We start from the raw sequence: 72089 nt of genomic DNA, 5'->3' as shown, positions 1-72089 counted from the left end.
TTTGCCGACCTCAACAAGTTGTTAAGCACCTCCCTCACAGTCGAACACAAGCTGAAGAACCACCACAAGGACAAAAAGCGTAAGAGGGTCTCGTCACCCTCTGTGGGCGGAAGTTATCAATGCCCGTGAACCAGGAGTCAACCTCCTCCTCCTCATACAATGACTTTAGTGGCTCCACAACCAATGTGGGTGGCGTGACGTCCATACCCCTCCTCAGAAGGACAGATTACAAGGCCTGTCGGATCCTAGGGAAGTGTGATTGGTGGTCCCGGAGGCCCATGTTATAAATACAGGCGTGTCGGCATTTCGCTCGGGATTGCCGATTCCCGAAGCTAGGAGTCATGGTGGCTACTCCAAGATCGCCACTACCGGTGCAACCCTCTCAGCAGGCATCCAAGGCTACTCAAGTTCCTAAGCGTGGCTGGGTGAACCACATCATCGCTGAAGGAGCTCAAGAGGACGATGGTGTGCTTATAGGTATGCTACTTGTAAACTCGCAACCCACCATCGTACTTTTTGATTTCGAAGCATCTCATTCGTTCATCAAGGAGTATTATGTCTTGCGTCATAATATTGTCACCCAGCCACTTTCCACCACTTTCCACATTGATGCGCCTAGTGCAGAAATGCAAGGCATCAAATAGTTTCAATGGTAAAGATTCTCATCGATAAGGTCCATTTTCTCGTAAACTTGATCTTGATTGACACCAGAGGGATAGATGTCATCTTAGGGATGAATTGGTTAACCAAAAATGGTACTCTTATCGATTATGCATGGAAGATCATCTCTCTCAAAAATTCGGCCGGTGTCCGGATCCCCCTCCATTTGGGAGAGGGTGGTCTCCATCTTAATGCTTTGGAGGGTGCTGCAATCATGGACCTTTGGAATATACCCATGGTTTGTGAGTACCTAGATATTTTTCTGAGGAATTACCGGGGATGTCGTCCAACCAGGATGTTAAATTTGTCATCGAACTCGCATCCAGAATGGGCCCGGTGTCGAAAAGAACCTATCGTATGCCTCCCGATGAATTGATGGAGTTGAAGAAACAATTAAAAGTTACTTGAAAATGGTTTCATTCGTCCGAGCTCCTCACCTTGGGTATACCCGACTATCTTTGTCAAGAAGAAGGATAACACCTTGAGAATGTGCGTTGATTATCGTCCTCTCAATACGGTCACTGTCAAAAATAAATATCCTCTTCCCCACATTGACATCTTGTTCGATCAATTGACCGGTGCTCGTTTCTTTTCCAAGATTGTTATAAAGTTGGATTATCACCAAATAAAAATCTGATCGGAGGATATTCCTAAAACAGCCTTCTCTACCCCTATGGACTTTATGAGTATACTGTCATGTCTTTCGGCCTAACCAATGCACTGGTCTACTTCATGTATTTAATGAACATTGTGTTCATGGAGGAGCTAGATTCTTTCATCGTAATCGTCATCAATGATATCCTTGTTTATTCCAAGACTGAAGAAGAACATGCCTAGCATCTCCGAATCATTCTCGAAAGACTCCGTGAACATTGTCTCTATGCTAAGTTTAGCAAGTGCAAATTCTAGCTCAAGAAAGTTGCCTTCCTCGGTCATGTCCTTTCTGAAAATGGTGTCACTATCGACCCAAGTAAGGTTTAAGACGTGCGCAATTGGAGGCAACCATAGAACATCACTGACATATGGAGTTTTCTTGGACTTACGGGATATTACCGCCAGTTTATTGAGAACTTCTCTAGAATTATCAGTCCATGACTGAACTCTTGCAGAAAGGCGTGAAATTTGTATAGTCCGATGCTTGTGGACAAGCTTTCCAAACCTTGAAGAGTCTTCTTACTACTGCACTCATTCTTTCCTAACCAAATGTGGATAAAAGCTTTGACATTTATTGCGATGTTTGCCGCATAGGCCTTGGTTGTATTCTCATGCAAGAGGACCGAGTTGTCGCTTATGCTTCTTGCTAATTAAAGCACCATGAAGAAAATTATCCTACTCATGATTTAGAACTTGCAACCGTTGTGCATGCTCTAAAAATCTAGCGCCACTACCTCCTTGGAAATCTTTGCAGTATCTATACCGATCACAAGAGTCTCAAGTATATCTTCACCCAAGCCGACCTCAACATGAGTCAAAGGAGATGACTTGAATTGATCAAAGACTATGAATTGGAGGTTCATTATCATCCTAGAAAAGCAAACGTCGTTACTGATGCCTTGAGCCGAAAGGCTCGGTACAATTATCTTATGGTAAAGCCTGGGAATGCTACATTTTGTGATGATTTTTGGAGGCTTGGACTCAAGATGGTCTCGGAAGGATTTCTACAAATCTAGAGGCCAAATCCACCCTCATCGACCAAATCAAGGAAGCAGAAAAGAATAACAAGGGCATGGCCCAAATTCGTGACGAGAAGAAAGAGGACAAAGCTATTGCCTTTTCAAAGGATGACCAATGCGTGTTGTGGTTTGGAAAGCGACTTGTGGTCCTTAAGGTACATGAGTTAAGGAAGAAAATTTTGGATGAATCTCATGACTCCTTGTTGTAGGGAGCACCAAAATATATCAAGATCTCAAGAAAAGATTTTGGTGGACTCGTATGAAGTGGGAGATCGCTCAGTATTTGGCTGAGTGTGATGTTTTGCCGAAGAGTGAAAGCCAAGCATCTCAAGCCGGCTGGAGCGCTCCAACCTTTACCAATTCCCTCTTGGAAGTGGAAAGAAATCGGTATGGATTTCATTATCAGGCTATCTAAGACCCCTTGAGGCTATGACTCAATTTAGGTGATTGTTGATCGATTTACCAAGTCCACACATTTCCTTCCCGTCAAGACCTGTTATAGTGTCAAGGAGTATGCAGAGTTATATCTCTCGAGGATTGTTTGTTTTCATGGGATTCTGAAGAAGATCATTTCCGATCGGGGTACTTAGTTCACCTCTTATTTTTGGAGAAGCCTCCACGAAGCCATGGGTACCGAATTATTCCATACTCCAAACCGATGGTCAAACAGAGAGAATAAATCAAATACTTGAGGATATGTTGCGAGCTTGTGCTCTCACATATGGAAAGCAATGGGAGATTTGTTGATCATTTACCGAGTTTTCTTATAATAATAGCTACCAATCCAGTATTAAGATGTCATCTTTCACAGCTCTTTATGAACGGAGGTGTCAAACACCTTTAAATTGGTCTAAGTCTGACAAAAGAGCTTTTTTAGATCCAAATTTGATCAAAGAAACGAAACAGCATGTCTTGTTCTTCTCTCTACGTGCAAGAACTTTGCCGCAGCAAGGAATTACATTTTGCTCTCCTTTTCTTCTCTCTACACAAATACAAATGGAGACTCACTCGGAACTAACTCCTCCTCGGTAGCCCCAGAAGTCCTCCATGGCCACCGGCTAGCCGGCCACACAAAAACATCAGAGACTACATCTTGCTCTACTTCCCTATCCTGACTCTCGACAGCACATCTACTACTTATACACAAAATTGGCATATAACGACATGCATCTACCACTAACTCCACTTTCTGCATGTTAGCGCACACACCATACAGACCACTACCTGCTGCATGCACACATGCAACTCACATACCTGCACTGCTCCTACTCTCTAGCAATACACGATCCAAGTCCAACTGACTTAGCTATCTAATTAATTTACGAACTAAACACATAATCAAGATTATATCTAACAACAATGAACACATTGCTCCCCGATGAGGTCACAAGCTTAGAGGCCCTACTTTTCATGTCATCGTAGAAAAAACAATGAGTGCAAGTTACAACAACTATCGCCACAAGTTGATTGTCTTATCCAATCATAGATTTCTAGAATCTAGTACGAGGTTCAATGAACAATGGCTTTGTCTTCAAGCCAACAAACTGTACTTCTTTCATGGGCAAATTTCGAACCCAAAGCAGCAGAGTATAATCCAATTGATCAAACGAGAAAAAAATACAGGCATACAGTACATACGAGCTGCTTTATGATCTTGGTATGTTCCTCCATGGTCCCTCTCAATCTGAGGTGGTGGACCTACATTGAAGGTAAGCGTACACAGAATACTGCATAATTTTACGCTTTCAATGATGTATCATATATATCAGACTCATAAGGCATCTAGCTTAGCAAATAGTACACTCTAGCATAACAAATGAAACATCCTAATATTTTAGTTCCGAATCTACCACTGCTCTCAACCGTTTGCCATCGTCGATTCTCTTCATGTAAATGATGTGTACTTTTTGCCCCCTTAGTATTCAATCTTATAATAACAGCGCTACTACTAGAAATCTCTTAGAAGCTTGTAAATTGGACTAACAAACCCATCGCTTCGTCTTCTTTTCTGTCCAAACATTCCCTGTTGCAATCTCTTAGAAGCATGTGGGCTCCATGACCATTTTGTTGGCTTACACAATTTGTACGCAAAATGCATTACGCCAAAGCTAATTTTAATATTGTACAGTGATCTATTGTTTTACAAGAATGAGTTCCTTCTTCGCTGTAGATTTTCCAGTGCATAAAGGATTCCGATGCCAACTACAAAGGTAGCAAGAGATAAGATAAGGATGGGAACTTGATGTTGTGTTTCCAACTTTGGCCACATAATCTTTTTACAAAACATGGATACGGATCGAAACACCGTGATCCTGATGGTATTTTTGTAGGAATAACAGATCATATAACAGATGGGTCAATATGTACGAATTCCATTTTTTTTACGGATCAAAAAATCGTAGTCGATTTATTGATGTTTTGTCAGTCAATTCTGGCCTCCAAAAGAGGAGAGCAAGATCAATTGCAAACAGTAGGATACGACTGTCAAAATTGTACCGTGCATCGACAGCCGACGAGGAAATGCCATTTTCATTCTCTCAGAAAAGTGATACAACAAAATGTCAAAAACAAACCACACAATCTATATCTGATGCATAGCGATATATGTATATGAATGTACATAAATAATTTAACTTCTAACTTGCGAGAATTTCAGAAGATGCATGGTAATCTCTCCGGTCATAAATACATGTCGTTTTAGATGCCGTTTTAGATAATACATGATCTTCAATGTATAGATTTAACCACTATTTTCAATTAAAATATATTTATAAAATCTATTAAATTTGTGATATTATAAAAATATTAATTTTTTAAGATAAATCTACACATATGATTTTTAAGGTTTCTAAACCAAATATTTTAAAAGCTATTATTAGTCAAAATTTTAAAAATTTAACAGAACATTTTTCAAAACAACATAAATTTATGACCGGAAGTAGCAATCAATATACCCGTATCTATTTCAAGAGATGCATAATAGCAATCAATGCGCCGGTATCCACTGAAAGATATGCATGGTAGCAATCATTGTGTCCACATCTATTTCAAAAGAGGTATAATAGCAATCAATGTACCCATATCCATTCAACGATATGCTTGGTAGCAATTAATGCATCCGGGCAGTATAAATAAACTAACTTGCCCCTTCCCGTCCTACTCATCAAACAAAGCAAAGGTCAGTTCAGCCATGAAGGGCAAGATCGCAGCAACTGCCTTGGTCCTGCTCCTCCTGACCTTCGGTGAGTGATGTAGTTCATCCGGACTCCAAAGCATGAAAGGAAATGAGTAGTCACGCCGCATCAGCTGATGATTTAGCACCTACTTGTATCATCGGGGTATTAACCTGATGGTTAACTAACTGCATGCCTCGTGATTAATATTGGTTGGTTGGTTCATTTGATTGAGCAGGTTCCGAGGCCGAGCTGTGCAAACGCAGGAGCCTCTTCGAGGGGTGCATCAATAATGCGGCCTGCGCTGCCTCCTGCATCACAGGCCCGGGGGGCTACACCGGCGGCTACTGCAGCGCAGGCACATCCGGCAGTGCACGTGCACTAAGGACTGCACAGGTGGAGGCGGTGGAGGAGCTAAACCCCCGGCGGTGGAGGCACAATCGGCGGTGCATGTGCACTAAGGACTGCGCAGGTGGAGGCGGCGGCGGTGACGGTGACAGTGGAGGAGCTAAAGCCCCAGCGCCGGAGGATGACTCAGGGTCACGGGAGGATGAGCAGATGGCGTTGACAGCGAGGGCTCGGAGAGCCGGAGGCCATGCGTGATTTGGCTGAGTGTCACAGAGTGACTCTCTTGCATGGCAACTCGATCTTGAGTTGAAGATAATAATGAATTGGTTTTGTTACCTGTGTCCGTAGTTGTTTTACTTGAGAAAACCGGTAGAGTGACATCAGAGGCGCCCGTTTTGGTGGTCGGCAGCGAGCGGAACCGCCGTATCCGGCGGCAGTCGATGGGTGTGCTGGAGGTTCCTTTCACGAGGAGGGAGAGATTTTTTTTCACCTACCTTTCAGTTGAAGGGTCTCTCATACCTATAAATTTGTTCACCACTCCTCCAACATAAATCTCAATACAAATAAATGATCATCATAAACCATGCCTCCGCATACCCTTCTAGAAATTTCTCTTCCATAATTGCATTCAGCTTTCACTGCTATGGTGGGCCCATGTTTGGAGAGGGGCAGAGGGCAAAACATTGTACACTGGAGAAGAAAAAAAGAACAAACTCTAAGAGTATGTACAATGTGGTGTTTAGATCAGATGTTTATGGAAAAAAACTAATTTTTTTTCTTAACTGCAGTAACATAGGTGCTTAGGCGGAGGGTAATGTGTTTACTTAAGCACCACTGCTTATATTCATGTTAAAATGCTATTTAACTATATTTAAACATCTGTATTATTGCTAAAACACTATTTAACTATATTTAAACATCTGTAGTCTTTATTTATATTGAAAATTATAATTTTTATGTAAATGCTTAACACTCTCTTCCCTTAAGCACCTAACATTGTTTATGCCCTAACCGTCCTTACGCTAACACAATGCACAAGCCCATGTTTTGCAAGTCATTAGTCATCAAGCCTAGGATATTACAACGTGAAGAGCAATCATGATTAGTCAGCTCAGTTACATATTAAGTGTTCTAACTAATTTATATGATTATGATGAGTGGTTAAAGTTTGAGAGAGTCATTTGCATTCATGTGGAAAAAGAAGAATTGTGTTGCTTGATTTGGATGTAACCTAACGACGAGATGAGCCAAGCTAAAGGTTCTAGATTGGAGATTGGTTTGCATGATGATGGTTCTAGATGTTGTGTCTATATGGAACTGATGAGTTTTGGACGGATTTCATGTAGAAGAGTTTAGTTGTCAAAGGATTTATCATTGGAGTTTAATCTGATCCAAAGAGGAACTAGCACAATTACTGATGAATGTAATGGCTAGAAGCACCACACATCTTCCTATTGATGAATTTAGCATATTAATTAATAGCAAAATTCAGTGCAAATTTAAATTTTTTATAGTAAATTAAACCAATTAAAATCAAGAATATATATATATACAGCGAGGCTATTCTGCGCCTGTACGCAGTTGCTATTCGTACCGCTCACATCCCTCAGTTACAACCTGAAATACTGTGAGTTACAACTTGTTAGGTAAACTAGTTACAACTTCACGTCCAGAAATGCATAATTGCAACACGAGAAGCTAACACTGTGAGTTACAACTTGTTATTCGCACTGCACACATCCCCTAGTTACAACCCGAAACACTGTGAGTTATAACCCGAAATACTGTGAGTTACAACTTGTGGGGTGTGCGCAGATATAAACTACAGTGAGCATACCTGCAGAATATATATTAATTAGCCAAGTATTCCAAAATGCACCAAATTTATTTTAAGCCTTAAGTTGATTCATGCACAATTGGTTTATGACTTTTATGCTTCTTTGAGTGGAGATTTGAATTGAATGTCTCTCACTTTAAAATCTTTTCTTAGATTTTTTCTAACTCTGATCCAAATCAAATTTAAATCTATTCTTAGTTTCTATTCAGCCCAAATCCAAATTGAATTCGAATCCTTCCTCAAGAATCAAGATCCTAGTCCAAATCACAATTCAAATATGTTTAATTTGAATTTAAACCTAATTCCTTATTCCATTTTCCTTTTTCTCTCTTCCCGGGCCGAACCTTTTTCCCTTCTCTCTCGCGCGGCCCACGGCAACTGGCCCGGCCTTTCCTTCCCCGCGCTGGGCCGTGACCGCACCGCTTGGCCCACTCGGCCTACTCACCCTCACGTTGGACAGCTCGCCTGCGCGCGCATCTACGTGAGCGTGGACGTCCACACGTCGCACATCGGACGGCCGCCCGCGCCTCTCCTTCTTCCTCCAGCGCGACGTCGCACCACGCTTCGGGAAATATCGCCGCGACAACCCTCCGCGCCCTCGCTCTCTCTCCTCTCTCTACCCTCACAACACGTTGCCCGAACGATTGACGCCGTGCGACTTCCGTGCCCGCGCTCGCGCATGGCCGGTGCAGAGTCGCCTCTGCCACCGCGCGAGGCCCAATGGCTAGCGCCGCCATAGTGCCGTGCCGTGCCTTCGCACCCTTGCCACCTCTCTGTAGCTCCCTCCCCTAGCGCAGCCCCGGCTTCTCTTTTTTCCCTTTTACCCCACTCCACCGCCACCACGCCATTGCACGCTACCGCAGCTCACCGCCGCAGATCCACTGACCACGTGTTGCCGAGGAGCTTCAGGACCTTGCCGCTGTCCCTGTGCCGCCGTTCGTTCACCGGAAGCCTGACAGGAGCCCGCCCGAGCTAGTAGCCGAGCAGTGCCGTCATCGTCTCTTCAACAAATTGCTGGCCGTCGCCCTGCTCGTCGTCGTTTATGCGCTCGGTGAGCCTCCCAGTTCCCCCTCGCGTTCGCGTAGATAGCATGTAAGCGTCCCTCAGGCTCCCTCTTAGCTTGTTGTCGCGCGCCACCGTGTGTTTGTCTCCGCCGCCGTGCTTGCGCTTGTCACTGATGTGCTTCTGCTCTGTAATGCGACTCAGCTATCGTGCCGTGATGCCTAGAGGTGCTAGGCCTCTTTTCCTTGCAAGTTGGCACCTCCCAGTGCAGGGGAGGTGTTGCCCAATTTTCTCACGCCGCTGCACTCTCCTCTAGCCATCGTCTGGTAGTGTTTCCACTGTCAGTCGCCGTCGACGAGCTCCCCTCTGAGTCTGTCGTGCCGTGTAGTATCCCGGCGTCCGCTCGTCGTCGTGAATCTTTGGCCGGAGCGCATCGCCGGCGAGCATTCCGCCGCAGTTCCGCTGCAATTCCTTGTTGCCGGGCCATTTTTCCCCCTTGGCCACCCTACGCGTCCACGCGCCTGCGAGCGCTTAACTAGGCTACCGCCCGTGCGCCATATAGCCCAGCCAAGCCGACCGTGGCTTGGCCTGGCCGATTGGGCCATGGCTCGACCTAGTGGCCAGCTAGCCTGCCAAGCCAGCCTGGCTGCCAAAGGCCATGTGTCCGTGGGCCGGCTCAGCTCTTGTAGCCCGCTAAGCCACCCAACCCAAACCTGAGCAGGTTGACATTGTGCAGCCCAAGCCCAGGCCGACCCATCCAGGCCCAGACACGGCCTAATATGGGCCATCTCGGCCCAACTGGTACTGTTCATGTGGGCATGGGTTACTGTTTATGTGGGCCCCACTCATGAATAGTACCTTTTGTATTTTCCAATTTAATTTAGATTAAATCTTCCAGGAGCCATAACTTTTCCGTTCTGACTTCGATTTCGGCGATTCTTTCACCAAAATTCATCTAAAATTGAGATCTACTCATCTGTCATATTGTGATATCCATTAGGACTCATTTGGTTTTCCTTTTGGTGTTATTTGATTCTTCTCTAGTATAGCCATTATTGATTGTAGTCGCAATTGCAGAGTAACCAAAGTTCTGCGAGTGCTACGCAGGAAGCATCAGGAGCGAGGAGGATCCTGACTACAACCAAGACTTTGAAGAGAATTTTAGAGAAGTCAAGTCCTATTTCTTTGATCATATTGAACCTATGTTTTCAACTAATCTACTTGATCAACTAAAACCGGACTTATTATCGCATATGCTATGTATTGCGCCTTTACAAATCACTTGCAATAGTTAATCCTATTAAATAATTGCCATACCATAAATGTTATCATCCAGTATACATATCACCCTAAGATTACCTATTGTTAACTATAATAACAATGGATGACGCATTGATATCTAGCATGCTTAGGATTGAATACGTCTCCCCGGAGACGTCGCTTTTAAAAACACCTCTCCTAGAAGATAAGATTACTGTTATCAATGATAACTCATATACCTTGAATCCTTGATGGTTGTGAATTCCGTGATGGTTGTGAAATCCTTGATGTCATGTGGGATTTGGAGGGTGATGTGTAAAAATGAGTGAAAACTGTTTGGTGGGGGCAAGTGGAGTAGTACTCCGGATGAGGATGCTCTTGGGGGCTTGAGTCACCTCTGTTGTGTTCATTGCTAGAAGATATCTGCCCTGGTTGCTTAAGGACTGAGTCTTGTGCCGTCATGCTTAGCCACCCTCGTACAACCATGTATCCTGAATGGGCAGAACTTGACTTATCTTTCAACGGACTGAGTTGGGCATCATACTAGGAGGCTGAGGAGCAGCGAGAAGCCAAGTGTCCATCTAGCCCTCTGTTGAATATTTTGAGAGACAGCATAGCCAATCTGGTATTTTGAACATGGTCTCTTGTACTCAGAGTGTCTCGTAGAAAAGCCCAACAGGAAAGATGTTTGGAGGCTCTCAGTATGATTCGCTCCTCCGCTTGCAACGGTTGGAGGCTGAGCATATCACGTGGGTACAGTGTACAATCTCCGTAGAGTGTAAATCTATTTGAATAGCCATGTCCACGGTCATGGACATGCGAAGGCATGGTTATGCTTGAGTAGACTCTGGGTGCGTGTGTCTTGATGAGTGAGTGTGTGGACTAGATGTCCGTGTGAAGAGGTTCCGAGCTCGATCCGTCAGAAACTGTGTGGTACTGGAGGTACACCAGATGTGGTTATAGGGACTGCGGAGTGAGGTGTAGCCCCTCCCAGGACCAAAAAACCCCCAGATAAAGCTTGTTACTTGGTTTTAAACTATTTGAAACAGATTTAAAGTCAATAATAAATGATACAATTGAATACATGCATAAACCGCTTTACGCTTAAAACTAAACCGTAAAGCCTTATCCTTGAATTACCCATTTATGCATCTATCAATACCTTAAAGTAGTATAGGGCTCGCTGAGTACCTTGCGTATTCACTCTTGCTGTCATTCAGATGAGAAAGTAGACGTTGCCAACGCCGGAGGCGAATGCGAGGACGAAGAATAGTCATAGAAGTCGTGTTCGCACCCTAGTTGCTTGTGACTTGGGTCTTTGCTTTCCGCTGTGCTTTTGTTGGTCGTTTGGCCAGGTTTGTATCATTACTGTTTGGTTTCTAGCCTTTTGTACTCTGTAACCTTAATACTTATGTACAACGTTTGACTGTGATACTACAACTGTTATACTGTGTGTATCAGCTACTTAATCCAGGGACTAATACAGGAGGCACATGAGATTCCGAATCTCAGTGTCTTACAAACTCTTTCTCCAAAAGACACCATTTCGGACGATAAACACTGCCTTCTTCCCGGTTATAGAAATAATATCATTTAGTTTCCCTAAGATACCCCCACAAAGAAGAATTTATCTAATTTGGAAGTGAGCTTATCGAACGTTAAACGTTTTACATAGGCCTCACAACTCTAAATCTTAAGGAAAGACAACCCGAGACGCTTCCCAGTCCATATCTCATATGACGTGTCCTCTATAGACATAGATGGAACCCTATTTAATGTGAAAGCAACAATTTATCCCAGAAAGGCAATGGAAGATCATATTGGCTCATCATGCACCGAACAATGTCCAACAAAGTATGGCTCATCCGTTTAGACACCCATTTCATGGATGCATGTCGTGCGGAGTCAACTGTGAAACAATTCCACATTGCTTTAGATGATCATTAAATCACGGCTCAAGTATTCATCTCCATGATCCAATCGCTGGAATGTAATTATCTTGCCCGTATGATTTTGCACCTCATTATAAAACTCCTTAAACCTTTCGAAGGGTTCAAACTTTTGTCGAATACCACTTTTGGCTATAGAACTCTTCAGCACACATACATCTGTATGTACAAGAGCTAATAACTCAATCGCCCTTTCTCCTAAACCGGTGAAAGGTGACTTAGTTAACTTACCAAGTAAACATGATTCACACGTATCAAATGTTTCAAAAACAAATGAATCTAAAAGACCATCTCTATGGAGCTTCTCCATGCGCCTCTCATTCATATGACCGAAGCGATAATGCCAAATAGAAGTGGGTTTCTAATCAATGTTATAGATACACATATCCTCAAAATCCATTCACCAATGGATCATGACTATACAAAGTCATTTAAAAGCCGTACAACATTTGTCCGCATTCCTCTACTTCCAATGCAGATTTTATGATCTTAATCAAGTTAAGACTAGAACAACACTTATTCCATTCAAATTTTGAGGACAAAATGAAGCTAAAGTGCCAGTCAGCCAACACAACAACTATTTGCTATGTTGTTGATGCACATATCAACTTCACCTGTTGCCAAAAACTCTATTTTGATTCTAGTATCAACTACCCAAGAGTTACATGAGAAAATGGCAAGATTCAAGTCTATATCATTTGTATCTAGGGACAGAAGTCATACTTCCTTTCCTTTTTCTTGAGATCTTCCAAGTATTTCTGGTTTCCCTTTGACCTATCATTACATGATCACGGCCCTTTTAGTGCTATACTTGGCATCCAATGCCCCACTTTATGAACATGTAAACAAGTGAGGCTTTCAAGATCAAGTATCTTTCAGCCAAGCTCGGTTCTCCATAATGCAATATGCCCTTCAATCATATTGAAGTCATATTCAATGTGAGACAATGGTCATAAAGCGAGCAATCACGGTGTTTCTCACAAACTCCGTGAGTTACAAGATAGCATACGCTTTGCATCATTGATTTAGAACAATTCCCAATTTTGTTTCATATCAATCATCACAATTTAATCTAGAATTATTAAGGGAACTAGTTTCCAAGATCTACAAAAATATATGCAACGCTTCAATGCTATATTTGTGCGTATCCTCCAATAAACAATTTATTAGAAGATATTCCCATTTTATGTTTTGAAATCGTTTCCCTCTAACGACATATAGTGGGTCAAGATCCATATTCAACTAAGTTCTAGTGAGCTTTATCATCACAGCTAGAAATGTAGTGACATAGGTAAGCAACACTTTGCTAATCATATCATATATGACTTGTTTGTTGGGTGGCATCCAATGCCCCGGTGCCCAACTCCATGCCCCAAAGCCCAAAACTGTTTTGATAGCTTTGTTAAGTAAACCAACACTATGTGTGTGGATGTCCGACATCCATCCTATCTGGTTAAGATAAATGATGGCGTCCTGCTTTGGCAGACTTATCAAACAATGATCAAAACTTATGTATGTCCAACTATTGGAAGGGCATCAATTACTCTTAATTTTTATGAGGGAAGTTATTCTATCATGTAAAACTATCCATCTCACAGAAACCATGATAAAATAGTGTGACAGGAACATATATAGACATCACAAGCAATCATATTAACTATGACATAGTATAGCCCTTTCACATGGTGATCTCCATCGCCACGGTCCTGTCCTCCGGGTCATCATGCTTTAAGTCTTCATGATCATGTACTAGTCTACTACACTTAATAGCACTAGATGAATTACATGAGAAAATGAAGCATCACAAGTCGGCACGCAGGCCATTATATAATAACATGACAACCAAAGCCTTTGGTTGCAATTAACCATGATACGCAGGCCATGAAAATTACACACATACATCATATACACATAAAGGCCATACCAGTCACAACATTCTCTGCAAAAACAAGTTAAGTGTGGAATCGAATTCTTATGTCGCGATGTGAACATGTTATTATAACAATCTATGCATGTATGCTACGCAACAGCGGTCACATCTTGGAAATACATAGATCGTATCTATGAAAATCACTATGAAAATCTCATCATATTGATCATATCAAGCCGATTCCGAGTCATTCACAATACCTCAATTTCCATTGGATCAATCATATTGATCATCGCATGAGGTTTCTTGAAAATTACGATAACACACATAACCTCGATCTACTGTTCATCCAACCATGTAGCAGCACGCACTATTAGCATTGATGGTGATTCCAGCTGGTAGGGGTAAGTCGCACGTGCGGCTAGGTGGGAGAGCGAGCTAATCTTTTGGTCATATAGTTCCATCGATTCACACCTCATCCGACCCTATTCACAACAAAGCGTACATCAACCGATCCATCACATGAACCAATCATAAGAACAATAATAGATCCAATTTATTACTACAACATATCATCTATGTTTGACCAATCCAGATAAAAAAACTATGCATGTAGACTCTGATACCACTGTTGGGAATGGGTAGGCTACGCTAGTCTAAATAAAAAATTCTACCGCATTCACCCATGAAACCATGCTAGTAGGAGATCTTAGATCGTTACCACTCGACGCGCAGTGCAGCGGAAGAAGAGTTGGAGTAGACCAATCTAACGTCGTGCGTGTCATCGACCAGCTTTGAGCGGGTGCGTTGCTATCCTCGACCAGCTCTGAGCACCAGTCGCGCTCCTCAACCAGCTCCGGGCAATAGTCGCACTCCTCGACCAGCTTTGACCAGCAACCACACTCCTTGACCAATTCCTCGACCATCCACCGAGCGAGTCTATCGCATCCTCGACCAGCCACCGAGCGGGTCTGTCGTGTCCTCGACGACCAGTCGAGCAGGTTTGTCGACCAGCCAAGCATGTTCTCGACCAGCTAGGCAGCAGCGTCGGGATCTTCACGCTGAAGAGATCAGCACTGCAATAGCAGCATCACCTCTACTATATTCACACATACAGGAAGGAACGTCGCACGCCGGTGTGCTAGCACCATGCGTACAACAAGAAGTCATCGAAGGGCTGGAGGAAGGCAACGCTGAGATCAGGAGCCACTACCTGCAAGGCGGCTGCTCTCAGTCTCCTAACCCTAACCTTGACATCGGTGGTTAGTTTTCACACACCTGAGGTGCAGCGCACCTTCTCCGTTTATATAGAACTCACTAATGGACCTTTAATAACATAAAAGCCCATCATGACTCTAAAACCTAATGGGCCTTTAATCATATTAAAGCCCACTTGCAGATCCAATCTGCATATACGATTGCCTCTAGGGCATATCACCAACAGAGTCTTCATCAGGATCCTCTAACGAAAGACAAGCTCCCAGTCAGACGTCTATGCAACAAGGTCCCAGTGGAGCAATAGTATGAAGGCCAAGGGCACAAGAAAAGTGGCCGACGAACAAGATTACCATCATGAAAACCGATGATGACGGCATGCCTATGGAGAAGAAGGCTTTGTAGAGGTTGCAAAAGCTCGCAGGCCTTAATGCTCGAGAGAGGGTGCCATTGATCCTTTCGAAGTTCGATGGCCTCACTATGGCTCAAAATAACGCCTTGTTCAATGATGGCATCAATACGTTTCTGGAGTTCTCGGAGAACATGAAGACAAAGGGTTTCAGCGCTGCAATGAAAATGATTACCGAACTTTGGAGAAGCCACAAGAGCAAGCTTGTGAATGAGTATATGGCAAAAGGGTTGGAGCCCTTCAACAAGTACCCATATATGAAAATAGAGGATTGAAAAGCTTTTGTGGTGTTGAAGAGCTCAGAGGCATTCCAAAAGGAGAATTCAACAAAGAAGTAGCTTCGGTCAAAGAAGAAGCAGAACCACAACCTAGGCACAACTGGGTATGTGGGGAAAAGGGAGAAATGATAGGCGTCGGATGAAAGCTTAGCCAATGAAGACTGCGAGAATCCTTGGTTGCAATTCTCGGGACAATCCCTATCGTATTTGTGAGCGAGGGGTAAGCTATAAGATAGTGGAAAAATCACCTTCAAATCCAATGAAACCTAGGTAGTCGCTGAAAAGGTGAAAGAAATAGCAGCCCAATCCTCTGAAGGTTGATTCACTAGGGTCAGGGAACATGATGAGCTCTCCACTGCGTTGGGAAACTATGAGCACTCAGGTCATGTGTGAGGCATGTCCAGTTCCCTAGGTTGGAAGTTAGGCTTCCCTGAATACGTCGGGATGCATAAGAAGAGGAAGAGGTTAGGTGCAATCAATGTGCAAACATTGCCCCAGTCAATCATGGAGAGCGTTTATCAAGATGTCCTACAAAGGTTTGCAGCACGGGGAGTCGTAATTCCCAGTACAGCAGCACGTGATAGACCCATTGCTGGACTCAAGAGTAGTCAAACCTCCAGGGAGGTCGAACAACCTGTCTTCTCTCCATCCATGGAGCCTGATACTATAGACCTTCTCGATGGGCCCACGCTATGCTTGCTTGTCACAAGACTTGGTGGGTACCAAATTGAGGTTGCAAAGAACCAGGTGCATCCAGAGGTCCAGGTGTTACATACGGTCCCGATATGTCCTGGCTATGCTATGATCTTCGTGGATTTTGTACATACCAATGCCGTGGACACAAATTTTCCTATTGACCCCCCCCCCCCCATGATGAGATCCAAAAACTGGGTCAAGCTTGTCTAAAAAGGATCCAATGGAAGAAGAGGGCCATCTTGGTGCACCCGGGACCATCTAGGATCGATCAATCTGGACTTTCAAGTGCACCTATTTTTCTACCCCAACCTCAACATCGAGATGCGCCAGCTGCGCTGCCTTTGCTCACACTGTCATCTCCAATTAGGCAACCTGAGAGTAGCCCAAAGAAGAAGAAGAAGTCCAAGCCAGGGTCCAAGAAGCAACTGCCGAAGAAGTTCAAGCCCTCTTGTAAGGACTCAATCATCGAGAAGTGCGACATAGGGGCAGCTTGAACTAAGGCTAACCCAAAATTCCAGTTTGGGAAGCCCTTGCTGATGGCAAATCCACTTCGGAGGGTGAGACAACCATGTGTCAAGTTGCATAATTACTACTTGCAAGGTTGTAGAGCGAAGAAGAGTTCCTTTGTCGTCCAATACCAAAATCATTACTTCTTGAATGGGGACGGCTACTTCCTCGTGGGCTTCAATGACTTATACGACCTGTTCAACCTCGATGGCATGGATGTGGGGTTATTACGATGCTGGACATATAAGTCCTTTAAACTAGACGTTCATTAATTATTATCACTAATTCTTCAATCTAACTAACTTCTGATCTATAGACACATGGTGCAAGAATCGAGGAAGAAGGAGCCCTTCGGATTCCTTGAGCACCAAACGATGACAATCTTAGTGATGCAACAAGATAGGGAATCCGTTGTGGGATATGTGGCTAGGGCAATGAGCTAATTTTTGAGGAATGACTACCTGATAGCCACCCACAACACGGGAGGCCATTGGATCTTACTGGTCATTGACACCAAGTGAAACTTGGTCTGGTACTTCGATTCAGCAAGACCACTAGTAGGACCTGACGATGAATGGAAAAAGCATGACTATACTTTGGTCAAAGGAATCCTAGATGAGTAGGTTCTTCATGACTTAGGTTACATATTGAATTTTTCAAACATTTTCCAAATGTTGACTAATTGATCCCTCTTTGCATGTAGGGCTTTCGACATGTGTAATCGCTCTGATCCAAAGTACGATCCGAAGGTGCCCCGCACACTGACACATAAGATCGCATTCGTGGTAAATGCTAGCAAACATATTTGCAAATACTCTAATACTACTATTTTTTCTTTCGAACTAATAGTTTTTTTCTCTCTAGTGCCATCAACAATCACCGGGCAACGCCTACGACTTCTATGTTACGCGTCAAATGCTGCTAACCATGGTAGCAAAGGATATGAAATCCCTAGATGTAAGATAATTACATAGTCTTTTCATAACTGAACTAATATCCAATGATAAAATGATTTTACTCAGGCTAATTGCATACTTTTTCCATAACTACTTTCAATCAAAAAGAATTCAACTTACCGATGGCAACTTCGAGGAGTCATCACTTTTCAACATTTGAGGATAGATCACCTAGTTCATAATGACCAAAGTCATCTCTTTGAAAGGCGAGTTCCATTGTAGGGAGATAGTTTACTAACTTATGTAATTTGTAGTTCTATTTTTGACTTATGTAATTTGTAGTTATCTTGAGGTGATCTCGATGTACACAATCGTCCCCCGTTCGACTTGTGGTTCCCCGTTCGACTTGTGTACATTATTATTTAAAGTTGAGTGACCTCGATGTTTTATCCAGATGTCGATATGGTGGATATCTTTGCTTGTGAATATGTTTGCTGGTGGATATGTTTGTAGGAGAAGACTGTTGCCAAATCCTGACTTTGCTTTATGATGCAGCTAAGAAGCAGGGAAGAGCCCTATGGGGGCTAACACATTAGTGACGGGTGAAAAGGGACCGTGTCAGTACTGTGAGTCATCAGTGACGGGTTTTAGCCAAACATCAGTCACTGATGAAACTCATTAGTAATGAGTGTCTATACACACTTGTCACATATGGCAGCACATTAGTGACAGGTGAAAAGAGACAGTGTCACTACTATGAGTCATCAGTGACAGGTTTTAGCCAAACATCTGTCACTGATGAAACTCATTAGTAACGAGTGGATGTACACACCCGTCATAGATGGTAGCACATTAGTGATGGGTGTTGTTGCTAGTCGTCACTAATGAGCCGCATCAGTGACGACCCACAGCCCCCCACAGGCCATAGGAGACACATGACTGTGACGGTCACAGATGACCGTCATTAGTGATGGGTTCGCACCCATCACCAATATTTCATCATTAGTGACGTGTTCTGAGTGACGAGTATGTGACATGTGACTAATGAGGATTATTACCCGTCACTAATGTGTTGTTCTAATGTAGTGATTGAGATTCGTGCTGAAGAGGCAGGTGAAAAAATCATAAGATATGTGAGAGAATCAACGGATGAACGAGTATAGGATCAACGATTGAGATAAACCATGCGTGCGCAACACATTGCGGAGTTGCATTTCCCCGTCATAGGTGCCCGTTTTGGTGGTCAGTAGCGTGCATAATCGAAGTATCCGGCGGCAGTTGATGGGCGTGCTGGAGGGAATTGAGATCCTCAGTCACAAGTTACTGCTCCCCTCTGACGATCTGAATCCCGTGCTGGAGGTTCCCTTCACGAGGAGGGAGAAAGAACCAGAAGAGGAAGGATAGCATTCAGTTTTCACTGTTTTGAGAGTGCAAAACATCATACACCGGGGAAGAAAAAAAAACAAACAAACTTTAACTGTCCTTACACTAGCACAATGCACAAGTACAAGTCCATGCTTTGCAAGTCATTAGTCATCAAGCCTAGGATGTTACAACGTGAAGAGCAATCATGATTAGTCAGCTCGGTTACATGTTAAGCGTTTTAACTCTAATTGATATGATTATGATGAGTGGTTACAGTTTGAAGAGCCATTTGCATTTGAGTGGGAAAAAAGAATTGGGTTGCTTGATCTGGATGTAACATAACGACAAGACAAGCCAAGCTAAAGATTCTAGGTTGGAGATTATTGGTTTGCATGATGATGGGTCTAGATGTTATATATCTATGTGGAACTGATGAGTTTTGGACGGATTTCATGTAGAAGAATTTAGCTATCAAAGGATTTATCATCGGAGTTTAATTTGATCCAAAGGGGAACTAGCACAATTACTGATGAATGTAATGGCTAGAAGCATACTATTAATGATCTTCCCCGATGTATAGAAGCCATGGCCAGAAGCATGACAGGTCGGCGAATTAGATTTTGAAGACGACATACACATTAAGGGACTTTTGAGTCAAAAATGGTTTCGGGTATAAAGGTTAGGGAGTTAGCAAAAACGTAAGCAATGGCAGGAAGGTCCATGGAGTTTCTTGCCATGGCTGCCAGGGGGAGCAGAAGAGACCAAAATATTATTGTGGACTTCCAGCCTTCGACCACTAGAAAAAGGACTTCCGGTTTGTCCAATTGTCCTCTTTTATGAGCATTACATATGTAGCAGATGTTATTTGCAGCCAAAGGATTATTTGTACTCAAATAAAGGCAAATTTTGCTCTGCAACAATCTTTAGATGTGGCTTTTGTTATAGGACATGATTAATTTGATGTTTGTCATCGGACACTCTAAAACTATATCTATTTGCCAGAACACACTCTAACCAATAAAATTTAATATCTTGATGAATAGGAAAGAGAAATAAATCAAAGTGACTCCACATGCCTTTTTTTCTTTTTTTTTTCTCTCTGAACTGCCTACAGTTCCCTGGCCTCATCTATCATCCTCTTAGATCTTGCATTCTCTCTCCTTCACTTTCCTGAGGTTGTCACTTGCCGTCGTCCTCTCTCTCTCTCCCCACACCCATCCACCAACTAGGGATGGTAACAGGTCAGGTCGAGGCTGGGTGGAGGAAGAACGCACCCGACCCAAAACTCTAAGCATCAAACCGACCCAGTCCCGAAATTAATATCAGGTGTAAAACCACCCCCGGTCCCGGTGAGGACCCGAGACCCGATGGAAGACCCGAAACTCAACATCTCATCTTTTTCCTTCATTCGTGCCGGTGTGCATCCTCCTTGCCAACGATGATGGTCCAGGAAGCCAGAGGGTCCAAATCTGGCCCTCCTCATCATGGCCCTCCAGATCGGGCCCTCCTTAGTCATCCCCAGCAACGGCGCATGCCCGCACCGCCCTTGAGCTATCCACCCACTGAGGTGTCGATGGCTGGGCCGCTGCGGGGAGGGGAATAGGGGATGGGGCGGGGGCTGATGGCCGGGGTAGGGGAAGGGGTGACGGGTGGCGACCGATGGCTGGTGGGAGGAGGGATTAGCCGACGGGACTAGGGAGTGGCAGAGTGTTGTTCAATCTAGGCCTAGGCACCGACCCTTGGTTTTGGACGAGGAGTCAGGCCCGTGGGGATTAATAGACCAAGGTGTTAATGGGCCTCAAGATTTTGAGGCCCGTGGGGCACCTCCGGGTGCAATTTACGATCTGGACCTAAACCCCACTAGAATCGTGCCCTGACCCAATGACCCCGTAGGGTGATTTCTACACCCAAATTCACCCCCGCTAGATCTGAAACCCACGAAGCGCCGATCCGACCAACTACCATCCTTACTACCAACCCTTCCTTGTTCCCGATGATGAAGCCCTCCCCGATGAGCAGAGTTAGAGGAGCATGGACAACATGAAGAGGTAGGCGGCCGCCGCAAGCGCGAGGAAGGTGACGGTCCGCTGCGCCCACCTATGCTTCACCACAACAGCCAAAGCGGGAGAACGGTGGCATCCAGCGGTAGGAGGCTCGAACACTGCTCCTGAATGTAGCACAGGGCATCGTGGATGCAATAGATTAGGTGGCTCTGGCTCCCTTCCCCTTTCCCCATAGTGGACCAAGGCACTAGAATGATAGTGGCGGGGAGCAGGAGGAGAAGGTGCGGCAAAGAGGCTGGAGCACAGCAGGGCTAATGATGCTGATTCCTACCAGGAACTAGAGCTGGGCACGTTGTGGATCTGTGGAGGCTTCAACTCCGATGACCTCCCCTCTGTTTGCGCCGTGAGGGCAAGGGAGAGGTGAAGGGCGAGGAATAGCAGCACAAGGAAGGCCGTGCTTGGCGACCGGTTCCGGATTTGGGACGATCAACCTGAAGTCATTATTTTAATGGGCTCCCATCCAATCAATAGTGACTCATCCAACCAGACAGTCGCGGAATAGAGAAGCGAACATGAAATCACCAAGTGTAGCTTCAAGGCAATAATGGTGGCAGCCAGCCCACGGACCAAGGCAACAAACAAGGTGCGTCTGTGTTAAAGAAAGATGCCGAAGCAGCTGGTTGTTGTAGCTAGAGATGAAGTAGAAGCAACTCCTACTACGAGAATGAGCCAAAAAGTATGAGGTAGCCATTCGAATTGAGGGCATGAGTTCTTGGGATCTCACATCTCTTAGGTGACAAAGAGAAGATGATAGCTACAACGTGCATGAACAACAAATTTTAGAGACATTGATAGTTCCAACAAAAATTTCTACTATATAAAACACGAGTTAGTTCCTGCGTCACTCACTCCCTCCACTCCTACTTATATCTAATAAAAACCAAAGAAAAACCCAACAAACCTAAAAATCCAGAAAAGCCGGACCGCTCCCATCCTACTTCTGCAACCACACCCCATCCCAGGGGCGGATCTAGAAATCAAGTCTGTTGGGGTCACCATAGAGACATTTCAGTCACTAAGAGCTTAGATTAGCCAAAATACTTTGTAAATCTTCATAAGCACTAGATTTCTTCATGTATTTGCCTAGATGGAATTGGTGTCCTTGACACCACTCCTAATATGCTGGATCCGCCCCTGATCACGTGAACGAGCAAGTCAAAACCAGAAGGGATTTTTACATTGAGAAATGCTCCGGTGCTCCTCTTTTAGAAAAGTGCACAGATCTTAAACCAAACAAAAATCAAAATAATCACTTAATCCTTGAAGGGCAACTTCGTATTTCTCTCTCCATTCAGAGAGCGTGATCCAACTGATTCCGCGAGGGCCGGATCCCTCGCTCTGGAGGTCTTTGTTGTCGAGGAGAGCTCAGATCCTATCCTGAGATGATTCTGGGATGCACCTTCCTACGTGCTCGGCGACGGAAGATTACAATCAAACTAGGATATCAGGAAGGGCAAAACATCAGTCAACACAGCCTTTTGTCCCTTCATGATTTTTGCACTGGTGGATGCATGCATGGATTAATCAGGGCACAGAAAGCCTGCGATGAATTCGTGCATGCCCAACACGGCCTGTGCATCGTTCTTGCTCACATATAAAACTTGGATCGTGACTGAATTCCATCGCTGAGCACACGGGAAGAGGAAGGTGCATCAATCATCGTGTTCTCAGGATACGGTCATCACAGGGTCGCCCAAAAATTGGATCGTACTCTTTTCGAGGAAGAAAGAAAGACACCATTGCCCTATTAAGGGTTAACTAATTATCTTGCTGTTATCGTTCTTTAAGAGTCGTGCACTTTTCTAAAAGAAGACCACCCGGAGCAGTTCTCCTTACATTGTTGAGTGAAACCACTCATTGCTTAACACAAGTTCCAATCGTGTTGCCGTCAATCCTTGGTCTCGCTGGTGTTCTTGTCATCGGTCGGCCAAACCACAGTCTCCAATAGCCTCTGGCGCATGATCTCCAAGTTCTCGTTGGAGATCCTCTCGTACATTTTCGCGTGGTCGCATTTCTGCTCAGGTGAAGGTATCAACAAACAGGTAAGTTTCTGCATATCTATATATATATATTTCTTTCAGATTCAGCTAAATTGCTCGTTCTCTGCACCACCTTGATCCATTTGCCGTATAGGTGAAGGCGTGTGATCATCACTCTCTCTGCCAGGTCCTGCCTCTCCTGTGATACGTGAAACAAATTAAACAGATGAACCCGTGTTTTGTCAGTATCGTCAGAACAAGAAGCGAATACGATCGATACCTTTGCGAGCAAGCGAAGGAAATAATCGCCGTCTAATGGATCGTTGACGACAACGTAACTGACAGAAGAGTAGCGTTAATTTAGAGATCGATGCAGCTGAGTATTCATAGGCAGGTGCTAATTTGGAATGATCAAGATGATAATTCACTTACTTGTAAAGCCAAGTGTACGACGGCGGATTCATCTCGTACAGCTGATGGAGGACCGTGTGTGTGGCCTTGTAAGTGAAGTAGTTGATGATATTCTGCTCATCGGAACATGGTAATCAAGGAGATGAATGGTAAATAAACCTATCTATACAGCCAGCTAAATGTGTTGATTCCTCCTTCGATAATGAGTCAATGCCAATACAGATCAGATACAACAAATAAAGAGAAGTAACATTTTTTCCTTCAAATTATGTGCGTTCAGAGCTCCATTTGTGGTTGATTCACGACTGCAGAATCTTTATGGCATGTTGGAGCAGTCAGTCACTGAGGCGCACCGGAACCGTACCTTGTGGACGTCTTCGAACCCCTCCTCGTACGTCCCGCCGAACTCGCCCACGACCACGAGGCCGCGGCCGCGGCCGGTGGCGAGGCCGGTGGCCCGCCCCGCGCGCCGCGCGCGCCGGCGGGGTCGCCACCTGAACCCGCCCGTCGTCCCAGCGGGCGCCCGCGACAGCAATGCCCGCGGCGAAATGCTCCGGCACGCGGTGGGAAGGCAGACGGTGTGCGCGGCCGCAGCCACCACCGGCGCGGCCATCGGCGCGGCCTGGGAAACAGTCATGGCGCGCGGGGACAGAGCAATGGATAGTGGCGGAGATATTTTCGTCGCATCGTATATTGGTAAGCCTTCCAACGGCAAGGCCATCGAGAGCCACTGGGCAGAGTGGCCGGGCGGATTTTTGTGGAGCTGGCTGGTTTTGCCGCTCTTGCTCAAGAAAACGGCGCATTTTCCAGGCTTTCAACGGCACAACGTGCCGGCATGCTGTGCTGATATTTGTGGCCTTCTCGGCGTGCTGACTGGTGAGGAATGGGGATGAGATTCTTGTGGGGCAGCAGCTCTGCTCTGGTGCTGAGGAACGGCAGTTTTAGATTCAGCCTTGGGCTTTTGTCCCTTTCGGTCTTTCCTCATTTTCTTTCAGGATCTTGCTTTTTAACGTTTCCCTGTATTGTGACTGCGAAGCGTTATTTTAATGTTCAAAGGAGATGAGCGATTCTCCATGATCACTGGGTAAAAAGAGTAACATGCTAGAAATTTCAATGATGCGGGTGGTGACTCCACCTCTCTCACTACTGATAATGGCCAATGTAGCGCTCCAACCTCCTCCGAAGGTTGATGGAAACAAGGCGGATGCACCAAATCAATGGCAACTTGGCTCACGCAAATAGTGTGGTTAGATCTGAACTTTGCCCTCGCTTGTCTTGTTCTACTGATCAACAACTTCGTCAATATCACTTGTCGCTGTTATTAATCATCGTATTCTTATCAAATTCAATCAAGCATAGTCACATAGACTTGTTCAGTTGATTATACAAAGTCTCAAATATTGCCCTCGCCTGCCTACCGCGACGACCGCAACTGTGAGACGCTCTTGCATTCTACCCTACCGCAACTGTGAGACGTTCTTGCATTCTACCTAATGATCCATGTCGATGTAACTGAGGAGTTTTTTTTTCTGTATAATTTGGTTGTGTTAACTATAACATGGTAAATGTTAAAAAAATATTTTGATACTCCTCGATGAAACATTGAATCTGAGCCGGGCTTAGATGGTAAGCGTGTGGTTGCACGCCATCAACGGTTTTATGTTCATGGTATTTGGATGGATAGCAGGGCTCAGTCATGACCTTTAGGCGACATTAATATTGAAGATTACGGCAATAGTTTGGACCATAATGCAATTAGAAAGCATATACCCCTGATGTGACTACTATGGAGACGGGATATGAGGCAATGGAATTATTGTAAATGAATTTCACATGCAAATTGCGAGGATGCAACGGATCACCAGGCCAGCACCACAGCACAGTGCTAAGGGGCTTGAAATCCTGATTGTAATTTAAAAAAAGAAGATTAGCATCACTCGTGTAGTGGATTATTAAAGAGACTAGCAAAGTGTCCGTGAGTTGCAACAGATCATAAATCTCACGTCCAATATCTATTTTATTCCCCAAACAAAGTTAACAAAAACATAAAGTTAGAGACAATATACTTAAACCCTTAAGTTTTAATGTGTCACTCGTCTCTTGTCTGGTCGTCGGATCTCGGCAATACATCACATCACATACATGACCCCGATCTTAATTTCACCCAAATCCTGTCACCACACATGCCGTGCTCTACCACCGCCTTTATCTAGTCTCCATAAACACTTGGGCCTCTTGCCGCCATTTCCTGGCCAGCATATACACTCCGTCATGTTTCTTAGCTCGTCTATGCGTCTATAGGTCAAGAAAAAACAAAAAGATAATCATAAATAAAAATACTCTTTTCTTGATAAAGCATGATATCATTACCGGGAAGAGAAATATCAACTGTATAAGAAATACCAGTATGTTGACTAAGAATGAACGGACCACCATCCAAAACAAATGCTAAAAGTTTGAAGCACATCGTCCTGCTGCTTTCATATCATCTTATTTGTGCACTTATTAAGTTGGCCCATTTTCATCATAGTTTCAAATCCTGCTCCAATAGCTCTACTCTTTGTACTCTCAGGTCACATAAGAACATGTTATAGTAGAGAGACAAAAACACTCTTGAGGCTCCGCACATACTCGAGGTTCCTCGTGCCCATGTTCTTGGTTAGTTTACCTAGGGCAGAAGTAGCATGCCTCTTAATAAGATGAATTGTACCTTCTGCCCCATTATCTAGCCCATGTAGAGTCAAAACAACGTCAATAGCTACATGCATCAGCTGTTAATATACTCCAAGCAAAAGATGAATTTGTATCTTCTGCTCCAGCAATCCCAGCAAGGCTTGCTGCTTGTCCATGCGTGACAATAGCAGTTTTTGCCGCTTCCTCATTTTAGCCTCCTTACCCAATAGGTAGCTCGAAAAAAACTCCAACTGTGATGGGAATTTACACAAATAGCTCTAAATATAAAGGTGAAATCTTTAAAGCTCAAGCACTGCCTCTAAATTAATCATGTGACAAAATTGTGCACATATAAATATATTTATTTAAAGTTACATTAATAAAAGGGAAAGATGGATGGCAGGCAGCAAAGCTATCTAAGCAATAAAACCATTCTAAATCTATCTTTAGATTAGTAAATTAACCTTGTCGCTTGAGATCCCATCCCAATCTGCAAGGTCAAATAAATGGGCAATGGCTAAAAAGATTACAAGAAATAAACCACTGTTAAATTAAAAACAAACGGAAATCAAGCATAAACACTGCATGTTTTGATGAGCAGGAGCACACACAAGAGAGACAGCATGACCGGGTCAGCAGAACAGCAAGCAGTTGGCCAACACCTCAGCTCCCTAGATGGTGTCCACCACGTGCTGACCAAGATACCCACTGTCAATATTAGCCCTGAAAATTTCACATAATCCAAAATTTGAATTATCGATTGGAAGCACCCAGCAGACTTTACTCTATCCATAACATTGAAATATGGATACCATGTGCATATATATAAGAAGGTGACATAATTGTAGTAGGAGCATCCGAAGAATTGGTAAACTAAAATCAGAATAGGAAAAAAAAGTTATCTGAAGCTGTATGGACTATGGAGGCCAAAATTAAACTTTAGATTGAAGTTATTGAAGTTGTTAAGAAACCACAGATGATCGTGGATTATATTTTAATCTTAAATTTGGAGCATCAGCACTAATTGGCAATAATGTTCTTTCTTAAATTTGCAAAATCAAATTCAGCTCAGAGAACCAAAGATGGCAGAAATCATGTATGTGAGCATATGTGAGCAAAATAAACATAATTTCTACGGCATTCCAGTATGAACAAATCGACTCACCGAACAACTTCTGAACCTTGAATATGTAACACAATCTGAAAGAGTAACAGCTGCATAACCATACGTCTGTGAACACAACCAAATCAGGAGCACAAAACTGAACAAAGCAGGGAATCTGACCAAAAACAAAGGAACTGAAGCAGAAAAGAAATGGGGGGAGATCTTGCGCAGGCTTATTGCCCGGCTCTTGGTCCATGTCGATGCTCGAGTCCTGCGGCTGCCGTCGGTAGTACGCCAGCATCTTCAGCTTCATCTCCACCATGCTCCCCAAATCCTCCTCCTCCCCAGCGCGTTACCATCACCAGCAGTAACTGAAAGAGATGAAACCATGTGTGTGAGTGTATTGGAATTGAGAGGCGCCTCTCGCAGCCGGTCTATCGCCGTCCCCGTGCGCCCCTGAAGCCAGGCGACACGGCCGTCCTCGCTGCCCAGCGCGTCCCGCGGCTCCTCACCGCGCGTCCGATTCGCCGTCGTGTAGATCCGCCAGGCGCCAGTGCCGATCCTCCGGCTATGGTTGATCCAGCAATCCCCACGAATCCTAGTGATGCACAGCTACAAACAGATTCTTCAACATACAACAAAATATCTGGTAGCTGAACAGGATCACAATCCTTCTTTGTGCTTTCTATGATTCTTGGAAGGAATCCAGACCTTATGCCATGTTCAGCAGCCATAAGCCTTTCTGCTGTCTGCAGCACTAATTCATCACTTTCCTTGAGGGTGTATAGTTTATATTGCTCAACTTTTGCAACATCTGCAAGATAGGTATTGGTCCAGTTTGCTGATGGAAGATCAGTCAGGATGAACATGTGAATAGGACCTCCAACCTTGTTTCTTTTCATTACAGCTTCTCCTTAAGGGCAGAAAATGTAGCTTTCCAGTGATTCTTGAATTGGCCATCTAACAATCTTAGCTCATGTTCTTCGCAAACTCCTTCCCAGCAGCCATGATCTCTGGGGCAAAAGGAAGGAAACCAATTTTCTCAAGTACACTCTGTATTCTATGATCCTTTGGTGATTCATGGATATCAAAATAAGATTCTGATCCCTTGTATGGTCCTGAGAAGAGTGTCCCGAATGCCAACTAGGTAGCATCCTCAGCTTTAGAACCAGGCCTCAAAGCCTTGTATATATCTCTGCGCCTCCTAACATATGAGATCTTCTTCTTTTTCTTTTTTTCTTTTTTCGAAAAGAGCATGGAGTTCCTGCAATTCACTAAAGAAGAATGGAGTTAACCTAGTTTATAAGGGAAACCGAGTCTGAAAACCTTACAACTGCACTGTTTATTAGAAAGAAAAACCGGCAAAAATCCTGACAATAACAGAAAAAGACTAAGACGACCACCTAGGGTGACTCACCACCATATACCTACAACCTACAAACGACAGAGCCCGATATAAATCATCGTTGCCAGGCTTATCGCTATAGCGACAAAGCAACTCCGACTTCCCACGGCGGAACTCAGCTCCAACTTTTCGAAAAGGGCAGGGAGATCTTCTTTTTCAACTGTTCATCTGGCTGAAATGCATCCAATGCTTCCATCATTGTTCTCTTGGTATTTCCAGACTGTTGTTCTACAATCATCCTGTACATGATACACACAGCCTTTTTCACTGCCCCCTAAACCAGACAGCAACGATCGGCATCTGTCGTAGTCATCTGATGATGAGCTGCCACGAGAAACAACACAGCACAACCCAGAAAAGCAAGTCTTTCGCATGTCTACACCACACTACAGCGTGACAAAAACCCTGAAGTCAATTGTCCTAACCATAGCCTTTATTGGGGATAGATCAACTATGTCACCCATCGAAACATACTTGAAAGTAAAACAAATGAACATTAGCAATCAAACTTTTTTGGTTATCATGTCTTACTTCCACAATGAATAGGGAAACTTATGCCCATAGTGTGGAAAAAAAAAGGAAAATAGTTCACTACAACGTTAGAAAGTAAGGTGGGAACTAAGAGTGTAACAACTAAATGAACTTCTCTTTTTTTGGAAATAATTATGCCATTTTCTCATCAATTAAGCAAATTGAGTAAATGCACCGTGATCTGCAATCTTGAAAATAGCCACGCATTCGTAAAGGAGATGCTACTGCTGTCTACATTTTGTTGTATGCATTGCCAAACACATATCTTATGGAGAACTAATTTTGTGGCTGCCGCAAGCTTCCAAACAACTTCACTTGAATAATTTAACAACACGCAAGCAGAAATCAAAAGGTGTAGACCATATCCAAATCCAAGCAAATTGTGCTGCACCAAAACCGCGCGGCCAAATCGAATGAAGAAGGCGTATATGGTCTTTACCTCCGTTCCCGGAGTAGCTGCATGGTGTGGTCCCAGACGGCGGCGCAGAGTGTGGCAGGGTCGGAGACCCTGAACTTGGGACTGCTACCGAGGACGACGGCGTGGTGGTCGAGCACGGGGGGCACGACGAGGGTGCGGTTCAGCAGCGCGGCGGCCACCGCGGCGTTTCGGAGCTCCCCCACCTGGTTGCTGAACCCGCTGTGTGGCGCGTACCACAGGAACCTCTCGCCCTCGATCCCCGTAGAGACACTGTACCGGGCCGCCCGGGAGGAAGGCGCGGAGCATGGAGGGGCAGGTGCAACCGCGCGCGCGCCGCCGTATCGAACTCCGCTGCCGTAGATTGCGCAGTCGCACCCCCGCTCGAATCATGCCCGGAGGCAACATGAAAGATGTGGTATAGGCCGGAGGCAACAGGATGGGGTACCCCGCGCGAATCCCGCCCAAGCAGCGGTGCACCGCACGACCCAGCGAGAATACTGGAACCGTTTGGCAGAGTTTAACTTTCGGTTTTTAATTTTTGAGTGAAATTTGTAGAATTGATTCTCTGAAATGAATTAGAAGTTGGAGTTGAAAAAATAGTTTTTTCTAATTTATTTTCTCCACAGAATCACTTCATTCATATAATTTAGAGAAAAATGCAAAAACCCTCCAAAAATTATTTAGATTTTGACTTTCCCCTAAAGTTTTTTTTTGCAAAAAAAACCCTAAAGGTTTGATTTTGTTGCAAAAACACCCTAAAAAATTCAAAAAAAAATTAAAAAAATCACAAAAAATTCTAAAAAAGCCTAGAGACAATTCTAAGACCTTATGTGAAATTTTTTTTTTCAAAAATAATATCCTTTGCATCATATTTCATGGAGAGTAAGTTTGAAAAAAAAACATGCAGCTCATTTATTAATTCGAGTTAAATGCATAGTTAATTATTTACTAATCCAAAAATCATGAAACAAATTTTTTTAGTCTTCTTACATGATCCTCTATCTTCTAAAAATACATAAAATCTTGAAATAGTTATTGTAACGTGCAAGATTGAGTAAATGTGTTACAGATAGATTAATTCATAACTAATTCATAACACTCCCAAAATTAGTGAAACCACTTTTATTAGTTTACTTAAACAATTATTTGTGTAGAAAAAATAATGGTAGACATGACAAAGTTAAAATAATATGAGTTAATAAATAAGCTGACATTTTTTTTCCAAAAATCCTCTCCATAAAATATGATGCAAAGGATATTATTTTTGAAAACAAATTTCACAGAAGGTCTTAGAATTGTCTCTAGTTTTTTTATAATTTTTTTATTTTTTTAAATTTTTGGGGAGTTTTTTTCAACAAAATCAAACTTTGGGGGGAGGAGGGTTGCAACAAAAACAACTTTTGGGGGGAAAGTCAAAATCCAAGTGACTTTTAGGGGGGTTTTGCATTTTTTATTATAATTTATTTTAGAGAATCACTTTTAGTCACAGAATCACTTCTCTCAGAGAATCACTCTTCGTAGAGAATTTGAATCAGAGATAGCTCTACCAAACATGCCCTAAGATCATCCCCAACTAATTTCCGTCAGGGTCCAGAATCCCTTCACGAAAGGATTTTTGTTCCCTTCAGCGCTTTAATGTTTTCTCTTCACGGTTCCCATCACGAAGGGATTCCAAGATCATTCCCTTCAGAACGAGATTCTCTCTCTTTTTCCTTCACGAATCCCTTCGAATGAAAGCTGTTGGAGATGAGAGAAAATAAAGAGAATTAAAACAGAGAGGGGAATCGAGAAGGGAACGAAATGAAGAGAATATAGTTAAGGATGGTCTAATGGGGACCGATCTCCTATTCCCTGCGGTCTGTATTAGAGGATGCGATGGAGAGATTCTGTTCCCGCAAACTTATATGGGGACAGGGATGGGAAGGCGTTCTCCGTCTTCGCTCCTATATTCTTGATGTCACATATATATATACACGCTTTTCTTAGTATATAAATATATAAACATTATATTATATGAAGTAAATAATAAATTATCATTATTATTTTTTTATCTAATCTATGATATTTCATTAATTTTGTATTAATTACCCTCGTATGCATTAATAAATTACTTATTTATATTACATACATATTATTAATATATAAAAAAATCAAATATAATTCAATTTTACATCTCTATTAGGGACATGATCCTGTAAAATTCCCTACAGAAATAAGAATAGGAGAAATCTCCTCTGAAGGCGGGGACCGGACGGCCCTGTTGCCATCCCTAATTTTGCATAGGCCGGTGCGGTGTAAGGGAGGGAGAGAGAGGAGGCGCTGTTTCCATCTAGGTCGGCCTGGTGTGAGGGAGAGAGAAGACACAATTTTTTGGTTTTTTATTAGACAGAAGTTTGGGAGAGGAGGCACGGTTTTCGGATGGTTTTTCTTTTTTAACAGAAGGGGTGTGACGGCTGACACACTTTTTAGAGATTAATAAATAAGGTATCGTTATTATACAATTCTTAGTACATAAAAAACTAGGCTGCAATTTTTTTAAAACTGAATTAGGCTGCAATTTAACTGTAAACATATTAAATGCTTTAGCCGTGCGATTGTACATGTAATTCAGGTAGTGTTGCTAATCTTCGTGGATACTTTGAGTTTAATAAGACCTATTACTTCACACATGCCACAGCTAACTATTACTTCTTTTCTATCTTAATTGAGTACAAGTGAATATTTATTTATTTTTAAAGTTTTGAGTAGATTAGTAATTAAAAAATATAAAACTTGCATCCCAAAACGAGACATGGAGCTGGAGAATTTTCCGAGAAACGGAACTAACACTCACTGTTTTTCATGCAATGAGAGGCTAGCCGCGACTACCGAGTGTAGATTGGGCTCGGCATGACGAGCCAAGTTGGAAGCCTTGGGTTCCCATCTGGTCACAAGTAAGTAGATTTTTATCTTCTGGAGGCAATTATGCAGGTTTAGAATCGACGCGGGCCATATTGATATTGTTGTTGGTGCAGTGGGATTCGTGGCTGCGCTGCAGTTGGCTCCATCACTGATCTGATCTTGACATCTCACTCCTAACTTAACCAAAAACTAGCTTAGCTTCTCTGATACCAACCGTGATATCCGTTGTCGGGAACAAGTCTGCCGGTGACGAATTTCACGATACATAGAGATAGATTGGGTAGAGATAGCAGCTTAGGGAAGAAGAATAAAAATAGAGGCGACAAACAAATTTTCGTTTCTTCATCAATAGAGTTTAGAGTACACACGCACCAAGGGAGGTGCATGGTGGTAAGGCACTAAGCTTACAAACGGGCATGGTGCCCGATGGTAAAACATCAAGGAGATGCCAAACCTGCGAGGACCTGAGATCTCGTCTCGCACACCTTCAAATTAGTCTTCAAAGTAGCCTCCCGGTTAGGAGTCCAGTGCTTGAAAAAAAAAGCCTACAACCCGACGTGCACACACATGATTCACGCCTGTTCTTTCAAATCTCCGGTTCCCGCCTTCTTCACACATTCCCACCTTGCTTGTGTCTAGTCGTCACCGCCGCCTCCGCATCCACGGACATGACACGGGGTTGATGACGAATCATGAATCTCCCCCCATCCAAGCCTCGTCGTCTGGAACCACAGTGAAGACGAAGAAGACAACACAAAACCTCCGTCACCTTCCACCCTGCGGCTAGCGCTTCCTCAACTTCGACCCACCCTTCTCCCCGGCAGTGAAAGGCCCACCAAACTTTGCATCGCTGCCCTCTACTGACATCATCGCCGCTGGACGCAAGTGACGCTGAGCAGCCAGCCATCGTCGTGAGGGGTGGTGCACTTTGCGTCACCGTTGAGAAAGACCTAACCATGCCCTTGCGATTTGGGTTTGGAGCCACAAGCTGAGGACAAGAAATTAGGCGAATATGAGAAGGGGATGGGAGGAAAGGTAGCGCATGAGTTGCTTTGCGGTGGTCGGCAAAGAGATCTGCCATAAACGATGGCTAGTCGGAAGCGGCGGCGCAGGTGGACGAGGAGCACAAAGAGAAACGAGGAAGAAGTCCGTATGAGCCAGTGAGCACGAGAGGTCGTACTTTTTTTTTCCGTTTTCTTTTAGATCCGTACAAAAGGAGATAAGCATAGAGTTAGATGTTTGTGGAGTTTAGCTCTTCAGTCGGACGAGTGAGCACAAGAAAATTGAGCTGGACTAGATGCATGGACTGGGTTGGGCTAGCTGGATTTGATATGCATTTGGGCCTAGGAAGAAAACGTAGCTACAAAACATCAAAAAATCACCCAAAGAAGCGCGCACACACACACACAAAAAAAATGTCTGGGGTGGTGCCTCCTGCAAATGTGAGCTCATGTCTAAACTTGAAGCGTTAAGGAGAAAGAAATTTGGTTCCTCTTTGCCCTGAGTGCCAATGTAAACTTGAAACACTAAATACAGAGAGAGAGAAAAAAACTATAATGGAAGACAACGCTTAAATAAAAGTTTCTCAACATTATCTCATACTGCAAAATTAATACTAACGGTTTCTCAACATAACCTCATACTGCAAAATTAATAGATGTGAACAATATCTCTCCGATCAAGAATACATATGAGAAAGTAGGTATGTTTGTAAGGAAAATAAAAAGGAAACGGACGGTCAAATTCTAACCAAATAAGACTAAAATAGGGTGATGGCTTGCGTCTACACCAACTAATCCTGCCACGATACAATGTTTCATCAATAAGTGTTGAAAACAATTTCTTAACATTTACAATGTCCCAAATATTTAACGCAACATAGAATTATTTATTGAGGACCCATTTACATTCCTACTCTCATTGTTCGGACGGAACGGCTGTGCTTGCGCAACCACGTAACCGGTCTACGCAATAACGCAAAGCAATAAAAAAAGCAACGCGGCACGACGACCCAACGTACCCAACTAAAACGAGACCACGGCCGCGTCAACCACGCCGTCCCGAGAGACCAGGGCAAAACTCGCGGATTGCCGGCCGATCAGGCGGTAGACTGACTAGCTCGCCGGTCGCCATCTCCCGCTGCTCGATCTCGTGGGGGCTGATCGCGGTCCCCCACCCGGTGAACCCCTACGGGCACGGGCACGGGCACGGGCACGGCGTCTTTGTTTGGGTGCGGTTAATTCGGTCGCCCCTCCCCTCCCCGACGGCCCCCGCGCCCGCGCGTGAGCCTCACCGCCGCATGCACCGCGAATCCGAGACCTGTTTTTCCTTGTGTCCGTCGGCGTCACCGTCTCGCGCCTCCGCGCATCGCATCCCTTCTCTTGCGGGCGCTGGTGGGTACGGGGTACTGAGCAGTGAGTACGTATTCACTCGTGTTTCGTCCAAAGTTCTACGAGCTGTGAAGGTATCAGTGTGTCGTGCACGGTGGACTCGAAACGGCTTCTCGTGCCCTCCCCTAGTTTAGGCTATCGTGTTGGAGATACGTCTTCTATAATCTTTTTTAAGTTTTAGGTTTTTAGTGAAATTCGTACGGGCTAAATATTTGTAGCCTATTTTATTACCGTGTTTACATAGAATATTTATGTAAATTAGTGATTGATGTAAATGTGTAAACAATAGGTTCCGTTCGTTCGATTTTTAGCTGAAGTCTATAATTGATCTTATTATTGTATCAGTGGAGGTGTTATTTTACGATATTTTATATCAATATAAGATTTTATATAAATTAACCTCAAATAATAGGATGAATTGCAGACTTTGCAATTTGCAAACAATTGCTTTATTGGTGTGCTCTCACCGACGCCCACCTGCTCTAAAAAAAAGTTACTATGCTGTAACAACTCACCACGGGCCCACAATTACGCGGCGACCTCGAACCAAACTATCAATAATCAGAGGGCCTTACCGCAAAAAGTACCGTCAAAGCGTTACGTTTTTTCGACTCCGTGCCCCTTCCACTTGACGACCGAGCCGCCCGCACCCTTTTCTTCCCCCTTACTCCCCGCGGCTGCCGGTGCCCGGCAGCGTCTCGCGGCCATCGAAGCGGCGGCGCGGCGGAGAGGGGGAGGCGGTTCTCGGTTCCCCGTCGGGCGCGCTGTTCCTGCGCGATGGGCACGCCGGAGTTCCCCAACCTGGGGCGGCACTGCAGCGTCGGCGACTGCAACCAGATCGACTTCCTCCCCTTCACCTGCGACCGCTGCGACCACGTACGTTTCCCGCAACATCTCCTTTTCCTTATCCTGTTTGACACTTTGACGCGGTGATGCTTGGTTTGTCCGAATTTGGATTGTTGGTATAAGCAGATTGGTGTGTCGAGCTTGCGCGATGTAAAGGTTTGTTCTGTAGATTATGGAACTCAAGAACTCATCCTTCTACGGAAATCTGATAGATGCGGTATCTTGAAAGAGATCTTGGGAAATAGTACTAGTTTGGGGGCAAACATTGTGTAGGCTTTAAGATAGTGATCTGAATGGCATCCTTCTGGGCACGAACCTCAGGAGATGGGAAAAAAAATGTCTTAATCATTCATGTTATTGACTGGGAAACACTAATGGAGAGATTTTTTTTTCCGCTGGTAGCTCGTTGAGATTGGGTTGTTGTGCCTAACGTTCACCAAAAGGATGACCCTTTATGTACATCTTGATGTGGCGGTTTTGCTTGCTCAATTTGTTAGTGAGGTGGAACTCTTGTGTCCCTGGTTGTTGTTCGTGTTTCATATATTATTAACATGCTCTGTATGACACGTTTACCCACTGGGCTGATTCTGGGACCAAATAAAAAATCAAGATGTTCAAGAAATAAGTTACTCATTTGATCAATTACTACGTTGTAACTAAAGGTCATTGCGCTTGATCACTGATTCATGCACAATCATTTTTGCACTCCAAACTCCAAAGTATAAGACCGCTAGTTCCCTTGCTGCGCACGGAAGTAAAAATATTTCTATAAATCATATTAGTTAAACATGCCCTCGTGAAGTTGTAGCCCTTTTTCAACGTGACAGAAATACCAGCTTCTTCATGTGGATGATATTGATAGCCTGAAGCATGTTACTTAGTGCATCACACAAGAAGAGGCAGCTATCAGGGGAAAAGAGTATCTATTTGTGTTGAATGTCAATGACAGGTCACATTAGCTAAGGTATGAGTTGCTTGGTGCTAACTGCAAACATAAGTGCCTTTTTTATTGGGACGATTTGCTACTTCAGTAACAAAGCAAATGTCAGACATTAACAGAATTGGAAACAGGGTTAAAAGAAAATTTGTCCAAATCAACAACGAGGACATCGGCGACAAGGACATGTTAGCTGAGAGTAATATTGTTTATAACTGAATGCATAGGATGCTAAGGATAACAATATTCACTTGCTGTACATGATTCACACCAACATGTTGGGAATACTTCTTTGTTTTGCCATTGCAAATGTCTCCAATCTGGGAAATGCCATCGCAAAAGGCCTAACCTGAAATATGCCATCCATGTTGCAAATCTTAACCTATTTTATGCCATCCGAAATATCCATCCTTTTCGATGCTTTCTGAATGCAATTGCATGCACTGAATGTGGTACGTCCATAGTAAACAATTACACTGAAGGATTGCGCCGGAGGTAGATGATCTGAATATTTCTGTAGAAAGATTAGTATCTATATTGTGGAAACTGAGATCATTTTGCACTTTTAAATTCAAGGACAACTTATGTATTGGCTGGAGGCTTACTGTCCATATTTCATCACTAAATACTGTCAGCAAGAGTGCTAATATGGTTGTTAGACCATTGTTTAGGTTTTTTGCCTTCAGCACCGAAGTTATACATCACACCAGTGTCCAAATGCAAATCAGAAGGATGTCACTGTCCTCATCTGCCCACTCTGTGCTAAAGGAGTTCGCCTGAATACAAACGAAGACCCAAACATCACCTGGGAGTCTCATGTTAACACTGACTGCGATCCGTCAAATTACCAGAAAGTAACAAAGAAGAAGAAATGCCCTGTTCCTGGGTGCAGAGAAACACTGACGTTTTCCAACACAATCAGATGCAAAGATTGCACCAAAGAACACTGCCTAAAGCATAGATTTGGGCCCGATCACAAGTGTCCAGGACCAAGAAAATTGGATTCTGCCTTCCCCTTCTCAAGCATGCTAAGGAGAAGCCAGAAAGTGGAGACGCGCTCGAACAGCAGCAACAATAGTTCTTCATGGTGGAGCTCCAGCTTTCTGAGTGCAGCATCAAATTTCAAATCATCAGCTGAATCTGGAATGCAGAAATTGAGCACCGCAACAAGCCAAGCCTTTCAGAAGGCCAAGGATGGGATCTCCCCAAATGGCGGCAACAGCAGCAGTGGTGACCTTGTGGAGCAATGTGTTCATTGCCCGGCAAGATTTTCCACCCTGGGGGCCTTAATCGAACATGTTGAGAAATCCCACCAGACGAACTCACAACCAAGCCGTGCCCGAGTGACCATTGATGTTTGCCCAAAATGCAGCAAGGGGTTCCGAGATCCAGTGTTGCTTGTGGAGCATGTCGAGAGGGACCATGGAGGAACATCAAGAGCATAAACCCGCTCGTGTAAACTGTATGCCTGTGTAGTTTATAATTTGTTTCTTATTTGATCGATTAGATTATACTCGACTGCTTTGGGTTCGAAGTGTGCCCTGAGAGAAGTACAGTTTGTTGGCTTGAAGGATGTCCATCGAACTTTGTACCAGATACTAGAAATCAACGTATAATTGGTAAAGAGAATCTAATTGTGATGAACTGATGATAGCTGTTGCAACTTACGACTATTGCTTGTTAATGATGAAATAAAAGGCAGAAGTGCAGAACCTCCTTCGCCGTTAGTGAAAGGAGCATAGTAACAGGAGCTCAGAATGAGGAAGCAATTGCCATCGAATTACATCTTGATCTTCCTTCAGACCAGACCAAAATTTCATCTTGTGCTGAACAAAGATCAGTCATTTCTTCTCCATCCTCCTCTGCGCATTGCCAGTCCCTGAATCATTGTGCAAGGCTTAGATTGAGCCGAGTAGGTTCCTCATTCTTACTGACTCGCAATGTATCTGCACATTGATCTTCTGGTAAAAATTGCTTGGAAATACGAGTTAGGCACAACGTTCGATTTTTCAATCGAATTGGACACTGTGGCAGAATATTCGACAGTTTTTGTTAATTTCGCAGCCCAGCCCAGTCCATATGCCTTTCTCCCTTCTCTTAATGCCGATCATCTTGGCCCTTACTGAAAGCTCGTCGTGGATCCTAAATTTGGAGCCCTGTTACCCCCTAATAAATTTGAATTACCAACACCATGTCCTTTAAAGTTGGCCAACTCGCAGTATGAGGTCTGCTACTGTAGGCATGGTCTGAAGCTAGCTGGGTCGGGCTGGTAAGGCACGCCTCGCTGGGCTATACCTGGGCTAACACCATGGCATGTCGTGCTGGCATGGGCATGTCACGGCACGTCAGGCATGGCTTTAGAGTTGTTGCACCGGCCCTGCTAGGCAGGGCTGGCCCGTCTGGCACGCGGGGCATGGCGGTTTAACGAGTTAAATGGATTGTATCCGACCTGTTTAATCCGTTAATCTGAAATTTTCAAAAAAAAAAATTACTATTTTGTGACCGTTTGGGCTAAAAAATCAATTTTTTTTTGGCAAAACACATCATTTTTCACCTATAAATAGAGCATCATCCTATCATCCCATTCCACACTAGTAACAATATTTGCTCTCTTGTTAACTCCTCACATTCTTCTCTTAAAGTTCTTCAGAATTTACGATAATTCTACAAAATTAGTTTGAATTGTTGCAAAAAATTCAAGAAATTTCAACACCATCATCTTGCTATTTTAAAGAAATCTTGATGATTTTTTGCATCGATGTTCTTTCTTGTTTCTTCCATTCTTTGTTTTATTATTTGATTAATTCTCTTTTTTTAACTCTGAATATTTGAATTTTTTAGTGTCATTCAATATTGATCATGGACGCCGGTGATCATGATGATATGTCTATCGATCATGATTTTTTTCTTCAATAACTTTTAGAGGAATACGACACCTTTGATAGTAGTGTTACAGATCAAGAAGAACCTGACGGTGAACCTCTAGCTGATTAACATGCAGTAGCACCTCCATCGTTATGCTCTATAAATGCACACATGTCAGTAAACATCGGCTCCAAAAGATCAAGAGCCACTACTTCCGAAGTTTGGCAAGACTTTTAAAAGGATATACAGTGAGAAAGGCAAGATAAGTATCAGATATGCTAAGTGTTATATTTGCAAGCATGAATTATTTACAAAGTCCTTATGTGGTACGGGACACTTGAAAAGACACGTCGTGACTTGCAAATGAAAGAGGGGAGCAGCCATGAAGCAGACGGTGTTGTAGTACAACCTTGATAGCTATGTTCATCATTTGAAGTATGACTCCGCTAATGCTCAAAAAGAGCTATGACGCTTCATTGCAAGAATGGATCTACCACTCAACATCGGTGAGTCTGCTGCATTTGAAGATTACATTAAGCATGCTCATAATTCTAGGTTAACGTATGTTTTCTAAACATACAACTAGTAGGGATATGATAAAATATTATAATATGTGTCATAGCAAGTTTAAAGAAATATTAGAAATATATATATTTTTAGTTGCTTTAACCTAGGACATATGTACAGGTAGGACTAGAGTGGATTATCTTAGTGCGATTTCTCATTTTGTTAATAATAATTGGGAACTAGAAAAGAGAACAATAGGTTTTTGGTTGATTGATAATGCGCATGCCCGTGAAAATATTGCTGAAAAAATATATCAAGTAGTTGAAGATTTTAGGCTTATAAATAAAATATTTTCTGTCACTTTAGATAGTGTCGATGCAAAATCTAGAGCAATAGATATTTTTACTCCGTTGTTTAGTACATATGCTGAATCTTTCTTGTATTTGTCATAGTATCAATCTTATAGTAAAATCCGGTTTAAAAAGATCGACACAATGCCTAGAGGATTTTCATATTGCAATAACTTTTGTGAACTCATCTAACCAACTAGTTGCAACATATAAGCAATACTTTGTTACAATGAGTGCGTCCATGTAAGTTTATTGTGAATATTCCGGTAACATAGAACTCTACTTTCTTGATGCTAAAAATATTGTACCGTATAAGAGCACATTTGATGTGTTTATTTATACACACTATCATCAGCATGTGTGTCAAACATTATTCACAAAAACGTATTAGTATGTTATCGAAAGGATACTAGAGTTTTTATAACTTTTTTTATGATTCAACTGTGAGTTTATTAAGAGCTTATTATCCAACATCTTGTTTAGTAGTGTATAATATTGTTGAAATTGCTACTCATTTAAACATCTATGAAAATGACAATCTTTTAAGAGATTATGTAGTTCCTATGAAATCTAAAATTTTAAAATATTAGAAATAAATTCATTTGTTGTATGCATTTGACTTTATTTTAGATCCTAGAGCTAAAATTGCAAGTTTATGTGAAGTTCTCACAATTCTAGGTGATGCTTTAGGCCACTATTATTCTACTTAGTATACTAATTATCGTTCTAAGTTATTCGATGTTTATAGTAAATATGAAGTAAAATATGTTGAAGTTCACCTGCAACAACCTCCACTAGCACCCATAATAAGTAAAAAAGATGATAATATGGGGGAAAATATTTGGTGAAGATTCTTCATCAAGAAGTTTAGCATCACGGTCGTCTACGAGCGTCGGAATTCTAGCATCCGGAGGAGAGCTAAAAACCTTCATCGACAGTGACATTATCAATGATGAACAAGAAAATTTCAATATACTGTAATAGTGGTATGAGCACAAGATGAATTATCTAGTGTTTTCACTATTAGCATGAGATTTGTTAACAATCTTCATATCAATATTTTCTTCAAAGGTTATCTTCAGTCTTACTGGAAGGATAATCAAAGAGAGAAGAACAAGTCTTACAAATGAGATGGTAGAAATACTTATCATAGTAAAAAACTGAGCATAAATTGAAACGTGAATGCAAAACACTGTAGAGAACACTAAGCTTAAAGATTCATTAAAAATTTTGTATCTAGATGTTGACGAGAACATGTAATTTCAATTTTCTGAGCCATATTATACTCTTTTTTCTTTTTCTAGAAAGGTTTTTAATGAAGCAACCTATCAATAAAGCATATTTTTATAATTAATTATGTGTCCATATTATTTCTAATTTTTTTATGATTTTAAAAAATGACCCGCAACCAACCCACTTCATCCTAGTGATCTCTTCGGCCACCATAGCAGCCACCATCTCTAATTTTGTATTTTGCTACTTTCAGCCACTTCAACAAATCAAATACATATTTTTATTCATGGATCAAGACGTGGATGATTCGCGTGCATGGTCATCAATATGGCAATATTTTGAAAAGATCTATAAAAAAATAGACAGAGAACATGTACAATTTGCTAAGCGTAATATATGCATCAATAAATTATGTACAAGATCTACAAGTAAAATGAGACACTTGAGAAGCATATTACATGTTGCAAGAAAAAAATCTAGAGTTCTTAATGAAACTGTATAATTTTCGGAGCATATATGTTGTACTCTTTTTTCCTTATAGTAGAATTTTTCTATTTTTGGACAATTTTTTCACAGCCGGGCCAGCTGTGCCCACCGTGCGGCCAGGTCAACCATGCCGCAACTATGCTCGAGCCGACTTGACATGGTCACTCATGGGCCGTGCCATGAGCCACGCCTCTAGCACGCAGGCTAACACAACACGTTCCGTTAACTTAACCAAGCCTAATAGGCAGTGCCTTAACCGGGTCATGCCTAGCTGGGTCAGCCCTTCAAGCTCATTTGGGTAGGTTCGTCCCTTTTATCAATGCTTAAATGTAGCTGATATAAAATTTACCTTCTCTTTTTTCATAATTTTATTCGATCATTTCGAATGCCTTTTGAATGTAAATCAATACCAAGATGAATATGGTAAATACCCTTGAAGAAAGTGTTGTATTGACGAATTGTGTGGTGATTGTTGTATCCGCATGTTCTATACAACTAGCAAAGTGACCCGCGCAATAGCGCACCTAGACTACACTATAATTAATCATCTTTTATTTATTTATACTTAGTACAATACTCGTGCGTTGGAATGGATTTTAAATCTAGCATCCCGATACTTGCTTTAAGAAATCATCTAGAAGAAAGTGCCTAATTTTTCTCATCTCTTGCATGTATAGTATCAATCTGTGATCTATCTATTTTGATCATCGTTCAATTAGGAAAAGAAAAATTCTAATTCTATGAAATGTTTCTCATACATAGCAACACTTCCTTTTTCTTTTAACAGTGTGACCCAACCTGCCCGACCTTCATTAGAGATATTGAGGCGAAACCCCTGCCGAGACTTGACTCCACGGTGCTCCGTGCGTACCCACGAGGAAGCTGGGTAAATCCCGAACTGGCGCATACACGTGTGTCGGTGAAATAGGATCGGGGGTCCCCGACTCCCGAGGCCAGGGCAGCAGCCGTGCCACATGGCTCCATGCCTTAGGGGTCACCTCTCCGAGAGGTCCCCGAGGGCCCAAGGAAGACAAGTTCCGGAAGAGGGTGCTCGGGGCTATGCACAGTAGTCCCCGAGTACCTGAGTTCCCCGAAGAGCCAAGAACCAGTTCCGGGAAGGAGTGCTCGAGGCCAGGATTATGGCCCCCGAGTGCTCGGAGTCCCCCGAAGGCCCGACATGAACAGTACCGGGAAGGAGTGCTCGGGGCCAGGATCAGTGGCCCCCGAGTACTCGGAGTTCCCCGAGGACACGAAGTGAACAGTACAGTGAGAGGGTGCTCGTGGCCAGGAACAGTGGCCCCCGAGCACCCGAGTTCCCCGAGGACCCAAGATAAACAGTTCCGGGAAGAGGGTGCTCGGGCGTGACCCCCGGGCACCCGCAGTCCCCCGACGACGTTAGAAGCCCCTTGCCGCTGGACCCCACAAGGGCTCAGCGGTGAGGTGTCAATCGGTGGGCCCGATGCTGCCCTCAACAGGAGCATGGCCTGTCACTTCCGACCACTCCCCCCACGCCTATCGTCAGACCCTGCCACCGCCTGGTAGGGAGGCGTGGGGACATTTAATGCAACGAGACTTATCGCCTGCCCCCCTACTGTGTCAGACCCACTCTGACCGAGCAGCGTGCGGGGTGGATCGGAGGCTGTCCGGCGGGCCCCCTCCCCTGCGTCTGCTAAAGCTGGGACGTGAAGGCCGACAGGACAGCTCAGGGGGTGTGTTTTCAACCCCTGTAATATCAAACTGTAGACCCATGATGGTTGCTCTCCATTTATGGTTTACGGGAACTTGTGCCCGAGTGCTGGGCACGCAAGCCTCCCCCGGTTGTATAAGAGGGGGAGCACTTCATCAGGAATAGAAAGGGAAGGGACGCTGAGTCTCTCTCAGGCTGGATACTCTCTCTCAGGCGGACGCTGAGTCCCGGATGGGAGAAACATAGAAGGACTGGATTCGGAAGGTCCGAACCGAAGTAGAAGAAGGAGGTTCAACAAGCTCAGAGAGTCCAGCACTTGAAGACCCGGGCTCAAGATAGATAGATAGAAATACCTTTGTAATACATACCAGCTCTAGAGAGTTGGAGATCCAGTGTAGGGCATTCCAAGAGCCCTCGTAATACAATACACCACACATAGGAGTAGGGTATTACGCTCGGTGCGGCCCGAACCTGTATCAACACTCGTCTCCCATGTCCACCGACCTGACCGGTTCCCATTTATACACACCCAAGGCGGATTCAGAATCATCCCCCTGGCCGAATCTCAAAGGGGGTCCCTCCGGATCCCCGCGAGCTCAGGGGTTGTGGCGAGGCCCCACCCCAAGCAGGGCGGCAGTTGGAGCTCGCCAGACGTAGCGACCGGCGTACCTCGCCGATGACACCCTTCAAGACGCTCTACATCATCAAACAACAGAAGGTCACGTGGCACCCATGCTGTAGTTGGCCTTGAAGAAATAAAGGCCCCATCCGCAGTCTCTGGACCATCGACTGCAAATGGGCCCGGGGGCTGCTGTCGGTGAAATGGGATCGGGGGGTCCTCGACTCCTGAGGCCAGAGCAGTAGCCGTGCCACGTGGCTCCATGCCTTAGGGGTCGCCTCCCCGAGAGGTCTCCGAGGGCCCAAGGAAGACAAGTTCCGGAAGAGGGTGCTCAGGGACATGCACAGTAGTCCTCGAGTACCCGAGTTCCCCGAGGAGCTAAGAACCAGTTCCGGGAAGGAGTGCTCGGGGCCAGGATTAGTGGCCCCTGAGTGCTCGGAGTCCCCCGAAGACCCGACATGAACAGTACCGGGAAGGAATGCTCGGGGCCAGGATCAGTGGCCCCCGAGTACTCGGAGTTCCCCGAGGACACGAAGTGAACAGTACAGTGAGAGGGTGCTCGGGGCCAGGAACAGTGGCCCCCGAGCACCCGAGTTCCCCGAGGACCCAAGATAAACAGTTCCGAGAAGAGGGTGCTCGGGCGTGACCCCCGGGCACCCGCAGTCCCCCGACGACGTTAGAAGCCCCTTGCCGCTGAACCCCACAAGGGCTCAGCGGTGAGGTGTCAATCGGTGGGAGGCCCGATGCTGCCCTCAACAAGAGCATGGCCTGTCATTTCCGACCACTCCCCCCACGCCTATCGTCAGACCCTGCCACCGCCTGGTAGGGAGGCGTGGGAACATTTAATGCAACGAGGCTTATCGCCTGCCCCCCTGCTGTGTCAGACCCACTCTGATCGAGCGGCGTGTGGGGCGGCTCGGAGGCTGTCCGGCGGGCCCTCTCCCCTGCATCTGCTAAAGCTGGGACGTGAAGGCCGACGGGTCAGGGGGTGTGTTTTCAACCCCTGTAACATCAAACTGTAGACCCATGATGGTTGCTCTCCATTTATAGTTTACGGGAACTTGTGCCCGAGTGCTGGGCACGCAAGCCTCCCTCGGTTGTATAAGAGGGGGAGCACTTCATCAAGAAAAGAAAGGGAAGGGACGCTGAGTCTCTCTCAAGTTGGATACTCTCTCTCAGGCGAACGCTGAGTCCCGGATGGGAGAAACATAGAAGGACTGGATTCGGAAGGTCCGGACCGAAGTAGAAGAAGGAGGTTCAAAAAGCTTAGAGAGTTCGGCACTTGAAGACCCGGACTCAAAATAGATAGACAGAAATACCTTTATAATACATACCAGCTCTAGAGAGTTGGAGATCCAGTGTAGGGCATTACAAGAGCCCTCATAATACAATACACCATACACAGGAGTAGGGTATTACGCTCGGTGCGGCCCGAACCTGTATAAACACTCGTCTCCCATGTCCACCGGCCCGACCGGTTCCCATTTATACACACCCAAGGCGGATTCAGAATCATCCCCCGGCCGAATCTCAAAGGGGTCCCTCCGGATCCCCGCTTGAGGAGTTCACCCTCCGACACCGTGCGAGTGGCTTGGGAGCGACGCTCCGTCCTTGCCAACATAGCAACACTTTCTTAATTGCCAAATCATACAAATTGGTTCTAAGAAGAAAAAAGTATAAAATAAAATAGATGATAAGTAATCAAAGTTCCTTCTACATAAGGTGGAAAACTAAACATAGAAAGAGGAATAACTCATATCTTATGAGACTATAATTACTTAAAATTTTGGTCTTTTGTGCTCCGGGGCCTCTTCCTTTTTTCTTGTTACCCTAAGTTCTCTTCTTCTCCCATACCTGGCAGAGCTCTAATAAACCAGTTTAAGCCCACTTGTAAGCATAATGCTTAATACATAATATTGAGTAGCATTTGGAAGGCAAATACAAACACTAAAATAGTAATAAATTTATCGGGAAAAAGTACTAAAATTGGAGTTTCTTTTAACAGAGAACACCAAGACATACGAACGTCACGTAGCTTGATATTAGGTTGGCAACCAGAAATTTCCACGTAAACCTTGTTCATGGTTCACATGCTAACCCTACAGGAACATGGACTGTCATTTGATATGGGACCTATACATTTTGATTTCTAACAAACATGCAAATGAAAATAGCAAGCAGTCCCCATCAGATACTATATATCTACATAAGTAGATACACAAAGAAAAAATCCAAAGAAATAATTGCATTAGAAATCATAATAAATCATTTCCTGTCCTTTTTAGAAGATAAGATGACAAGCTCCATATACTTGAAATAGCACAACCGCACAAGTCATTGTACATCATCATCCTCGTAAGCTTCAACTACACAAAAATGAAACAGCACAAACAATGTCACAGTTCCCAAAATACCTAATTATCTTCAATTTTAATTAGATCTGTAATAATTTAACTGGCCAAAATACATATAACTAATCTGATTCTACCCAAACCAAGCATACCTGTTGGAAACACACCCAAATCAATCAATCTGCTGATCAGGAAGTCTTATTACTTGTCTCAAACAAGCTCGCCCAGCTTCTTCTCAGCCTGTGTGCTGAGGTCCCCCATGGGCTCCACGTGGACACCTGCTTCCTGTTCACAACACAAAGAGCTGGAGTAATCTCTGGCATTTTCGTTAAAAAATCCGATCGCTGCCAGATTTAATTCCAGTAGACATGAGAGGAGAGGACGCACCTTCAGCATTTGGATGCCTTCATCGTAGTCAATGCGTAATTGTCTGCAAGTACTGCAAGCATCATCTTCGATCAGTTAGTGTTAGCATTAATATACATTACGAGTCCTTGACAAATGTTTTTGAGTGTACTATCTGAAGTAACCATACAGAAATGCACTGCATTTAGTTCACAGGAGTTCCTGTGACAAATTTATTGGTATATTATGGTTTGAACTCCTTTGTACATTAAGAAATATTATTCCTGAAACATATTCAAAATGATCTTGAATGATAAAGCTAGCTAAGAGGGTTGCAATGGTGCAGTCAAGTCGAGACATTTAGTTCATTTTTTTACATAAGAAACTTTGTGAAACTCAAAAACAATTCAAAGCATCAAATAGTTATTCTACCAATCAAATGCTCACACATCAGTGGAAAAGAGAAGGATTTCTGAACATTATACAAGCAGGTTACCGAGACATTATAGGTTGCAGTTAAATAACTTACAATGCTACTTCCCAAGAAAAGATAGTACCTTGTTACAATCAAAGAAAAAATGAAGATAAAAAAATGCATGATTGATACAAGGGCAGTACAATGTAACAAGTTCTCGCCTTCAATCTTTGACAACCTTCTCTCACATAAATCCTAGGACAGAATTTGTGCATGGCATTATCAAAAATCTCTTTGGAGAGTGTACCTGTCGGAGACAAAAACAAAGCGCTCATTGAGCAGGTCCTTGAGAGCATGGCTGAGCAGGATGCACTTGGCCGCAATCATGCTCACCTCCCCACAATCCACCTGCACGAAACCAGGCAAGCTACCTCAGAAGAACACGGGTACCAACGATCCAATAGTGATTCATCCACACGCTGAGAATGGGCCCACCTAGATGCTGTTGTTGACCTGGCGGTTATAGATGAACCGGGATTGGGTGGTCGCACAGGTGAGCACAAAACCCGGCCGCGAGTGCATGGAGATAGAGAACCTGCCCTCCTTGTCACCCTAATAAAAACATATGATATATCAGTACCCATACATTGAGATATCATTCAGCAGAATCAAATCGCAATGAAGATCCCCACTAACACAAGCATTGTTAAGGTAATTGGCCATCATTGATAAATTTGAGATGGCAGGTAAGCAAGAACCAAGAGGAAGAGGGATTTTGATTCGTACGCGGAAGAACGCATCCCAGACGATGTAGAGCGGGAGGTGGTTGCGCGTGATGAAGAGGAAAGAGAACCTGGCGTTCCCGGCAGCTGCCCCTCCTCCTCCTCCATTAGGCCTCCCCCCCCTCCTCGCGCTCCCCCCTCGGCCGCCACCTTCTCCTCCTCGACGTATCCTGATACCGCTGGGGGCAATTACTTTTTTGCCATCCTACCGGATGGCACACGCCAAAATGCCACTCTACCAAAACTTCACTCCCATTTGCCAACCGGGCCCGCATGTCAGTGAGATCGGATGAACAGTAAACGCCAGGGAGCTAAAAATAGTACCTACAGCTAAAATTCTTGTGTAATTTAAACTAAAAAATGTGTAAATTTTTGTAAATGCTCTATAATTTATAAGAAACCCATTTTAACTGAATTGACCTAAAAATATTGTGTAGAATTCAAACTAAAATTCCCCAAAATGTGCTACTTTTGTAACTTCTAGAAATTTTTAAGGCCTTACAAAAATTGCAAAACAATTTGGTAAAATTCACTAATATTCCTATAATGTGATTTACTAATTTCTAAAATTATCTCTCACCCTAGGTTATAAGGTGAAAAGGTGAGTTCCTTTGTAATAGGCATTACTAATAAATTAGTACATCACATTATAATAAATGGGCATTACAAAGGAACTCACCTTTTCACCTTATAAACTAGGGTGAGAGATAATTTTAGAAATTAGTAAATCACATTATAGGAATATTAGTGAATTTTACCAAATTGTTTTGGAATTTTTGTAAGGCCTTAAAAATTGCTAGAAGTTACAAAAGTAGCACATTTTGGGGAATTTTATTTTGAATTCTACACAAGATTTTTAGGTCAATTCAGTTAAAATGGGTTTCTTATGAATTATAGAGCATGTAAAAAAATTGACACATTTTTTGGGCATTTTTTAGTTTGAATTACACAAGAATTGTAGCTGTAGGTACTGTTTTTCAGCTCCCTGCCGTTTACTGTTCATCCGATCTCACTGACATGCGGGCCCGGGTGGCAAATGGGAGTGAAGTTTTGGTAGAGTGGCATTTTGGCGTGTGCCATCAAAAAAAGTAATTGCCCCGATACCGCTGTTCTTCTATAGCACTATGTGAGAATTGAGGAGATATAGAGGAATCAGAGAAAACAATTCTACAGTAATACATCCCAATCCAAAGGGAAAAAAAAAACTCCTAAAAGTCATTTGAATTTTGACTTTCCACTCAAAAATTATTTTATTGTAAAAAACTCTCCAAAAGTTTGATTTTATTGCAAAACCCTCCCAAAAATTCAAATAAATAAAAAAATCACAAAAAAAATTTATAAAACAAACTAGAGACAATTCTAAGACCATCTGTGAAATTTATTTTCAAAAATAATATCCTTTGCATCATATTTTATGGAGAGGAAGTTTGAAAAAAAAAGGAAAAATATGCAGTTCATTTATTAACTCATGTTATTTTAACTTTGTCATGTATACCATTATTTTTCCTACACAAATAATTGTTTAAGTAAACTAATAAAAGTGGTTTCACTAATTTTGGGGTGTTATAGATTAGATATGAATTAATCTATCTGTAACACATTTACTCAATCATGCACGTTACAATAACTATTTCAAAATTTTATGTATTTTTAGAAGATATAGGACCATGTAAGAAGACTAAAAAAATTAGTTTCATAATTTTTGGATTAGTAAATAATTAACTATGCATTTAACTTGAATTAATAAATGAGTTGCACGTTTTTTTTTCAAACTTCCTCTCCATGAAATATGATGCAAAGGATATTATTTTTGACAAAAAAATCACAAAAGGTCTTAGAATTGTCTCTAGTTTTTTTAGAATTTTTTTGTGATTTTTTTTATTTTTTTGAATTTTTGGGGGTATTTTTGCAACAAAACCAAACATTTGGGTTTTTTTTTTCAACAAAACAACTTTTGGGGAAGAAAGTCAAAATTCAAGTGATTTTTTGGGGTTTTTTTGTATTTTCCCCAATCCAAAAGGGTGGGGGGAAAACCTAGAACATCAGGGGAGCCGCCGTTGCACTGCGGGAACAGCGGTGGACGCGCCAGCCGTGCGGGCGGAGCGGTGACACGCTGCACGGGGATCGAATGGGGGGCATGAGAGGAGGCAACGAAGGCTGAGTCGCCAGTGAGCGGTGGTGGAGGGATCCTCTCCCTCATGTTGGCATCCCTGTCCTTCAGCCTCTCCCTCATCCTTCTGTTCCTCTCCACGTCGCTCCTCCGCCTCTCGAGCCTCGTCCCCTCCTCCGCTGCCGCTTCCGCCGTTCGGTGCAGGCCCAACGCGCCGCCTTGCCTCGCCGATGTTCATGCACGCGTGCGTGGGGGCAAGGAGAGGAAGAGATGCGGTGAGCGACTAGAATGGCGGATGGATAACACAATGCGGGGTGTGGAGGATGCAGGTTGCAGGAGTAGGATGGGGTGGACGGCCCCGAACCCTATATATGAATAGAAAGAGCAGTTGATGTATAATATATTTACAGGTAAGATTTATAAAATCGTTTGGATTTTGAAAACCTATAGCCGACGGTTACTTAGAAAATCATGGTTATCGTAATAATTGAATAAAATTTAGTGAGAATTCATTTAAAATTTACTCGGCTAAATTTGAAATTCGGTGAGAATCCAAAACAAATCAACTGAACGGTAACCGGTCGGTTTGCTACAGTTACCGATTGTATTTAGCGATTTATCGAGAGTGGTTTTTTTCACATTTTTCGAATTGTCAGTAACCGTTCGAATTCGTCGGTAACTGTTCGGTCCTAGCGATTTATTGAGCGGTTTTCTCTAAAAAAACAAAAACATGGTTTAATCTTGTAAAATCAATAATTAATTTATCTGAGCTTTAAATCAACTGAAACAAATTTTGTTGGTTTCATTGTAACATGATGTACATGATAAAAATATTTATACTCATAAAAAAGTTGAATATTTTCTATGAGAAAATGTATTTGCTAAACCTAGTTAAATACATAGTTTACTCTTTACTAATCCAAAAATCATGAAACTAAATTTTTTAGTCTTCTTATATGATCCTATGTCTTGTAAAATTACATGAACTCATGAAATAGTTATTGTTATATACAGAATTGTGTAAATATATTGATGGTTCGTCACAGTACTCACATTGCCTTGAAGTATCTTGCCGCTTTTGATGGATCACCTCCTCCACCACTGTTTATATTCTCTTGGATCATTTTAGTTGTCGGCCTTCAAGCCTACATGTAGTTGCTTTGAGTCCTTGGATCTTGTGAGCCGCTCCGAAACGGTGCTGTTGCGGTTCTCCTCTCTACTAGCTCTTGTAGCCGTTTTTCGCTGTTGTTTTGTTTTGTTGTTGCGGTGCTTTAGGCCTAGCTTTTTTAGCTAGTTCTTAGCCCACTTTGTTGCGTAGTTTTTGCTCAGTTTTCTCTTAAAATCTGTCGAGTTTTTTTCTTATTAATATAATAAAGGCTGCCTATAATAGGCAGTCTCTTGTCGTATTCGTTATATATATATATTGAAGGTAGAAACTGCTCACGTCTTTCCTGAATGTTTTTTTTAAGTCAGCAGGAGATTACTGGGCACAAACAATATCGACACAGATTAGATAAAGAAACCTCTTTGACTGCAGTTACAGAGATCAAGTACTTGTTTCTAGTTATAAATTCTGAACACATTAAGACAGTAAGAAGTACTACCACCACCTATGATCTTATTTGGCAACAGACGTCTGTACCAACGGAGATCATACAGTATAAGAACTATTGACTGTCTGTGATTGAACTCAGTTCTAGGATTCGGTAAACTACATACAGATATTACCCAACTATCCTGTATCGCATGAACTTTCTTGTGTCACGTCGAACTATATGAAAAACAAAATTACATCAAGATCAAATTTGGTTAGCACAGATGCCAGATGGAAAGGAACTTCTCAACTCCAGGGATGTCATAAGAGAGCTAGCCCTGCCACAGATGATACCTGCTCCATTTACTGAAAGAGAAACCAATATCTTTTTGGCCGGCAGCCAACATAGCTATATGTGGGCGGAGTATCCTTGACCTTGTTTCATGATAATATATGTTTTTGTCTGTGATCTAGGCCGGCAATGGCGATAGAAACCAAGCATTTTCTCCTATTGAAAAGTTCAATTCATAGTTTAACATCGTACCATTATTTTACATCTTCTGGTACCACCAATAGAAACTCCAAATTTCAACTGCCTCTCCTGTGGCTTGCATGTGTCTTTTCAAGGCTATGCCCTGTTGACAGGCCGGCAGTTACTGACGCACAAAATAACAGCAAGCGTGGGTGAAGTAATCAACGGGCTGACCAAGTTGGGAATTCTTAGTTATTTACATCAATATACATAGGAAACAACTTCTAAGCTCTGCAAAAGTTGATTCTTTGCCTCTCCTTTCCTTGCTTGATTCTTCCCTCCAGCTCTCTCACCAGCCATGAGATCAAGAGCCACGATTTATTGCTTCTTGGCTCTCCACTTATTCATATCCTTCAATATTGCCCGTGTCAGTCCTCTGTCCTTCAAGCTGAACTTCACCGAATCGAGCCACAATGGATTGGACACAATCCAGTTCCAGGAGGATGCTTTCTACAACAAGGCGGTCAGGCTCACCAAGGAAGAGTTGAATGGCCAGATCTCTCACAGTGTCGGCCGAGCAGTCTACACGGATCCAATGACTCTCTGGGATAGTACCACTGGTGAGTTAGCTGACTTCACAACCCGCTTCACATTCAAGATAATCGCTCGCATTAGCGATGGCTCATATGGTGAGGGCCTCGCCTTCTTCCTCTCATCGTACCCTTCTGTTATCCCCAATAATTCCAATGACGGTTATCTTGGCCTCTTTAGTAACAGTACTGATCAGAGTGAGCCATCCAACCAGATCGTGGCTGTCGAGTTTGACAGCCACAAGAACTCATGGGATCCAGATGACAACCATGTGGGCATCAACATCCATTCGATCATATCCGCGACCAATGTAACATGGAACAGTAGCATCAATGATGGTCGGATAGCCAATGCATGGGTAACTTACCAGGCCAGCTCCAGGAACTTGAGTGTCTTCTTGACATACAAGGACAACCCAACATTCAGTGGCGACTCCGCCCTATCTTATTCAGTTGATCTCAGAAAATATCTCCCAGACAAAGTGGCCATCGGCTTCTCGGCTGCCACCGGTAAATTGGTAGAAGCTCATCAGATACTTTACTGGGAATTCAGTTCTACTGATGTGCAGCTGAAGAGTAAGAAGATGAAAAGTGTGTTGGTCATAAGTTTGTCTACTGGCGTAAGTGTCATGGTCTGTTGCATGGGTTTGGTTTGGTGCTTCCTGAGTTTCAGAAAGACTAGGAGGTCAAGAAAGGAGGAAGAAGAGAAGCTAGAGTATGATGAGTCCATTGATGATGAGTTTGAGAAAGGGAGGGGTCCAAGAAGATTTCGATACAATGAACTCGTGGCCGCCACGAAGAATTTTGCTTTCGAGAGAAAGCTTGGAGAAGGAGGATTTGGAGCAGTCTACCAGGGTTTCTTGAAGGATCAAAACCTCAACATTGCCATAAAGCGAGTTGCAAAAGGATCAACACAGGGGAGGAAGGAGTACGTCTCTGAGGTCAAGATCATCAGCCGGCTAAGGCATAGGAACCTTGTGCAGCTTGTGGGCTGGTGTCATGAGCATGGAGAGTTCCTGCTTGTGTACGAGTTCATGCCGAACAGGAGCCTAGACACACACCTCTATGACAATAGTAACCTCCTAACATGGCCATTGCGGTTCAAGATCACCATCGGCATTGCATCTGCCCTCCTGTACCTCCACGAGGAGTGGGAGCAATGCGTTGTGCACCGCGATGTCAAGCCAAGCAATGTGATGCTTGATTCTGCATTCAATGCTAAGCTTGGGGACTTTGGGCTGGCACGTCTTGTCGACCATGACCGAGGCTCACAAACTACAGTCCTAGCTGGCACAATGGGTTACTTGGCTCCGGAGTGCGTCACCACTGGCAAAGCAAGCAAAGAATCTGATGTATACAGTTTTGGCATTCTTGCATTGGAGATTGCCTGTGGAAGGAGGCCTGTTGTGCTAAAGGAAGATGATGACAAGATCAAATTGGTTCAATGGGTCTGGGATCTATATGGAAGAAATGAGATTCTTAATGCAGTTGATGGGAGGCTTGATGGTGCATTTGACGAGCGTGAAGCTGTGTGCTTGATGGTTGTGGGGCTTTGGTGTGCACACCCGGATTACAATTTCCGACCTTCGATCCGCCAGGTCATAAGTGTACTGAAGTTTGAGATGCCTTTGCCAAGCCTTCCGCCGAAGATGCCTGTGGCGATGTACTTTGCACCACCAATCCATCTTTGCAGGTTTTCATACACCTCATCTGATGGGACACTGAAGGAGCAAGAGAGGTCCAACGGTTATGGAAAGACAAGCTCGTCCAGTGCAACCAATGCTTCTAGTTTACCTCCCTCTATTCATTTACCACAGATGGGTTACTAGGTCTGTCAGCTTCCTTTTATATACTAAATATGTTCACTTGTGTTTTGTACCGACTGTATTTGAGGGGCACAAAAGTAACTGCCAACAATATTGTTATTGATTCTATCAGGATGTTGTAAAATGTATTGTGTAATGACCGGCAAATATTATAGCCGGTGCACCAAAAGTGGCTACCAGCACCACAGGAGATCTATTTGGCATTAGAGAGGATATACAGCAGAATTTCGGTTAGAATTAGGAGATAAAATAAATCAGTTTATTTAGAGATAAGTATTAGTGATAGATTTGTGTAAGAGATATATATCAATTAAATTATGTGGACCGGCTGGGGTCCTGTCCAGCCGGCTATATATAGGGAGGGCCTCCTCTGGCCGAAGACATCAATGAAATTAGATCTATTCTCTATTCTCCTCCTGCTGCTGCATCCCTCTCGGTTGCTCTCTCTCCCTCTCCTTGTTCTGATCGGCCCTGCCAACCCCCTCCCCCTCTGATACAGCTCTACCGTGAATACCACCAACCTGTAGGGTTCTCAAGCCCCAGGCGGCTGTGAAGAACAGATATTATCTGAGAAGAAGAGGCCCAATCAATCCGGTATCAAAGATGCTGGGTTCCAAGGCTGAAGGATCTAATGTGTCGGCCATGGAGACTTTGACCAAGCTCCTGGCCGACATTTGTGTACAGCCTGGCTATCTGTAGGACGTAAGTACTGCGTACTGAAATGCTCTTGGCAAATACTATTTTTATGTAACTGTATTCTCCTGGGCGAAAAGCTATGACATTCACCTAGCACCAAGGCTTTTGTGCTGGCAGTTCTTGTATTGTTCATTAATACGAATTGCCTGCCTTTATGTTGAATATTTCTTCACTGATCACTTACACATACATATCAAGCACGGTTCTTTTTTTCAATATATGATCAAGCTCAATTAGTGCCCTATATCAGGTGAAGGACAACTACGGCATGCCAAGTTTCTCCATATGCAATGAACATGCACTATACCTATATATTTTCTGCTTATAATTAGTTTCTATAGATGTACCTTTCCAAATTTGCCCTACATGCAAGTGTTTGAAAATTCTTTTTTTCAACTATACTGTATAACATAAGGCATAAGGCATAAGGCATAAGGCATCTGAGCCACCGAGTAAACAAGATGTAGGGTTCCCTATAAGACATGAAGGTACCTTGCATATGAGAGTACTAAAATTCATCAGATCTTCACCTCAAAAAAATAGCTTAAGCTATAGATGTCCAGTTTTATTCCAGAAGCACGCACAGCAAAATTAAAAAGAATGAGTGGAAGAAAAGCTCTCCAAACAAAACAAGGTTAGCACGCCATACAGACAAAGCATTACCAAGTTGACAATTAACCTTCAATCACATTTTAACAAATCTATACCAATTAAGTTAATAAGGAAGCAAACATTTATTTATAATGCATGAGGGCTTAGAAGCAGTGTTAGAAAGTTCAAAAGTAGCAATTACACCATCCAAATAATCATGATGTGGGTATATTGTAGCCCCACAACTAAAGGAATTCATTATTAGCTAAATAAACCATTCAAATGAAAATGTGATGTTAACTAAGGTCTCAAATAAAGATTTTCTTATACCTGGAAAGAGGTGTTATCTCTACCAAAGATAATTTGGCCAAAAAAAAAAAAAAATTGGAATGGAAGTCTTAAATGCACTTTTTGCAACCAAGATGAAAGCACTCAATACATTTTCTTTGATTGCCACTTCGCTAATTCAATATGGCACATTATCAGATTGCCTTAGGAATAAACAAACCTAGGGGCATAAACCATATGATGAACGGTTGGATTAATAGTATAGGGAGAGCTACAAAGAAAAGGATTTTAGTCGGGGTGGCTGCTCTATGTTGGGCAATATGGCGATGCCGCAATGATATTGTGTTTGATAAAAAAAAAGACCTATGACGTCTTTTATGCAGGCATTGTTTAAGGGCATCTATTGGCTAAGATTCTGAAGATTGCTATAGAAGGAGGAGCACAAGAATATGATCAATACGGCTTGCCAAATATTGGAAGTGGTGGCCATGGATTTTTTTTTGCTAAGAATGGGTGCCGTTTTAGTAGCAAGCTATGTGTTGGATAATATTTACTTTTCATCATATGGTGTGCTATTTAATATTTTTGTCCAAACTATCAACTAAATGCTAAGATGATGTAATAATAAACGAAGGGTGCGTGCATCAAATGATGCAGAGGCAGGAACTATTGCCATTTTATTTAAACTAAGGTCTCAAATGTTCTGATTCCTTCTTAGCATGTAGAGGCACCCTGTGATTCTTATCTTCACCAGAGGTCCATCATCATTTGAAATACTAATATGAAGACACACTAGCATTACCATGAACTTTATCATGTCTGAACTACAAAATCCGAAAGGTCCCTTGAGAAGCACATGTGCCAACTACCTCGTAGTTCAAATCGTGATTTTAATGGATGAGATTCTTCAAACTTCATGAAATTCTAAAATGCAATGTGACACTAAATTGCACTCATCAGATCAGGCATGAAGTAAACCAGGCGAACACCTCCACCAACATAAGCCAAAGTATGTATGCACTCAAACTCAACCAAATTTTAGTCCTCGATTGCACAATATTACATTGTTCACAAGAAACATTTTTTTCTAACATTGGAATCTAGCACATAGCAAACAAAGACAAACAACAACAACACAACATGAACACAAGCATATAGGCAAGCAAACAGCCATTACCTTGAGGCAGCTTCTTCACTTCTTGTCATGCTGCTTCTTCACTGTGAACTAGTAAACCACCGGCCTGTGGTGCCAACCTTCGAGCGGCTTGTCCTCGTGCACCATCTCGACATCGAACACCTTCCTCGCCTTCCTGAAGAACTTATTGTCAATGCGCTTCCACCTCCTCATGTGCACCATGAGGAACACCACCTCCCCCTTAGGGCCGGCCCTGGGAGGGGGGGGGGGGGAGCGGGGCAGCCCCCTGGGCTCCCAAAACCCAGGGCCCTAGCCTCCTACCCTCATCCCTCCCATGCGCTGCCGCAGCTGCTTGCTTATGTAGATCCTGCTTGCTTATGGTTTCTTGTAGTGCACTCCGCTCTACCGTAAAAATTAGCATGTATAACTGCACACTAATACTGACAAGAAGCTCTGAAACAAGCCGCGATAGTGAAGATTAGTTGGGCTTAAGTTTGTTATGTCTGAATCGACAGCTGACATCGTCTTCATATGCCCAAAGCATGAGTTATCGGAACACAGATGTTCTGAATAATCAATACACAATACATAAAACTAGCACGTTATAAATTGGAATCAGTCAACACCTTATCCCAGAAGTACTATTGTATCTTGCAAACTAAATTATGCTCAGCTGAGCTGTCTGCTTGTCATATCTAGACTTTTAGTTGAAAGTAGCCATAGATGACCCTGGTCCAACCTCCATAAATAGATTACTGGTATTGTGGCATGAGCTTGCTGGACTTAAATAACCTGATTCAACAAAGGGATGAAATACCATGATTGAATTAAAGTCAACAACTACCTTATCCTCCAAGAGCAGTGAGCACAAACTGAGTAACCAAAGTGTTGGCTTGCTTTATTGATATACTACACACAGACACGCAGATGGGCATTGGCTCAAGGAGAGTGAGTGAGTGAGTGAATGAGAGAGAGAGAGAGAGCTCAATTTTGGGGAGGGCTGGAGTCGTTGTATCGCAACCGATAGCAGTCACCGATGCCTGCTAACCGTGTTTGAGGAATGCCAGCGGTGGAGTGGGATTAGTAGACGGGACCTCGCAAAGTGCCACCTTCAAGCATCACCACAATGTCTCATGAAAGATTAAATAGTTTAGCAACTTTATGCATTGAGAAGAAATTGCTGGATGAGATTGATGTTGATACCATCATTAATGACTTCGCATCTAGAAAGTGTTTGAGGCGAGCGTTGTTTTTTGATATATTTTAAGTGTTTGTCGGAAATAATTTTTAATGCACCGAATATTATCTTTACAATTTATATATTAATTTTTTTTTGATGTTTTAATTCAATGGGTCCTGTTTTTAGTTTCGCCCTAGGCCACCAAAATCTTAAGACCGGCCCTGCTCCCCCTTTACGAAGAACCGTAGCATCTCTATCAAGGGGTCAACCTATGCCTCTTAGTACACCATGTCGAACGCCACAACAAGGTCGAACATGGACACCGCCTGCGCCACCATTAAGTCCTGCATCATGGCGGCGGCACCCCATGGGAGCGCCACGACAGAGGCGAGAAGGGGCACATTGAGGGTAGCGTTGTGGCGAAGGATGGGGAGCGCATCAGGGAGGTCAGAGAGGATGACACATGTGGGGAGGGGCACATTGAGGGTGATCCCAATGGCATTGGTGCCGGAGCTGAGCTCGAGGACGCTGAGTGGGCTCCCTAGGGTCGGGCACGCAGGAGGACAGGAGGAAGGCGATGAGCTTGGAGGAAGAGGGCCAGAGCTGGAAGGAGAGGCCCCACGAGGGGAGCACGCAGACGGTGATGGGGCACGGTAGGGAGGGGAGGTGAAAGTGGTGGAGCTGCTCGTGTGATGGGGAGGAGGGTGTGGCGGTGGAGGGGAGGAGGTTCGGTAGGTGGAGGAGGTCGTTGGAATCAGAGTCGGAGGAGATGGCGGAGGCGGTGAACGGGAATGCGTTGGAAACCACAGTGGCGGTGGCCATCGGACGAGAGAAATGTTGGGGTTCACTAAGTCAACAACACCAGGAGGTATTGGGATCCTCTGACTTCACAACGGTGACTTTAATTTTGTTATGAGTTGTACATCTGTGACTTCAGTTTTTTTTGTGAGCAGTTCGATCTTAAATGGATGGATAAGATTTGATGCTACAGTATGCTGGAGACATTGGGTAACGTTGTATTAAGGCTCTATTTATTTTTATTCTTATTATGGATTCTAGCATCAAAAGCAAAAGCAAAAAATAAAACAATATAAAAGCTGATTATTACAATCCAAATTATAATACGAAATCCCACAATCCACGATCTGATGGGAATGAGTTTTCACGGATTCTACAGACTGGATTGGATTCTCATAATCTAAAGCTAAAACAAACTTGTCTGGTTTGCCATTCTAGGATTTCTAATGTTTTTGGAAACCTTTTTTTCAGGTGAAATTTTCCTCTCTAAGCAAAATGGTGATCTGATTTACAGATTTATGAGCAAGCATCTATCTCTTGGCCAATCCTCTCTGTCTTCTTCACTCACCGTCGTCTTTCCATCAACTGTCATTATGCATCTCACCATGGTCTCCAATGCCACTTCATCGTGTTTTCACCATTCCACTGTTATTTTTGTCCACTGTTATTGCCATCATCGTGTCATCCACTACCATCTTTCTCAATTTCTCCCATGAATCTATGGCTGGCGGCAACGCCATCACCGTCTCGCTGCAACGTCACCATCGTCGAACCACCACCCATGTCATTCTCGCTCTACAATCTAGGATCAAGATTAGGGGTGGCAATTAAACCCGTGGGTTCTGCACCTGACGGGTTTGGGTTTGGATCTAATTTTTTGCCCACAGGTCTGATGGGTCGGGTACTCGAAATGGATCGGGTCGGGCTCAGGTTTTCAATCTCACCTGTAGGTGCCCACAGGTCGCCCGAAATCAATTTTGAGTCTACAGATTTGCCGTGAGAGGCCCAACCCAACTCCCACGACCCACTGCACACATGACATATTCACACACCAAGCGGTCACCTCCTCCCATGTTCAACCCGTCAGTCGCATGCTCGCATCGGGCTTGTGCCTCCAGGCCATCGCCTCCCCGCCACCGTTGCCTCCCCACCGCTCGCCCTCTCCAACGCCCAACAACCGCCGCTACCATTGCCTCCTCGCCACTGCTCGTCCTCCCTGCCGCCCAACAGTCATCATTCGCCCTCCCCACCACTCGGTAGCTGCTGCTATTGTCACCTCCCTACCGCCCGGTAGTCCCCGCGTGGCCTCCCCATCGCCACCATCACCTCCCCACTGCCTAGTGAATCTCTCTAAGCTCTCGACTGGGGTGGAGGAGCAGTGAAATAGTGGCACGACGGTGGGGTAGTGGAAAGGGTGCTATACTTGAGGAAGAAGGTGGCGGTGGCTCAATTCGGCGGGGAGAAGGCGGGATCTGGTCAGATAAGGCCACATCAAACATCCTTCGTGCTCCTTGGGGGTCAGCAGGGGTGGATCCGCGATCAGGCTCATCAATTCGGTTGGCGCTCAATGGATTTGGCGGTGGCACGTTGGTTTTGGCTAGCAGCATGTTGCACTCTCTCTGATGCTGCTCGGCTCGATGGGTGTGAGGGAGGGGAAGGGAGAGAGAGACAATAGAGAGGGAAGCCGGGGGTAAGCTGGCTCACCGCTGGGCTATAGTAGATGGAATCCTATCGCCACCATCGCCTCCTCGCCGCTCGCATCGTAGATGGAATCTCGAAACCAAACGGGCAACCGACGGGTACGGGTTCGGGTGTCAGTTTTCACCCGTTTTTCATTTCGAGTGCAGGTCGGGTTACGACTGGCAGGTTTCGGGTTGGACGTGGTTTTATTCCACCTGATCCTGACCCAACTTGTTGCCATCCCTAATCAAGATGAATCATAATCGTAACATTCCCCAATTTATAATGCTTAAAGGGCACGGAAGAATAGTCAACCAAGAGGGGCTTTCCACAAGTATGTCATTTTTGTTAGCAACTTTTCCGCCAGGTGGGCCCCGCTCACCAGCGTGTGAGATTTTTTATTTTTAAATAAAAAATTACAAATCTATATATCTATTTTAAAAATTACAGATCTAGACTCTTATCACCTGTTGGAATGGCGACATGATATGTTTAAAAATAAAAAATATTGCGTTTCAATGCTCTCAAAATTTAAATCATTATCGAAATAGTAATGGAAAATTATGTGATATAGAGTATGCTATCATCAAGCTCTTTAAAAAAATTTAGACAAAAATATGACTTGTACAACGAGAAACAATAAAGGCAAATTTCAGGGATCTTGAATTTTGTCTCTTTTTATTCTCATTGCATAAGTAATTGTTTGAGTTGAATTTTTTTTTTAGAGAGCTAGACGATAGCATCATTTATATCATATATTTTTTTGAATTTTTCATAACTATTTCGATAGTATTTTAAAATTTGAGAGTATTAGAATACAATATTTTTTATTTTTAACATGTCACCTGTTGAAGGGCGACATGCTACCTGAATTTAGATTTGTAATTTTTCAAAAACAGAAGTATATATTTGTAATTTATATTTAAAAAATAAAAAAGTTCCCGCGTGCGTCTCGCTGATCCACCCCGAACGACTCCCTGATCGCCCAAACAAAGTAGGCCGCTCTTTCAGTCATGGGCTAGATCGCGACACAGCCTGGACGGTCCATCACAAAATTAAGTGCCTGATGGATAATGGATTCCCACCGAGCTGTCCAGTAATGTACGTCCGGTCCGGTCCGAAACACCAGAGAATATAGGCCGAGACCGAATGCTGCCCAAACGCGAGGTTTGTGCGGCCCAGCGCCTTCCGGTCCCGGGTAAGGCTCGCAGGAGCAGCCCACCGCGCTAGCGAGTGCCACGCGGCCTCGCGCGTCGGCCGTCGGGGCTTTCGGCGGCCCACTGGAAAAAAAAAGGAAGGGAGCGGCCGAACGGAGGAACTCACCTTGTGGTACAAACTGGTTCGGCATTCTGTTTGTTTTTTTCACAGGAGATAGGAGAATTTGTTGCCGTAATCATCTCATCAGCAAAGGGATTGGCCGTAAATCAGTTGTTAGCAGCCTAACCAATACCCAAAGATTGACGTCCATCAGTTGTTAGCAGTGGTACGTTACCATGCAATTGTACGTACTCTCTGACTTGCTACTGTTTTAGCGAACTTAAGGATATCACGGATGGGTTGGTGACCTACTGCAAAGCTACGTAAAGCGTTGTAGTATGTACGTACGTACATTATATGCATGGTACATAAATTGATCAACTATTCCTCTCTGTTTGTACAACAAGATAACAATGAACCTTTTTTCCCCCTGCTGATTACAGCTTCTGCTTTCAGGCCTTAGCCATCCCTCATCCGGTCCAACCGCTCCAGGTGGATCCAAGATGGTCGGTTAGCTTGGCTGACTACTCTTCCAAATCTACCTAAGCCGGTTCAGTAAAACTTCTTCCGCCGCCCAGCAGCCACCGGAGGATATATCCGTGGCGCCCCAAAAGCACGACAGCTGCTTGGACTAGACGAACAATAACTGGTAACTCCACTTACTTTCTCGAACAATAACTAATTACTCCACGCTCACCTACGTCACGGACGGAAACATCCTTGTCCCGACATGCACGTACGAACGCCCTAAAGCAAGCATCGATCGATCAAGGTAGGGACGGAACCAGTCTTAGACCATCTCTAACAGCTACCTTAAATTTTTATCCTCAAAATATTATTACAGCATCCTCTATCACTATTACAGCATCCCCTATCTCTAATACTGTAACAGTACTGTATCACTGGATACAGACTCTGTTGGAAACGAATTTCTAGTGCTACAGTACCCCGCAAAGTACTGTAGCACTAGAATCCTCAAATTTGCAGATCCTGTTGGAGAGGGCCTTAGGCGGAACCAGTCTTGGGTCAAGCCCTAGACTGGTCCATTAAGATTTGAACTGAGTTTAAAAAAATCCACTATTTTATACAGTAATTATCTCTGAAATTTGAGCTCAAACCTCAGGCTCAAGCCCAGCTTGCCTGGGCCTGGTTCCGCCCCCTGAATCATGGCGACGAACCAAGGTGTCATTACTCGATCATGAGACACAGGATACACCTATATCTCCGGTGATTATCTATTAACTTGATGCGTTTTAAATAATATTTCATACGTCAGTATCCAGACCAATCTAACTTGCCGAAGTGTCCCAAAATACTCAACGGAAAAAACAAGAAAAACACACATTATAAAAAAGGAAAAGACAATTTAAATAATAGAAAAACACATATTAGAAAACAGGAAACTTGTGTTGGAGTGACCAAACAGGTATGTGGGTGGGAAGTGTATGAAATTTTCTTTTCGTAACCGGAAAATCTTTATTATAAAACAGGAAAACAAACATTATAAATCAGGAAAGTCGAAGAACTCATGTTATAAAATAGAAAAATGCATATTAAGAAACAGAAAAGCACCTATTCCTCGATCGAAAAACATCTCTTGGCAAAATAAGGAAATGGTATATTCAGAAACATAAAAACACCGATTAAGAAATCGGAAAAGGGGAAAATACACATTATAAAACAGAAAAATACATATTATAAACAGGAAAACATCTATTAAGAAACCGGAAAGCTGGAAACACACATCCTCCCAAAATCTAGCAGTCTTTCCATTGCCAATCAGGACTTTTCTACCTTGAAGATACAAGATTTTATTTTTAGCAAGTCAGACCAACAAGAGGAGTCATTATATTTACAGTGGCAACAGAAATATTTTGAAGGTACTTTTTATGAGCAACTGATTGCCACATACCTGTACCAGTTTCAATCTTCCACCACCATTTGCACATAAGTGCAATATTCAACTTGCTTAAATCCTTAATACTTAGGCTTCCTTCCTTAGGTAAGCAAATTTTCTCCCATTTGATCAAATGGTATTTTTTTTTCTTGGTGCCACCTCTGCCAAAAGAATCTCCTTCTAGCAAAGTCAATACTCTCAAAGATTGTTTTGGGAAATAAAAACATCAATATTTGGTAAATAGCGACATTAGAAAGACTTGCATTAATAAGTAAGTAAGTTGTCTTGCCTACCACCAAAAGTGAGTAAGTTGCCTTGCCAGACATCTAACTTTTTGAACACTTTTTCTTCCATTATTATCCAGTCTTCAAGATGAAGCCTACTAGGGCTGACAAGGACTCCTAGGTATTTAATAGGGAAGGAACCAATCTGATAATAAAAGATATCAACATACTACATGGTAATGTCATGATCACCTCCAAGTAGAATAACCTCACTCTTTTGAAAGTTAATTTTAAGATCAGACAACATCTCATACATGTAGAGAAGCAATTTAAGGTTATTAGCCTTTTCAAAGTCATGCTGGAAGCATAAAATTGTGTCATCAGTATATTAGAGGATAACAATCCCCCTATCAAAAAGATGTGACATCAAACCAGTCACTTGACCTTTATTTTGAGCAGACTTAATCATCACAGCCAAACAATCAGCTACAAAATTGAAAAGAAAACAAGATAAATGGTCACCTTGCCTAACCCCTTTATGACTTGTAAAATAAGGTCCCAAGAGAATGTTCAATTTGACATTCAAAATACCATCACAAACCACTTTTTTTATCCACATTTTCCATTTGGGGCTAAACCCTCTCATATAAAGACATTGGAAAAGAAAATTCCAGCAAACTTTATCATAAGCTTTTTCAAAATCAAGCTTCAAAATTACCCCAATTTGCTTTTGTCATTTAGTTTCATGCAAGATTTCATGTGAAGACATAAATCCATCCATAATATTTATGTTTTTAATAAAGGCATTCCGATAAGAGCTAATAAGCTTATTCATGAAAGGCTCCAGCCTATTATTTAAAACTTTAGTGATCCATTTGTATGAACAATTCAATAGACAAATATGGCAAAATTGTTGGATATTTTCAGCATTTTGAACTTTTTTGAAAAAGGGTAATAACCCCATAATTGAGTCTTTTAACAGCTAGACAACCTTCATAGAACTCATGGAATAGCTCACAGTAATATGCTTTGATCACATCCCAGCAATGCTGAAAAAATTCAGCAGGGAAGCAATCTAGGCCAGCTGCCTTATTAGCTTCCAATTAGAAAAAAGCTCTTTTAATTTCATCTTCAGAAAAAGGTTGGTCTAACAGAATGTTTTCACTGCTATTCAATTTTTCTATGTCAGACTAAATAGATAGGTCTAAAGAAAGCATGTTACCATAGAAAGGCCAAAGAGATCTTTATAATATTTTGTGGCATGTTTCAACATACTTTCATCTCCATAGATCTTATTATTATCATGAACTAGATAAAAGACACTACTCTTTCTTTTTCTTCCATTTGCAACTCTGTGGAAAAAAATTGGTGCTCACCCGAGAATTACATTTCCGCTTCAGCTTCCTTACATCCTTGTTTTTCTGGATCCCTTCACTTCTAGGCAAGGATGCTGTCTCCTTTAAGATTCCAAGTAGAATGAGATCGTTTAAACCAATACAACTCCTCATCAAGGAGAAGTTTATGAATATCAATAAGAAGCTGAATTTTTTTAGTAGCCTGAGCAGGACTTAAGGCACAAGTTTCCTCAATATGTTCAAGGTAAGCTAGCTCCTCTCTAAAAAAGAATGAGCATTTTTTTTCTGGCTAGCTAGGTTGCCACCTAACCTTTTAAATATTCTCTAAGTTTTTTAGTTTGTAAAGAATATCATCTAAAACATTTTCTCTAGAAATGTCCTCATTCCAGATATTTGTCACTTCATGAATGAAAGTAGTATTACCAACCCAGGACAATTCAAATCTGAAAGTGGATTTGGATTTTTTTTTTTTTAGTGTCTAAGGTTGTAGAAAGAATGAGAGCATTAGGATCTAACATATCCCTAGGTAATTTGTGCACATTTGCCAAAGGATATAAGTCTTTCCACTCATTTGACACAAGGATTCTATCAAGATTTTCCAATGTAGGAGTGGATCTATTATTAGACCAAGTAAACATGCCACCACTTAAATGTAACTCTCTAAGTTCAAAGCACTGGATGATGCTATCCAACATATCAGAGTATGTGGAAAGATTGGAAGAATGGTTCTTTTCATCAGAATATCTTAAGATGTTATAGTCCCCTCAAGAACCATGGGAAGGTGAGTCTGAGAACAAAAAATTAGACAACTCAGCAAGAAATTGAGGTTTAAACTCATCTTGAGCAGCACCATAGACATTGAAGATAGACAATTTTTTTCTCATTCTGTTTTACAAGCACATCTATTTGAATGATAAAATCATCAATATTGACATTTAAAATGTCAAATGCATCAATACTAATGCCACTAAGAAGCCCTCCAGATCTACCATGGGAGGGAATCCATTCCCAATGAAATCTAGAGAGAGGATCAATTTTCCTAAGAACAGAGGGATGAAACATAGAAATGATTATTTCTTGGAGGCATATAAAGTCAAGGTGATGACCATAGATGAGATCTTTCAAGCATGTACTCATGCCTTTCTTATTGACACCTATGCAATTCCAAAAATAACCTATCATTGATATCTTTTGGGTTATTTTCCTAATCTCCCTCACAGGTCTCTGTGAGAAATGGAGAGTCGCCAAAGAGAGCCCTGAACTTAAGAGTTTTTTAGATAATTTCAGAGGGGCAATTTTGACTATGGATTTCCTACCAGAACTCTTCTACTAACCACAACAACATTTTTATGGTAAGAGTCAGGTAAATCAATGTCATCAACCCAACTCAAAAGCTTAGGAGATGTAGTTTGGTCAGGAACCATTTCAGATTCAACAAGAGAACAAGAAGCTATTTTGGCTTTATCAACTAAAGCACACCTATCATCTTCTAAATTTTTAATAGAATTAATGACCTCAAAGTCATTAGAGCCATGTAAAACACACATATCAGCAACTTTAAGAGCAATAACATTTTTTAATCAAGAAGAGGCATAAATTTTGTATCAGTAAGAGGTAGAGGTAGAGGGATGAGGGGGGGGTACCTTCTAGATTTCTTTTCCTAGCCTTTTTAGCAGCAACTACAATAATATTTTGGTTTATCAAATGAGCACATCTAGTGCAAAACTCTTGTAGGCCCAGCAGGGAGAGTAGAAATATTGGGTGGAACAAGGGTGAGCTGATCTTCAGCATTTACACCTTCCACAAATTTTTTTACAACCCTATTTTTCATAACTTCATTTTGTTCATCACTAATATTTTACACAATCTCAAGATTTCTCAGACTATGATCCAGAACAGAACTAGGAAAATTTTCACCATCAACTGTAGAAGTAGGACTTTTGGTGACTTCAACAACCAAGTCAGTCTTAATATCATGTATATCAATAGGATCTTTAGGAGCAGAAGTTGACAAAACATCAGTTGAGGCAATACAAGATATCTCCATCATATGACACCTCACTAAATCAATAAGCTGAATGGGTTGAGGAGCTATGTCAAGTTTCTTTTTACCTGTGTCGTGCAGCTTATCAGATAGGAGGTAATCTTCTTCATCACTTGTGTCCAGATCCTACAAAGCATCAATATGTTATGTGTTTTGCCCTTTAGGCAATGGAACCAAATCAAAACTAGTGGATGTAAGTGGGATGTCTTCGCTGCTAGAGAGGGATCTAGATTCAACTGAGATGGATTTGGAAGCATCCATGGGTTGAAGTGCTTCTAAAGTATTAGACTGAGAAACATCACAAACTGAAACATAGCTGGAGGAGCAGAATTACGAAGATCGTGCAGCAAAACCAGTGAAGAGGCACTTTTCAAATAAGGCTTTCCACTGCTGATCACCACATTAGATGTGGATTTACCTTTAATAGAACCAGTTTTATCACCACCTGATGTGCCACCAGAAGGGATAGAGCCAGCAACAGTATTCATCCTAGCCTTTTTTGGAGTCCTCTCACTAAGATCTTGTATAGCAGGTTGTTTGGGCTTAGGATCAAAATTAATGACTATTACAGCCTCTCTAGGATGAACTTCACTAGCAAGGACTTCTCTTTCAAACAAGAAGTCCAAAAAGAAATGCCCATCATGCATAGCCAGGCATCCTTCAGCAACCCTAGGTACCTTAGTCACATCCCTATAACCAATCTTAAACCTAACATAATCTTGTTTGAAGAGACTAGACTTATCCACCTCTAAGGTAATTCCCACCAAAGAACCAATATATGCCAGAATAGGTTTAGACCTACTTTCTTGAGAAATTCGCCTTACTTGAAACCATATAGATTGTAAAGTCCCTTTTGCACCAACAACAGAGTTCCAGGTAGAGACCTTAACCTCAGCATTAGCCCTTCTCATCCCAATGATCTTAAAATATGCCCATTCCTCTATCTTCCTAGCATTAGGGAATTTCATGCTAAAGACATGACACCTTCAAGTATTTTAAAAAATACCTTGAAACTCTTGTTCAATCTGCAGAGCAGGTGCTGAACCTTGCACAACAATAATCATGGCCAAACTAGCACAATTCTTAACAGCATTGGCATTAGGAACATTCTCTATGAAAAAGAAAGCACGATCATCACTCTAAGTACCACACATGGGTGCTATGTAGTCCCAGGGTTTTTATCTGGACATAGCCTTTACCACATCTAGTGCATCTACTAGCAAGGGGACAAGAGCTCACAATATGATCAAAGGATCCACAGCCATAGCAAGCACCCACATCTAGATTCCCCTTTTGCACATTGGATTGACCTAAGAGCGAAGAGGACTGATCGTACCTTTGAGATTCTTGTGCAGAATCGCCAAAGGAGGAGAGTTGCCCCTTGGGCGTCTTCGCAGAAACCTATCTCAGGTTCTACGCCTCGACTTCCTTGCACTCATTGGCGTGAGGCGAGGGTGCCCTCTCTTTTCGCATCTCTTCTCGGTGGTCCAATCGTCCTTGGTTGGATGCTACCACCGCAACCCAGAGATCACCATCTTGATGCGAAGGAGGAGGGGAATTCACTAGCTCTTCATGCAAATGGGGATCAGATCTAGGAACTTCTGAAGATCTAGCGTCCTGCCACTGCTTGCCCCAACCTTCACAAAGAAAACCATCACGGGCCAAAGTCCGACCAGCATCGCCCCTTGTCTCCTGGACCCAAAACCTCCACGGCGAGGAGCACCCCAACCACCATAGCCACCGACCATGATGGAAGGTGCAGCGGTAGATCGAGGCGGAGAAGAGATGACCTGGGAGTATGTCCTTGTATCTCCAGTCACCGATCCACTCCAACACGAGGAAGGAGAAACGCAGAAGTGCTAGAGTCGCCACCGCAAGGTGGGGATGTGAGGAAGGGGAGGGACTGGGAATTTAGGGTTAGAAGGTGAAGGATAAACAGAAGGGGCATAGCGAAAACCCGCAACTGCGCGCCCTTGCGGTTAGTGCTTTCGACACCATGGAACCGCCCTCAAGCTTTGGCCCCGCCTGTAGTTGGAAGCCATCTGCGTCCCCACCATCCAGTGACCTCGTTGGGAAACCACCTGGTGAAGCGTGTTCGATCACCCCTGAATAAACTCGGGCATTCTTCCAAGCAACCGCTCGAGCGCATGGGTCACGCGAGCGGAGGCACCGGACAGCCTTCTGGGGAGACCATCGAGCGGCCTCCTCACGACGCGCCGCCGTAGATGGTGTAACCGTCACCAGAGTAGCGCACGCGTAACCGTCAGCCCTACCTACTAGTTTAAATTCTGATGCACACGATTTACGCATACGCAAGTGATTTCAGTGATATTATCTATATATGTGTGATAGGGAGGTTGGTGTGTGAGTGTGTCACTTGTAGTCGAAAAAAAAATTCACCTGTCCTGACGTACCGTTAGCCAGGTTTACTTGTTCCTGACTGAACCGACGTAACATTAGTTGCCATCATCACGCGCGTTGATGCAAGCATATATCTTTCTTCCGCGCGGCGATCGATTAGCCGTTGGCCCGGACACGACCACGCGTCGTACCGGCCGGTTTGGCGCCGTCACCTTAGTACTTCACCGCCTGCCCCCGTACGTCGCCGGGCAGCCGCTTTCGCGGCCCCCGGCCCCTTGGCCTGGTCGGTTTGATCGCTTTTGCGGATCCGGCGAAAATCCTTTCTCCATTTCGCTTTATCCTTTGGATCGATCGACACACGGCCGGCCCTTTGCTGGTTCTATCGGGAACCTGGGTTTGGGCGCTTGTGCTCTGGCTCTTCTTTTCCTGATCGTCCCGTTTCTGTTTCCTCGGGCGCGCGCGCGACCGGTCTTTCTCCGTTTTTGGAGTAGAGATGGACGGGATTTGCCGACATGTTGAGCAGGGGTACATCCGGTGTGCTTCGCATTCGCAGACTGTGATGCTCTCGTTTCTCCGGACATTTGTCGATCGACGTGTGGTACTCCGATCCAGCATCTAATATAAGCGCCAGATTCCCAATTATCACGTGGACGAACGATGAAAGCAAAACACGTACTTTCGTGTGCACTGAACTTGCATGAGAATCGCATTCCCGCGCGTTGTGACTACAGAGGAGGTTAGTCTCATCTATGCATCATGGCACATGCATAAACTAATACACATCTTTTTCATGAGTGGTTTCCCGGTTCGGATACAAGTAATCGTAACATGGTTTTATGAAGGATGCTGATATTTGATGAGAGGGCCGACGTCACGGCGCGTACGTACATACGTTGCCATCCGCGTCCATGAATTCTTTTTATCCGAACCAAAGCATCCAAATACGTATTCCACTAGCCACCGTCCCGTCCACTGCTAGCTAACACGTGTCTGTATATTCCGGGACCCCCACTCATATTCAACTGAGGCGGTAAACAACGACTTAAACGCCAGAGTCGATTGGAAAATGGCAGCTCCACCTCCATGCCTCCATCCGGTGCATGCGATCCGGCCCAAGGTTGGTTGCAACTTGTGATCCGGTCACGTCTGGGGCTCCACCCGTGTCATAAAAGAAGCGCGCAGCGGTCGTCGTAGGAGGAGGCCCATGAACATGTCTAACTAACCAGTAAGTATATATATATATATATATATATATATATATATATATATATATATATATATATATATATATATATATATATATATATAAACGGGTGAACCTTGATTTGGTCAAAATAATTAAATTTAAGCAGAATAGGTGTCTATACGCCATAATTTATTTGTGCTGTCGAATCGGCAAGTGTCATTAGATGTTTGTGCGCTATTTTAGATATCGAATTTGACAGAAACGAAAATTTTAACATGGTGATTTTAACGGGAACAATGACATCATACACGAGTGGTACACGACGATTATGACGTAACAAGTACCACATCTAAACCTAATATACCTTAGGGAATGTAAACAATATGATTAAAATATGTGGTCTACTGAGTTGCAACGTGAGTTCTTTC

At 43.2% G+C, this 72089-nt stretch overlaps 3 protein-coding genes and 2 pseudogenes across 3 annotated transcripts; 2 read left to right on the top strand and 3 right to left on the bottom strand.

Annotated features, from left to right (window-relative positions):
- Window positions 1-22922: 22922 nt before the first annotated feature.
- LOC133891743 (chaperonin-like RbcX protein 2, chloroplastic) lies at window positions 22923-24395 on the bottom strand. The gene is made up of 5 exons (XM_062332483.1): window positions 23956-24395; window positions 23613-23704; window positions 23461-23518; window positions 23314-23379; window positions 22923-23215 (listed from the first exon to the last, which is right to left on the bottom strand). The coding sequence occupies exons 1-5, from the start codon at window positions 24310-24312 to the stop codon at window positions 23090-23092; spliced, it is 699 nt and encodes a 232-aa protein (XP_062188467.1). The 5' UTR covers window positions 24313-24395; the 3' UTR covers window positions 22923-23089.
- A 1184-nt stretch (window positions 24396-25579) lies between these two features.
- Window positions 25580-30204, bottom strand: LOC133891227 (O-fucosyltransferase 30-like; annotated as a pseudogene).
- Window positions 30205-35612: 5408 nt separating this feature from the next.
- Window positions 35613-38441, top strand: LOC133890969 (zinc finger AN1 and C2H2 domain-containing stress-associated protein 16-like). Its single transcript, XM_062331634.1, has 2 exons — window positions 35613-35890; window positions 37469-38441. Exons 1-2 carry the CDS (start codon window positions 35792-35794, stop codon window positions 38240-38242), a joined length of 873 nt encoding a protein of 290 aa, XP_062187618.1. The 5' UTR covers window positions 35613-35791; the 3' UTR covers window positions 38243-38441.
- A 14451-nt stretch (window positions 38442-52892) lies between these two features.
- Window positions 52893-54972, top strand: LOC133891768 (L-type lectin-domain containing receptor kinase IX.1-like). Its single transcript, XM_062332514.1, has one exon. It carries the CDS (start codon window positions 52912-52914, stop codon window positions 54970-54972), a length of 2061 nt encoding a protein of 686 aa, XP_062188498.1. The 5' UTR covers window positions 52893-52911.
- A 2764-nt stretch (window positions 54973-57736) lies between these two features.
- Window positions 57737-59681, bottom strand: LOC133890345 (uncharacterized; annotated as a pseudogene).
- Between the last annotated feature and the right edge of the window lie 12408 nt (window positions 59682-72089).

This window comes from Phragmites australis, chromosome 14 (genome assembly GCF_958298935.1).
Source record: "Phragmites australis chromosome 14, lpPhrAust1.1, whole genome shotgun sequence".
NCBI classification, from domain to species: domain Eukaryota; kingdom Viridiplantae; phylum Streptophyta; class Magnoliopsida; order Poales; family Poaceae; genus Phragmites; species Phragmites australis.
Note: the sequence above shows the minus strand (reverse complement) of the source record. Positions and strands in the feature narration are given on the sequence as shown.

What these genes read in the sequence shown, in the direction of transcription:
- LOC133891743 (XM_062332483.1), bottom strand. Translation starts at nt 24,312, where the DNA reads ATGGCCTTGCCGTTGGAAGGCTTACCAATATACGATGCGACGAAAATA. An exon ending in GGTTCGAAGACGTCCACAAG is followed by an intron (nt 23,705 to 23,955) that starts GTACGGTTCCGG and finishes TCCGATGAGCAG; the next exon opens with AATATCATCAACTACTTCAC. An exon ending in TATACGGCAAATGGATCAAG is followed by an intron (nt 23,216 to 23,313) that starts GTGGTGCAGAGA and finishes TCACCTGAGCAG; the next exon opens with AAATGCGACCACGCGAAAAT.
- LOC133890969 (XM_062331634.1), top strand. Translation starts at nt 35,792, where the DNA reads ATGGGCACGCCGGAGTTCCCCAACCTGGGGCGGCACTGCAGCGTCGGC. An exon ending in CCTGCGACCGCTGCGACCAC is followed by an intron (nt 35,891 to 37,468) that starts GTACGTTTCCCG and finishes ACCATTGTTTAG; the next exon opens with GTTTTTTGCCTTCAGCACCG.
- LOC133891768 (XM_062332514.1), top strand. Translation starts at nt 52,912, where the DNA reads ATGAGATCAAGAGCCACGATTTATTGCTTCTTGGCTCTCCACTTATTC.